This window comes from Lotus japonicus, chromosome 5 (genome assembly GCF_012489685.1).
Source record: "Lotus japonicus ecotype B-129 chromosome 5, LjGifu_v1.2".
NCBI classification, from domain to species: Eukaryota; Viridiplantae; Streptophyta; class Magnoliopsida; order Fabales; family Fabaceae; genus Lotus; species Lotus japonicus.
In genome coordinates, this window is record NC_080045.1 from 54336920 (window position 1) to 54408365 (window position 71446).

The window sequence follows — 71446 nt, forward strand, 5'->3', positions numbered from 1 at the left end:
TGTTACGACTAAGAGGAGAAGGTTGCTGGAGTTTCAATTTTTGAAGTTTGAGAGGTGGTTGCTGAATTTTCTGGTGTTTCAATTGCAATCAGTTTTTTACAGACACTAATAGAGATTCCCAAAAGGGATTTTTTTCCATACATTTTGTAGATAGGGATTACTTTTGAGATTTAGTTGTTAATTATAATTCATTAACACACTTGGAATAAAAGAAAAAGAAAAAAATACACGGGGAATTTATGACTGTGCAAAATAAGAGCCACATAAGCTCAGAACACGGGTAGGGACTTATTTAGATTAAAAAAGAAATTTCAGGGATCCCGAATCGGAAAAATATTTTTCAGGGACTTATTTTCATACGGTAGATAATTTCACGGACCTCCAAAATATTTAAGCCTATTTTATATTATATTACATAGTATAGTATGAAGTAAAAGTGAAAAGGATGTGGGGCAATTGCCCCAAGTGCAACGTGTGTCTGCCACTATTTAAATACGTTTATGAAAAAGTGATTTTTCGTAGAGTAATAAAATGAAATTGAGGGAATTGATTATATTTAACATAGAAGCAAATATACATGTGGCAAGTGGATTCAATTCTTAACGGGTTATGATATATACACACATCTCCACTTCTTTTCCACCTTCTCTCTCCTTTATTTCTCTTTTCTCTATCAATTAAATCTCCTATCACATCTTTACTTTCTCTCTTCTTTCTTTCTATCTCTCTCTTCTTCCACATCTCCACACCTCAAAAATGAGGTGTGAAGAAATAATTACTCATTCTTAACATATGAAATTATTTTACTGGTACATTCAAACATTATTTCAACTAATCCGAATTGATTTTCACTAAGTAGAATTGATTCTGCTTTCCAAAACATCCGATTGAACTTGGAGAATTTTCCCTATTAATATACTAACTACTTCACACAAAAACTATTTTAATTTGAGAGTTTTCTTTATTCTTTTTCTGTCAAAAAATTCAAAGTAAGAAAATAAAACTATACATGCAACGTGTCTCGCGATTTTCTTTAGTTATCAAAGAATTTTTTTATTACGTCAAACGACACTTACAAAATGAAAGTAGTCAAATCATGATAATAGCGGTACTATAGAGCATCAATACACTTGAAAATTGATAAACTACTAACTAGAGAGGGAAATAAAATACAATCACCACCAACAATAAAACACAGATAATGAAATTTTTTTCCAGTGAACTTATTACTGTTTTTTGGGCTATCACAGTACAGTAGGCCTTAGCCCATCTTTGAGATTCTGCTTCAAATAAGTCCATTCTTAAACGGCCCAATCGTATTACAAATCCATGTCTGTCTAAAAAAACCTCTAAATTTGTGATGAGATGTGTAAGCTAAATTGAGGGTCTAAATTTGTTAAAAATAATTATAGGGGAGCCAAAATCACACATTAATCATAGTAGAGGGACTAAAAGTGAAATTAAGTCATTCTTTTATTTAATATGTTTGTTGTTTAATCTTTTACTATAGAAGACCTTAAGGATATAAGCTGATCCTTGCCTTTGTTAAAACACATACTAATATTCCACATTGTTCTTTCCTTAAGCAAATTTCTTCTACTAAAAGCATGCTTGCGGAAAAGAAGAAATTAAAATGCATGATTCACGTCAATTGTTTTCCCTTTATTTGAAGCTATTGCCAACTTAGTCATTAGCTGTATGTAAGAAAATATTAGTACTATATTTTTTGAGTTCCTATGTATTTTAATGTCATGGATTGGATGGATCTCCTAAGGTTAAAAATGGAAAATGCTTTTCAGATACGTGGTGCTTCACATTCGTCAGAAAAATTAGATTATATTATATGTAATATGTACAATCTATCAATTGGATGACGTTGCTGATATTCAATTCGACCACTAGAAGATTGTCACCTGATTTTCCCAAGGAGCAGTGCATGTTATTTATATAATATAGGTAGAAATTCAAGCCAAATGCCAAAGGTTAAATGAGTATGAAATTTAATCTTAAAACAGCATGACATGATGGTGAATGGTTGGTTGGCCTGGCCATACGAGCTTTTTCCCTCAACCCCAAGTGATCAGATCAGTTACTTGGAGAAGTCAATTTCACCTTTCATAAATGTTTATTTTTCGCAGGGATTTCGCAATCGAAACAATATTGGGTAAACTTTAAAATTAAACTAAATAGGTGAATTCTACCATACCCTCATTGTATGGTACATGTATAAAGAGTAAAACTTTAGTTTAAAAAAAATGGTAAAAAGTTATTTGGCTTGGCGTGTAAGTGGGTACGACTCAATTTACGGACTTGATCAATCCAAACCAACTCAATCACATTTTGGTAGGTTGAGTAATCGGATCGAATTGTTTTTTTTTTTTTTTTCACTACACACGTTCACCATCGATTCGGTTATCGGGTTTGGAGATTAATGACTCAATCCGCGAACTCGATCAACATGTACCAACCCAAATAATATAACTAAATAATAATAGAAATAATGAGTGAGTCTCTTCTTGTACTTAGCATTTAGGTTTTGATTGAGTTTTACCTCAATCGTCACTCTCTCACGACAAAACCTTAGTAAAGAACCAATCTCTCTCACATTGTTGTCATTGCTATGACATATAATTGACCTCCGCCAAATAATGAATGATTCTAATGACCTATTATTCATATGTCTTTTTTATAACTTCTCATTCGAGTTATGATTCAAGTTCTTTGTTTAGTAAGCAGTTTGCAATTTCGACATTTCTTCTTCATGTATAGCCCATTTTTTGATGTTTCAGATTTTGTCCGATTTATCATGTTCTTTTTTTATTTTTCTTTTCGAATTTAGTTCAAAGTTTGTAAAAATATATATTTATTTTATTCAAATCTGATCACCCGATCCAAACTAACTCATTCAACTTTGAGTTGGTTCGATTTAGGTCCAGAGGCAAAATATTAAAAATTAAACCGAGTTAAGAGGCTCTTTGATTGGCTCGGACTCGTAAAACCTAAAATCCAACTCTAACTAAACCAATTACAACCCTACTGAAAGCATAGAAACCATATATTTTCAAGAAAGCACTGAAATGCACGAGAATCTAACGCACGACTATAAACAATCTTATTTCATTGGTTGTTATCAAATAACAGGCCTACCTTAAATTCTCTTAAATAGTTTCCATTGGTTGAATATTGTTATCGTTCGTGTTGTACATAAGAATGAGTTGTGCAATATACAACTCCTCATATTTTAATTGGCACATTTGAAAACCCTAGGAAAACTGAAAAGAAAACTTTACTTGGCATCACAAGAGTGCAGTTGAGTGCTTCTCCCTTTTTACTTTATCATTTTATCCCTCACCTTCATAAATATAATTTTGATTGTGAGAGGCTACCAGAAGCAACCACCAAATACAGAGCTATCCGTGACTCTTATTCAAATTGAATCACATAAAGGTAAAATCATGAATGGTTAAAAAACAGCTTCAATTGGAGACTGAAAGGTAGTAAAATGCTGAAATGGTAATACTCCCATCATTTATAGCAAGCAATGCAATCAGCTGTTGGAAAGTAAAAGAAAGGGTACGATTCTTCCAACCATTTTAATGGCAAACTCATTACTCATGTCACAGCTGTGAAAGTAGAAAATACAAAACCACCTCTGTTCTTACCAATTAACTACTCAATTTCAAACCTGGAACTTTGAAATTTTGACTTTTTTGTGCTTCATCCCATCCTTGAGAACTCAACTCAAAACTTTGGACTTGCAAGTTAAAATAATCACATTCCAATTCCCACTTTTCCCTCTAACAAGCAAAAGGGTCCCCCACCCCAACCCTTAATCCTTGAAGCTTTGCCGGGCTAAATAGGACCACACATTTTGCAGTGTACATCCCACATAACATGGGGTTATTATTGATTCAACTACTATATAGTATATTAAACATTAGTGTATATTATTATCTTGGGATTCTAAAGTTTCTAATTCTAATAATAAAATGCATGAAATCCTGCTTCCAAATTGACCATTTTTTGTGTTTTCTGTACATAACATCCTATTATAACAAACCCCATTTCTGAAAAACTGAATTTTGGTGGAAAGTCAAACTGATTAGCAACACGCCAAATACTAATTAAGATAAATTTTTCAAATGTGATTCCCAAATTCTGTTTCTGCTAACCCCATTAGACTAGAAGCATATGAAGCTATGAGTAAAACCATAAAACAAGATAAATAACATTTGAATTAGTTCAATTCTATCAGTCAAGCTTCTTCCCACAATTGATTTTATCTTTAGAATCAATCGTAGAAGCATTTTGCTAAAAGGAAAGGTAAAGCGAGGAGGCAAAACCCATACTTTTGAGAGTAATGAACAATTATCTTTAGTACTAGCTCCAAACTGATCACACATACATATTGAGACATTGTAACTGGCTAATAACAAAATAAAAAGAAATGAATGATAATGGTGTCTTAGTGAGATGCTACACTAGCAGTAGCAGACATGTAATTACCAGAAACAAGAGGAAGATTCAGTTTTGCTGCGGTGGTGGCGGTTTAACAGCCGCGAAAACCGTCTCCTCCGGTAATAAAAGGTGCATCTGAACCTGGGGAAAAAGACCAACTTCCTAAATCCACCAGCAGAAGAAGACCATAGCCTTAGCCATAAAACTTTCTTGGCACGGATCAAAGACCCTTTGATTCTCTCTGTGAAACTCTTCTTTTGACAGAACTGGTAGCTTCTCAGGAACAGCTGCCTCTTCTCCATCATGGTGTAGTTCTGGTCAGGGTAGTAGTTGTAGTCGTAGTAGTGTCCTAATGATTCACTCCGGAACAATGATGGATTCACAGTCACACTTGCCATTTCTCTTGATTATCTCTCTCACTTTGGTTCTGAAGAATAACAAGAGATTTAAGATGTTATGTTAACAGAAAAGATAAGAATGGTTGTGTGTCATGTGAAAGCTAGAGAAAAAAGGAAAAGGGGTGTGAACTATGTATATTCATTCACTTTAGAAATTCAACGAACCTGATTTTGCTCTGCTTTCTTTACACGGCGTTCTGTCCTGGACGCACGCCACCACAGCCGCTAAAGTCTTACACCAACTCACTCAAGATTGTGTTCTCTATTTCCTCTTCTTTATTATACAAATTGAGTGTCCTCCTGTCACATTATTTAAGGCAGAGAAATAGAAACTGAGAGATGATGTGAAAGAATGAGATTTATTATTGTTAAGAGATGACTAAAGAGTTATTTATAAATGATAAAACAATTCTTATTTGTGAGAAATCTCAAGTTTGTGTACATTCTTATTTAAGGAGATTCTTTGACGTTTTAGCGCTCCAGTAAGCCTCTAAAATGAGCTTTTGATGTCCGTCACAAGGGTAATAGAGCAGACAATCCTCCATACCGAAGATCATCAATATATTATTAACACTCTGTCTGTTAGACCTAAGGGTGTCTCTCCGAGCCGTGTCATTTATTTAACAATGTGTTTTTAGACTAACTTAGTCCTAACTTAATTTTTTTATTTTAGGTACTTTAACACGTGGACAGACGGATAACTTTTGATCTTTTAGATGGACGGTCACGTGCTTTTTGTGTTCTCTTCTACCTTGCATTACTTGTTTGACTTTTTTCTTATTACTTTATTGCTCCTTTATGGTTGCTTATGTATGATCCAGGTAAGACAAGAGCACAAGACAAACTACCATAAGGCCATGACCTCCTCTCCCATTATCCATATGAATCCTTCAAATGAGTCAAGACAATATTCGCATAACCTCCTCCTCTTCTTGGGCTCCACTGATGTTTTGGTAGGTTTGGAAGTTGGAACTTGGAACAGAGGCGTCCACATCAGCAGCTTGTTCACTAAGGAGTATAGTCCCCTGAGTCGGTAGGGCCAAAAGCTTTGCTTACGTTAATGCATGGTTGGATATACAATGAAAAATTACAATGGACAATCACAAAGTTAAAGAAAATTGCTTTTATTCATTTTAATTTTGCCAAACCCTGATTTTCCAACATATATCTTAACATGCACTTTGTCACGGTCCAAACTGAAACTTAAACCTCGGGTGTTAAATAGAATGATTGATGTGAAGAGTACTACAACCACCACCAAGTGTCGTGCATAGATAACAACAGCAGACATGGCAACAAAATAAAGTGATTTGGATGACATTGAAGCCGACGAACATTAAAAACAACAATAATTGTTTGTGTAACGTGCAAATGTGAGCTGAAGAGGACGATGATGAATTGACAAATACTTCATGATAAACACCCCTGTTGTATTGGTATTACCCTGTGTAGTTGCTTTTATGGAGGAATTAGTATGTATTTGTATTTAGTTGAAGTTAGCCAAAAATACACTCGCTTCACACAAGAGACATTGATTGACCACAAGCACATTCAAATTGTCTTCTAATGTACGCTGACAGAAATACAAACACATGCTTAGTCATGAGGCATGTTTGGAATTAAAACATCTAACAAACGAGAGTTACAACAATATCTCAGAAAGTGATATTCATAGTTCAAACTTCAAAGTGATGCAGACTGATTGATAAATCAATCAATAAGTTGATTTAGTTCTAATATATATTCACTCAGAATCTGTTATGTTTTTAAGTATAATGCCTATGAATCTGTATCTACAATGTGCACACGGTAACACAATCAATGGAGACATTTTCAGCATGAAATTGAACACCAATCATCATGGATTGGTCGCTTGGGAGCGCTTCAGGCTTTTAAGCTACACACTGATACAAACACGAGCTCCATATCAGCTTAAATGCTTTCCTGGAATCAAACAAATCAAACTTTGGCTCATAATCACTCTACACTTCTCTCTTTGCAATCACAATTTACCCATTAGCTTAGCTCTGAATGTTCCTCATAGTCACCTAGTGCCAGCTTTATCAACCGCTGGAACCTTCTCAGGGTGATCAGATAAATCTAAATCTATAAGTGTAAGATCGTACGGCACAGATACAGAATTTGACACATCCACAAGTAGGGAAGATTTCATTGCATCAGAATGTGAGACATCAGAGATGGGACCTGAATTTGAGGGAGTGCTGCTATTAGAAGAAGAGAAACGTGAGAGCTGTATGTCATCCACCTTGTTTTCAAACATATGCTTATTTCTTCTCACTGCATCCATCTCGGGGCCAAGCGGAACAAAAGTTCGTGACCTATACTTCCTTGTTCCTTCTTCACCTTCACCGTGGTTATAGAGAACGTAATCATGATATGTTGGTGCAAACTGCCAGATGTTTGAGTAATATCAGACAAGTAAAGATTAAACAAGCAAATGGAGAGACAGAATCTTAGAGAAGAACCCATGGAACTAGAATTACAGCATGATGGTTGTATAGCCACGCATCAAACCATGCATAGAAATATGGGAGAAATGTAAATACATGGGATGAATATAGAAAGTGAGAGTCACCTGGTGGACTGTGTCATGGTAGAAGTCATTTAACATCAAAGCATGACCAAGGCTAGCTGTGAAGCCACGAGATACACCACCTATGTTAGCACCAGCGTATTCTTTGTATGGAAATGCATAAAAGTGGCCCACAGCCGCAACAAGCATTTCAACACAAATGATAAAATCTTGAAGTATAGCAGCTTCATCTGCATCCTTAATGAATTTTGACTTTGCAGCAAGGAAGACTAAGACACCCTAAGACATCAGAAACAAAAAGTTGCTCACTTCAAACCTCTAGCAGAAACAACAATTTAAAAGTGGCTCAACTTCAAACTCTAAATTAGATCCCACAGAGTCACAGACAGCAACCTTGTGGTATTCAACAAAAGTAATCATGTAATATAAGATAAAGCTACCCCCAAAAAAATCATGGCATTATAGCAAACTGACATCTGAACACACATAAATAGGTGCCAGTGTGTTTTAATTTCGTTATGCTATTGTTTTGTGTGTGGGGGTGGGGGTGGGGGGGGGGGGGGGGGGTGGAAGATGCAGAGCAGTAAAAACTTCGAAATTATTTTAAACAATTTGTGTTCCAGTAAAAGTGGGAAAAGAAACAAACCTATAAAAATATAAGCAAAGTTCAAAATTTTAGGTAAATGATAAGAAAACAAAGGCAGCAAACCCAACTTCTGGCATATATACAATTACAACCAGAGACTAATATAAAATCCTAGCTCCCTGTATCAAAATCACAAAACATGACACTTGATTCCTGGATTTATCCGTGTCTCTTCCATACACAGACTACTCTAGAATGGAAGGTGCAAAATGTATATTCTCCTTTTATATTTGGAGGGAAGAACTTATAAAAGTTAGCTCCTAACAAATTACGTATAGTCATCTAAAGACCAAAAAAGTCATCCTTAGTATTCTTACATAGCATTCACAAATCCTTTCTTATAGTCACAAAAACAAGCCATTTTATAGTCTTCCTGTGTTACAATACAATGAGCCACAAATAGAGTTCATACTACACGGAACAAATAGACCATAAAAAGAAAGTTACCTGCCAATAAGTCAGGAATACAACAGATTTTATAATGATAAACTTTGGTACTGGATTGAATGGATGAAGCAGATCCTTGCATGCCACATAAAATAGAGCAAGAGCATAGAGCGCCATTGTGTATGAGAATGTGTATATGATTGTAAGATACAAGTACGACTGCTTTGGACTGAAATTGCCATCCTTATATTTCCCCTTGACATAAAGTATAAGTGTAACAGCAACTAAAATGGGCTTCAAAATCACAAACTGCAAACCACCTTGCTTGCATTTTCGTATAAAACGCCTGAAGTAAAAGTTCAGGAGTGAGAGAAGAACCTCAACTATGATATAATCATTATGCTGCCATGTTATAAGTCTGTAATAGAATTCTTGTTTCTCTAAGATTTTTCATATTTCAAAAATTGCATAATCCTAACCACTTACAAACGTTATGTTATTAATTAAAACTCCATGGAAAATTGTAGGGAACATTTCCAGGCACAAAGGCTTTAATCCAAAAATATGCATCAGATTTATACTCACCCGTCTAGCGGTATAGGGGAAAGGCAACAAGTCATGAGAAACCACGACGGCTTCAGAACCCGACCACTTAAACTGAGGACCACTGCTCCAGGACCACCAACCCATGCAAGACACAGTGATAGGAAATTATAAATGACCCAAGCTTCATAACTGAAAAAGAAGATAAGAGAATGCGATAAATACACTGCTCCTAAGTAACAAACATAAGTCATAAAATGAACTTTAAAACAAGCAATACAGATTAGGGAACTACAAATTGGCAGACACTAGAACACATAAAAGCTAGTCAAATCAACTCAAATTACACTAATATATGGGGAAAAGCTGGAAGTGCTATTCATTCTCATGACTGATGACTCTATATGTAAGCACAGTTTCTGCTCCAACACTCTCCTTCACCCTATAACTGTGTCAGTCACATAATCAACACATGATGAGAAGAATAGTGCTATTCTCAAGTTTTGTTTAGTGGTTAGTGAATTACCACCTAACAAGGTGAAAAACTACATAACCTCATTAGTCATTACATATCTTCAGACATGCTCAAAAAGGTAAATCAATATTTAAAAAGGACAAGAAAAAAAAGTTTATGATTGGAATTGGATTCTATTCAGAGCAGGATATCAAACAAGTAATTTCTACAAATCAACATCAAGGGGGTTCAGGACAAAATGACCCCTGCAACTACTTCAGACTGTTCAGTGTTCACTAAATGAAGACCCAGAACAATTGTATATGGTCATTATAACTTATACCCATAAAATTAGGCTATAGGCAAATCAATCTCCAAAATCATAAAAATAAACAGGAAAGTACACATGTGAACCATAAATCACAAATGAAAGAAAAGAAAAAACATACACAAAAGTTTTCAAACTTAATATCCGCAACAACCAAAATAAATACAGAAAGAGAGGAATGTCTTACACTTCTCGGATGGAATTAAAATAGATTGAACTCGCAGGTAGAACAAGGGACAAGAATGACATTAACGCATAAACCTGCCAGAAAATTACATCTATAATGATTAAATCAAATCATAGAGAGATAATACGCAATACAACTAATATCAAGAGCAGGGTTGTCAAATCGCGGTGAGCCAAAAATCCGCTATTTCGGCCGCTATTTAGCGGTGAATAGCAGGAATAGCGCGCTATAGCGGGCAATAACGGTGTCGCGATTAGCCAAAAATCCGCTACCCTATAGCCGCTATTTGATATGTAATATGAAAATACAGAGGAAAATAAAGGAGTTAAAACAAAAATTGCTAGGAAAGACATAGAAGCCATATGTGAAAGAAATTATACAGAATGAGAAAAATACACTATCATCAGCTACAGCTAGTAAACAGGTTTGCTCCCAAACCAAATAGAATAGTTGAAGCAACAACCAATCAAGAAGCTGAAGACTTTGCTTGGGAGTTTGCTCCCCTTGTTTGGAAGTTCTCAAAAACCTCCAATTTGGGGGAAATCCACAAAATATCTAAAGGAGGGTCTTGGAGGGGTTTTGCAATTTGTAGGGTTTTAAAAAATTCCCCAAAGCATTTACCCCTTCTTAAAAATCTCTCAACCAAGCGGAGGGCTTCTCATAAGCCTCTTATTTCCCTTCCCTCCACTCCAAAATCCAGCTCGCAAACAAAGCCGAAAAGAATTACTGAACTTTCCACTTCCCGGATCATGAAAACCGATGGTAATGGAATCCCTCTACATGATTCCCACTTCCCCTCTTCCCCATTCACATGAATACCCCATTTTAACAATCCCTATCTAAAATGGATGCAAATTTAGTACATTGATTCTTCAACTTCACTACGTATAAACTCGGGTGTTGTTCGATCACATAAACTACTAAAGATGCAATCAACAAAATGCAGAAAGACATCAAATTCAGCCAACACAACAAAACAGAATCTAGAAAAACAAGAGTGAAGTTACACTCTAACTAACAGTAATCGATAAAACAAGAAAAAGGGATGTTTGAGACTACACAACTCACCGGAACCATGAAAACAATCCGAACAATGTAGCGCTGGTAAGTGGGTTCGGTGTAATTGACAATGTGCTTATAAATGTGCAGCAGAGCCAAAGAAACAGCTCCAATTGTGCAGAGGAACGCGACGATGTAGAGGTAGATTGGAAGATGTTCCGCCATTTCTGTGGCCAAATTTAGAAATGCCCTAGTCGAAGTTGCTATAGACGCATTTCCACAACGCTTGGATTTTGGGTAGGGAACGAGGAGAGTGGCACCATGAGAAGGAAGAGAGTGTGAACCCTAGCCTAGCCACGATCGGAGATCGGAGAAACGAGAATTGGGTGGGAGGGAACAGAGTCGATCTGTGAAGATGTTGATGAGAATGAAGGGAATAACTGCAAAACTGAGTGGAAGAGATGGTGTTAGTGGCAACAAATAGTGGCGGCTGTCAAGGAAAATGGAAAAGAACAATGTCTTTTATTATAAATTTATTCATTGTTATTGTTTGGTGCTAATATTGTATTGCATAAGTTTGTACATCAATCTTCTATTATATGACAAAATAATGTATTATTTAATTCACCATATAGATGATGGTTAAGGTATGATAACAGTTTGATGTATAACCTACATGAAAATATTTAATGCAATTCCACAACCACCACTCTCCGCCATCGCCACCATCGCTGCCGCCTCCACCACTGCCACAAACTCCATCACCATCGTTATCACGACTTGCACTGCCACTACCACCTTCCACCTCAGCCACCACCACCCAACACCACAACCACTTCCACCACCTACACCGTCGTTGTCACTCGGCATCATCACCTACAACCACCACCACAACCGCCACATTCCATCATCGCCACAGCCACGTCAGACACCACCGCTATCCACTAAAACAATCCTCATTTTTATAAGTTATACGATGTATGACCAAACATTGCATAGTATTAAATTTTTATCAGGCCTAATATGATCAAGTCTAATACGATCAGACCTCAAACTATCACGTTTTATACTATACAACATACTAAACGGGTCCTTAGTCTCTCATCAGAGTAAAGTTGTTCAAATGTCGCTAATTTTTAAAAAATAACCCACTCTTAATGCTCGCCGAGCTTTGGTAACCTTGTCAAGTGTCATCGTCGATCATAGACGATGCTTCCACATGTCAGTGTTAGCTCATGTGAATTTTTTAATTTGTTTTTATTTAATTTCTTAAAAAAAATTCCACCTTTGATTTACTAACTTAAAACTAAATTAACACCAATAAATTGCAAGGCCCTTTTTTTTTCGTGATCTTTCCCATTCTTCTTCTATTTTCTCTCTATAATCATACTAGGGGAGCTGAGCTTCATAGAGGGAGGGTCCCTCGGCTAGGAATTGATGGAGTGGAACTTCAGAGAATGGTGACAACCTCTTGGAGGCCATGGAAAGCTTGAGAAAGTTTCTATGGTCGTGAATTCGTCTTCTTTTTTATGGATTTCATCTCTTCTATGATTTCCCTTCTATACATTATATAGCTTGATTATTTGATTGTTGTAAACTCATTCATTGATGTAAATCAAAATCTTTCATGTATGATGTTTCTTTCTATGCTTCAGACTTCTAACCAATCAATTGATAATCAAATAGCTTCACTAATTTATAATTAGATCAGGAGGTTCATATGAATTAGTTTATGCTTTGTACAATGAAGGTAGAACGTCTATGTCTTAGGTCACGTCGTGTGTTAAAGTTTTACTTTCTGCACTTCAAGTACCAGTTATTCGTGTTAGATTTTTATGGACTAAATGACATCGAGAGATAAAAGCGGGTCTGGTTCAAGAGAGAAACCCCTCAATGGATTAGTTGTCTTAGGGTGAGAATATCTTGGTTAGGAACAGTTGTGGATTTCCACATGATAGGTGGGGCTTTGAGTTATAACATGAGTTTCTGGGGGGACAATGAAGATTCACAAGCTTGGGTACCTTGTCTTATGATAGATTGGTCATTAAGAATGTCTTTGAGATATCATTTCAGCTTTAGTGTTCCTTTTGGTTTTCCAAATGGTAAGGAATTTCGTCTAGGAATTCTCACTGACAGATTCACCTTTGCTAGAGATAGTTTGGTGGATAACTCTCAACATCTTAAGTGAAATCAACATTTACAAAAGTATTTGAGTTAAAAATAATTAGAGGTTAGGCGAATGCATTTCTGGATACATGTTCTTCTTTGTTATCTCTGTAAACCTTCTTTTACTGCATTCATTTATATTAAAGATCACAAAAACAGTTTCTCAAACACATTTCTATCCACTTGAATCAATATTTAATTAGTGTAACCGATATTCACACAATCTCTAAAAACGATAAACATGTATCTACTTTACTCAGTTCAAACAAGGGAAATACCTTTATCAGTTTCTTCAGGCCTACACTGAGTAATACTTGACCAAGCCTCTCCGGCTAAAATGAGTAGTGCTTTCAACAACCTCTTCAAGCTATATCTTCTTAATAACATAAGATGTGTAGACGACTCACACAACAACCCTAGAGCAAAAAACTATTTGAACCAACAAAATTCATATTCTACTTTAAACACTAATTCTAAATATTTGAAATTAGTGAGGGGACTCTAAAATTGATTAAACGAATGAAGAGATTGTGGATTTCATTTTCCAAAGAACTCAACTATTAGCATCGATTGGTTGTTAGGTTTATAGATTCAACGATCTAGATTGTTCTTGAGATTTGAAGGGCAATTCTTACTTCTTTCTCTTGAATCAGTCATATTATGGATAATTGTCCCATAGAATCACAATTTCAAATTCACGATTGTGGTTGAGATTCAACTCAAAAATTATATTCATAAGTTGAATCCCAACATCAAATTAACGTTTATCAGATAAAGTGCACGCAACATCAAATTTAAACCCATACCATCTCAATTGTAACAACCCTTGTAACCACATCAATATTTTAAGCTCCTGTTTTCGTGGAAAACAACAATAACCATAATGGGTGTGCAATTAAAATCAACGCCTCGAAAAAAATTATTATCAAATCCAAGTAGTGATTTATGTCCAATTCTCATAAAATTGGAGGCAATTTATCATTTGATGTTTCAATATGGTTAATTGGATGACAAATTGATATTGTTTGGTATTTATTGGTCTTGAAGGATCACTAGAGAGGCATATTATATAATGGCTTTTAAACAAAAGAAAATTGAGGGCAGGCCTCAAAATACTCAACAAAAATGACAATGTAAAGAAAGAGGTCATGCCTCTAAGCATAAGACTGATAAAGGACAAACGACATGAGTCTTTCTTCAAAGTACAAACATCATTATGATGCAAAAATATTAGATCGCTAAGAACAATGAAAACTAAATGAGATTAAATTATTGTCTGAGATTTATTTTTAATCTCTTTTTATTTCTTCGCAGCAAAATTTTGAAATCTTTCAGATCCTCAATCATCAGATGTAATATTCTTCACGGTCTCACGCACGTTCCCTTTTGGATCTATAGAGATAAAATACTCTTTCGCAGTAAACTTTGGGTCGCGAAGTATGACGAATATTTCATCACCAGACAAAATACTGTGCTCTTTCGCCTCTTGTATAAATTCCTTCTTCAATTTTTCGAATGTTGCTTTTGAAGGTGACTCACAAGGGTTATGAGCAAGTTTCACCTTCTTGTTTGCCATAGCCGCAATTGCACAGGAAATAATGAGAAAATATAATGTTAAGTACATATTGAAATTGCAATTGCACAAGTTTCACCCCTATATTGTCACGGTTTTATAGAGATCCTTCTCAGCTAACATAGAAATTTATCTAATGCATATTAATTACCAAGGTATATGGATTTTGGTTGACTGCATTATATTATAACAGAAATTAAACTACATACCATAAATATTAAGGTGAATACATTACAGTCATCAAATGCTATGTCATACGTGGAAATTCATATTAAAAATGGAAAATAAAATAGGTAAAACTATACAAGATTTGAATGAATTGTTGAGTGTGAGTTTTATATTCGTTAAAGTTTCATTTGAATTAATTATTTTTTATCATCAATATCAAAAGTTAATTTTAAATGTATTAAATGGGTGCTTTCATGTGAGTATTTTATAATTTTTTTTATTGTAATTTTTTGTGATTTTGGTACATTTTTGTGCGTGAACGTTCATGTTTTTGTGTGAATCTGACAATTAATTGTGTGTTAGTGCACACTAAATTAAAATAAATATTTCATTAATGTTTATATATTGGTATTATCGGTGTATGGAGAAGGGTAAGTCATTATTTTTTTTTGTTGAGTGTGAGTTTTATATTTGTTTAAGTTTCGTTTGAATTAAACATATTTATATTATAAATATAAAAAATTAATTTTAAGTATATTAAATGACAGTTTTCATGTGAATATTTTATATTATACTTTTTTCTAATATTTTGTTTGTGATTTCGATACATTTGCGTGCGTGTACACGCATGTACTGGTGTGAATCTGTATAGCTAACTATGTCTGGGTTCACGGTTCACACTAAATGAAATTAAATACCTCTTAAGATTAAAAAAATATTGATTACATATATATATATAGAGGTATTATCCGTGTACGAGGGAGGGTAAACCATAATTTATTTATTTTTGGAAAAAGGAAAAAAGAAAATTAGACTAACTTGTTTGCTACTTGTGATGAAACAGATCCTAGCTGCATCTCCACTCCCCAGTTGCCTACCTTGTCTCCTACGGGCATTGAGAAGCTGGTTCGAATGATCTCGAAGGAGGAAGTCACTTCAGCTATTCACCAAATGGGATCGTTTAAAGCTCCAGGGCCAGATGGGTTTCAGGCTTGCTTCTACAAACGATACTGGGAGGTTGTTGGTGATTCAATGTTTATGTTTGTGCGTGAGGCCTTTGAGCAAGGAAGTTTTGACCCGACTGTTGTGGAGACCCTTGTTGTGTTGATCCCTAAAGGGGATAATCCCTCATCCTTCAAGGAATTTAGACCGATCAGCCTTTGCAATGTCATGCACAAGCTCATTTCGAAAATTTTGGTGAACAGATTACGCCCCTTTCTGAATGACTTGATTAGCCCGTTTCAGAGTAGTTTCCTTCCCGGAAGAAGTACTACTGATAATGCCATTGTTCTTCAGGAGGTTGTTCATTCTATGATGCAGACCAAGCGGCGGGAGGGTGATGTTATTTTTAAATTGGATCTAGAGAAAGCATATGATCGCCTAGATTGGAATTTTCTTGAGTGTACTCTGAGGGAGTTTGGTTTTCCGGAGAAGTGTGTCAGGATCATTATGTTTTGTATTACCTCTGTCTCTCTTTCTTTGTTGTGGAATGGAGATAAGCTCCCGGGGTTCAGTCCGAAAAGAGGGTTGAGGCAAGGTGACCCTCTGTCTCCTTATCTCTTTGTTTTGTGTATGGAGAGGCTTAGTTCTCTTATCTCTGCAGCAGTTCAAGATGGTATTTGGAAGCCTGTTACAGTTCGGGGTTCTGGTCTTCAACTCTCCCACCTCCTTTTTGTTGATGATCTTCTTCTGTTTGCTAGGGCCTCTCTGAGTCAAGTCACAATGGTTAAAGCGATCTTAGCCTCCTTCTGCAAAGCTTCGGGTCTCCGCATTAACGAGAGCAAATCCAAGGCCATGGGCCAGCGGAATTTATCTATTGTCATGAAGGGTAGGATAACGGACATCACAGGCATTCAGTTCTCTAATGATATGGGAAAATATTTAGGTTTCCCAATCTTTAACGACAGGGCGACTAATAGCGACTTTCAGTTCATGGTTGATCGTGTGAGTGCTCGGGTTGCTGCCTGGAAGCATAATATTCTTAATAGAGCAGGTAGAGTGACTCTCGCTCAATCTGTTTTGTCATCTATGTCTACTTACTGCATGCAGCATATTTGGGTTCCGACTAAAATTTGTAATGATATCGACGCTGCAATCCGAAGATTTATTTGGAAAGGGACGGGTAATCATGGTATCCACTTGGTGAATTGGGACGCTGTTGCTCAGCCAAGGATTTGGGGTGGATTGGGTTTGCGCAAGGCTAGGGACCATAACGTTGCACTTCTTGGGAAAAATGTTTGGCAGTTAATTCAGGAGGAGCTGGAACCTTGGGTTTATTTGATTAGAGGGAAGTATGGTGTGTGTGGGAATTTGTTATCTATGCAAAGCACGAGAGGGTCTGTGGTTTGGCGATCAATTCAGAAAGCAAGAGATGTTATTAAAAGTGGTTTCTCCTTCAAGATTGGGAATGGAGCATCATCCCTCTGGTTTACAGAATGGCTTGGCAATTTTAAGCTTTGTGACCGGGTTGCTGCTGTGGATATTCACGACCTCGAAGGTACTGTGCGGGATGTAATCATAGATAACCGCTGGGATTTCTCTGCTCTTTATGCGCAGCTGCCAGCTGATGTCCAGGAGTTGAATATGCAGCGTGACTGTACTACCAGTAGTCAGGTTCGTGATTGTTTTGTTTGGTCTTCTCAATCTCTGGTATGAATTCAGCTAAGGAGGGGTATCATTGGCTGTTGGCTGCGTGTCGTGCGTCGGATCCTGGCGGGAATAATCATTCTACTGCTGAGGATTGGAGCTGGGTTTGGCGCTTGCACGGGCCCTTCAAGGTGCTCTTTCTACTTTGGCTCTGTTGCCATAATTCTCTTCCTGTAAATGATCTTCGCTTTCGCCGGAATATGTCCCCGTCATCGCTGTGCCCAAGGTGTAATTTATACCCAGAAACTGTCCTTCATTGTCTGCGGGACTGTTTTTTCGCTCGCCGCATCTGGCTTCGCTTGGGTCTCAGCCCGAGGCATGCTTCCTTCAGCTGCTCTGAACCACGGGACTGGTTTAAGACAATTATGGTTGACGCTGAGTTCACTTCTCTTGCTGCGATTTGGGGTATTTGGACCGCGAGAAACAAGGCCAGCTTTGATCATGCAACAGTGTCGGATGAGGTGCTAGTCCGGTCGATCATGAACCAAAAAGCTCTCTTTTCTCAGGTTTGGTCCAATCTTCCTCGTATCATGCCGCCCCGTCTGGTTTCTTGGATTCCTCCCGGGGAGTCGGAAATAGCGGTGAACTGTGATGGGAGTGCTTTGGGGTCCCCGCTTCGTTCCGGGTATGGTGGTTGTTTTCGGGATGCCCGTGGTGTGTTGCTTCTTGGTTTTGCTGGCTTTGGTGGTCAAGCTTCGGTGTTACATATGGAGCTTATGGCGATTTTTCATGGGTTGAGGATCTCGTGGGAGCGAGGCCACAGAAGGGTGGTTTGTTACTCGAACTCTTTGCTAGTTGTGGCTCTAGTTGGTGACCCTCCCTCTCATTTTCATGTGCTGGCGGCTTTGATTTATAACATTGTTGAGCTCCTGCAGCGGCCCTGGGAGGTGCGAGTGGAGCATACATTGCGTGAGGGAAATGCTTGCGCTGATTTCTTAGCTAAAATGGGAGCCAGACAGGATTTAGATTTCCTCCTTGTTCAGGACCCCCCTCCTGACTTGGAACCTTTGCTTTTAGCTAACTCTCTAGGCTCAACCTTTGTTAGGTTGTAGGGGGTGTTTCGCTTTGTTTGTTTTGTTCTGTTTTCGTTTGTTTTCTGTTAAGCATAAAAAAAAAAGACTCTTGAAGTTTGGGTCGTGTTCGACTTAAACATTGATGTTTTAAAATGTGTGTTTATGTCTTTCAATTTTTTGAAGTGTGTAAACAACTCTTAGGTTAATATTTCTTTTAAATTTTAGGTTAAAAAACATTTCATGCCCCTGATGCATCAAGTTTGTGCAAATGATGTCTCTACTCTTTTTTCGTCTATGTTTATAACCTCTATATTTCTCAAAAGTGCAACGAATGCCCATCCGTCACTCTGACGTTAAAAAACTAACGGAAGGGGCTTACATGACACTACTTTAGTTACAAGGCAGGCCACGTGGCATGTCACATCATTATCAAAATTCAGAAATGGGAAAAAGGGGTGAGGATGATTCGAACTCAGGACTTAGTAGCAAAACATGCCTTTAACCAGTTGAGCTACATACATAATAAAAACACGGGTATGGAAAATGTACTACAGTACCCGACCCGACCTAGTGTCATCCCAACTTATCGAACACAAAGGAAAAAGAAAATAAAAAATTAAAAAGAAAAAGAGTAATGAGCAGTGAGGTTTAAAAGGGGCATAGACTCCAAGAGGCAAAGTTGCGTGGCCTTATCTCCTCGCCGCTCCTTTCTTCTTCTTCAACTTCTCTGAAAATGGCTTCTTCTTCTTCTTCCGTCGCGGTTGTTTCCTCCACATACCAAACCCCTCTTCTCGAACTCCTCAAACGACCAACCACCGCAACAGCCTTCATTTCTCTCGACAACCGCTCCCGCTTCAGCTCCGTTCTTCTCCGAACTTCCAACCTCAACAGGACCCGCCTCCGCCTTGTTTCTTCAGCCGTTGCCACCCCGAACTCCTCCGTCCTCACCGCCGAAGAAGCCTTCAAGGGTCTTGCTCTTGACGACGTTAACGCTGACGGGTATGACCTTGCTCCTCCCACCACTGTCAGCAACGACGAGCTCGACATTTCTAAGCTGGGTTTGCCTTCTGAACTCGTTCGTTCGCTTGTCAACCGTGGAATCACTAGTCTTTTCCCCATTCAGGTTTTTCATTTATTTCTTCATTTTCAACAAGTGTAGATAATGTGAAGATACATAGCTTTGTTTTTCTGACTTGAAGTTAATATTTATATGAATTTTTTTGGTGATTTAGAGAGCTGTGTTAGTTCCTGCACTGGAAGGGAAAGATATCATTGCTAGAGCAAAGACTGGAACTGGAAAGACCTTAGCATTTGGAATTCCAATTATCAAAGGTGTCACTGATGATTCACAAAGTCCTCAGAGGTAGAATCATTCATGCATAAGTATAATGAAAAAAAAAATACACAAATTAGTACTACTTTGGTTTTCTGTTCATGTCCCATTTAAGAATAAGGTGTATTTGCTCCCTGAGATTTTCAAAATGTGCTAAATGGTACTTTTGGGATTAGCTTCACAAGGGTTTATTATTATTTTTGTGTATTTTAAAAAATGTAGGAGAATAAAAGATACCCTTTTTGAACAGTTGGGATTGAACTGCTCTTAACCCGAAATCTAGAGCACATATGTGTATGTATACCTTTTAGGCTTGGTTGGTACTTGATATATTGTTGTTGATGCATTTGTTTGTTCATTTTAAGCAGGCGGTCTGGGCGTCTTCCTAAGGCGTTGGTACTTGCGCCGACTAGGGAGTTAGCGAAGCAGGTCGAGAAGGAGATAAAAGAATCTGCACCTTACCTGAGCACAGTCTGTGTTTATGGTGGTGTTGCTTATGCAACACAGCAAAATGCACTTTCGCGTGGTGTTGATGTTGTGGTTGGAACACCTGGCAGAATAATTGACCTAGTAAATGGGAACAGCCTTAGACTGACTGAGGTTCAGTATTTGGTCCTTGATGAAGCTGATCAGATGCTTGCTGTTGGGTTCGAGGAGGATGTTGAAACAATTTTACAAACGGTCCCAACTGGGCGGCAGACCATGCTTTTTTCTGCAACCATGCCGGGTTGGGTGAAGAAATTGTCAAGAAAATATTTGAACAAACCATTGACAATTGATTTGGTAAATATTATTACTTTTTGACATCTCTTCTCTGCAAATATATATAAAGTATAGTAGACTAAATATTTGAAAACTTATATTAGGCTACTCATATGACTGTACAAGTGTACATAGTGTAGGCATGTAGCCGACCTCAAGTATTTGACTCTGATTGATGTAAAACTCACCTGAGTGGCATTAACTACTTGAAAAGAAAGGCTTTTGTTTGACTGCATGTTCTAGCATAATCCTTAGCATATCTACTAACATATTACTAGCATTTTTGTGTGTGTTTACTGCTGATCGTAACTTGGTCATTGCAAGTGTGCACCCCCTGTTCTGAACAATGTAGTTAATTGCAGTGATGCAATTCCTCATTGTAGTCCTGTTTTCACCTTTTTAAAAGTATCTTATGTTGTGTATGGTATAGTGAATTTAGAGACGAAAAAGGGGAAAGCATTGATGAATTTGGACTAGAACTGAATCTATTTCGCATTTTCTTCCACTGCTCGGTCAACAGTCGGAATTGTGCTCACTAAAGTTATTGTAATTATGACGCGTTTAAAATAACGGTTATGAACTTATGATACTTTTCACTTTTCTGTTTAACAAGGTCGGTGAGGATGAAGAGAAGCTTGCACACGGGATCAAGCTATATGCTGTATCAGCCACTACAAATTCAAAGCGGACAATGCTTTCCGATCTTGTAACTGTAAGTTTCTACAATCGTAGCACGTTGTTAGTAAATTTATGCTGTTTGCTTTTCTGAGGACGTTTTAATAGGTATCTTGAGTAATACTGTTATAGTACTGTTATTATAAGATGAGGAGACAAAAAATATTTAAAATAATAATACAATAAAAACTTGTTCTGCAAGTTTCTGAGATGGTTGAAAGAAGCGGGACCAACTATTTCAAGAAAACCCTGGTTTGGTAGTCATGCATATTGAGCAAGTAAATTCTTTATCTCCATTCTCGTGTTGGGATGTAATTCTTGTTGAATATCTTGACACAAACTCATGGCTGTGTATTCTCTAAGACTCATATTTCTGTTACAAATTTAAATTTAAAATATTTTCCAAATGTACTTTAAGTTGCTCTTGATGATACGAGAAGACAGTTAAATAATTTCAGTGAATATTACTATGTCCTTTAGGTCTATGCAAAGGGTGGGAAGACTATTGTTTTCACGCGGACAAAAAAAGATGCTGATGAAGTATCATTGTCATTAACAAATAGTATAGCTTCTGAAGCACTGCATGGTGATATCTCTCAGCATCAGAGAGAGAGAACGTTGAATGGTTTCCGGCAAGGAAAATTCACAGTGCTTGTTGCCACTGATGTTGCCTCTCGTGGACTTGATATTCCTAATGTTGATTTGGTAAGTACATAACTGTGCTTTTGGTTCATGTCATCTTATCTCCAGTCTTGGTTCTATATGAATCTTCTCACATTCGAGCAGTTTTTAAATTTTTATTATGTATTTTACATTCAACGCCAACTGAAGACAAAGCAATAAACCCTGCCACTTGGATTAATGTGATTTGGAAATCAGGGTTTCTAATTGAAGATTTAGGTTTTAACTCAATTGTTGGAAATTTACTGTTTAAAACTTTGGGTCTTGTGATATTGTATCCCTCCGATCGATGTGCATTTTCTTGCGTATTCTGGCTTAGGATTCTCAAGTCTTGAGTTTGGGTTGCTTGTCAAAGCATAATTTGGATTTTCTGTTTTCAGAGATATTTGATATTTCTTCTACATCTGACCTTATTATTTAATCTTTATCTCCGTGCACTATTTAATCTGATATCACAGTTAGAATTTAATGTGTTACAAAGTTTTTGTGTAAACAGTACCTTGATTAATTCTTCCATATCAATTTCAACTCTGTTTGCCACCAGAGAAGATTAAGAATTTTTTGTTAGAATTGAAAAGTTTTTATCAATTGCTGTCTGTTCTCAACATATTGTAAAGCTTCTTGATGTTACAACTTACAATATTTTCTTCAGGTTATACATTATGAACTTCCCAATGATCCTGAGACTTTTGTACATCGCTCTGGTCGTACCGGTCGTGCAGGAAAAGAGGGTACTGCCATTCTGATGTATACCAGTAACCAGAGGAGAACTGTTAGATCCCTTGAGCATGATGTAGGCTGCAAATTTGAATTTGTTAGTCCACCAGCTACGCAGGAGATTTTGGAATCATCTGCCGAGCAAGTTGTTGCTGCACTTAGTAGAGTTCATCCTGAATCTGTTGAATTTTTCACCGCAACTGCACAAAAACTAGTTGAGGAACGAGGAACAAGTGTCCTTGCAGCTGCACTAGCACAACTGAGTGGGTTCTCTCGACCTCCATCATCCCGGTCTCTTATCAATCAGGAACAGGTATTGGAGAAGCATATATCTCCTATTGAAGTTCTTATGGCTAAAAATTTTGTACCTCATTTATTATTCCTCAATCCTCCATATCCTTCTAGATAATAGCAAAGGTAAATTATTTGTACGAACAGTATGTAGGAGATGTACCATGTGAATCTAACAGAAAATAAATATTGCAGAATAACGATTGCAATATAGTACCGTTCAATTTTATGAGGCATTGAGGTGTTTGCTCACGAGATAACTTTGGTTTTAATATTTTATGTTCGCCACTCAGTTGAGATTTTGAAAAAACTAGTTCTTATTTGATTTGTTTTTAAGTTGAAGTTATTCTACAAAATATATTTGAAGGTTGGTCCTCAATTAAAATGTTTAACTCGTTAAAATGATGGTGTTGCAGGGATGCATTACATTACAACTAACTCGAGATCTAGATGCTCTTCATGGAAAATATCTTTCTGCTAGATCAGTCACTGGGTTTCTTTCTGATGTTTATTCTCCAGCTGCTGATGAAGTTGGAAAAATACATTTAATTGCAGATGAAAGGGTTTGTACCTTTTATAACTATGTATCTGAATAGTATTGTTTAACTATTTTGTGTTGTTTTCATGTTAGGGACTTCGGTCCTATTAATCACCAGTGTTAAATTTAATTGAAAGTACCTAATGCCTACATCAGGTTCAAGGAGCTGTTTTTGATCTTCCGGAGGATATTGCTAGAGAGTTGCTCAAGAAGGACATACCCCCTGGAAACACTATTTCCTTGATCACCAAGGTTAATTACAATATTTGGTTAATATTTTTGTTTTATATTCGGTCTATATTGAGTGTCTGAGCCTGTTTTTCTCCCCCAACCAAAGCAATATATTTTGGTATCAGATTATTGGATTACTAATTTGATAAATGTCATTCACATGTTACTTTGTATTGGCAGTTACCTGCTTTGCAAGATGATGAACCTACAAGTGATTACTATGGGAGGTTTTCTGACAGAGGTCAAAGCAACCGGAGGGGGGGTTCTAGGGATCGGGGAGGTTTTAGAAGCTCCTCATCGGGATGGGGTGGGGACCGAAGCTCTGATGACGAGTTTGGCAATACATATGGGAGAGGGGGGAGAGGTGGGAGAGGTGGTAGAAGTTATGGATCCGGTAACAGCAGGTCTGGAATGGGAAGAAGAAGCAGTGGGGATGACTGGCTAATTGGAGGTGGACGATCAAGCAGGTCTTCACCATCGAACAGGTTATTATAGTATACTAGTTATAGGAACTGTTAAGCATATGATTAGTAATTTTCTTCCTATACAACATATAGTAAGATTCCTTCTGTGTAATGTTTTGTTGTATTTAAAACTCATGACATCTGAATGTGCATTGCAGAGGCAGCAGTGGAGGTGCCTGTTTTAATTGTGGACAATCTGGGCATTTTGCAGCAGAGTGTCCCAAAAAACGGAACTCATTTTAGTCTACTCTTCTTTAATTTTTCCGCCAAACTGTCCAAGCTGCTGCTGGTGATGGCCTAATGGATTCAGGAAATTAAAAGATGCTTCCCAGATTGAATTACAGAATCAATGCTGTTCAACTTGTCTCGTGTTTAGTAATCTCCATAGCTTTAGTCCTAGGTTTTTCTCTTCTTTACTCTTAATGTAAAATTTATTTATCATTTTCCTTGTTTGGTAAGAACAGTGATTGTATAGTGCTGTTTTGACTGCTTAACCATGTCTATGATCCACTTGAACCTAAATATGTTTCAGAAAAAGGCAGGAATAGCTTTATATGCAAGACATGTTTCCAATTGTTTAATATAAATATCGTACAAGTTAGACATGTCTACAATTTGAATCTGATATCTTTTATTTTTGAACGTATGAATCTGATATCTAAGCTTCTCTATGATTTTGTAATTTGTTTAACATGTGCTGTGAACCGCTTATTCAAGTGCTTATGACCATTAGCATTTATGTGATAAGCTTTTAATCAAGTACTTATGACAATAAGCGTTTATGTGATAAATTTTTATTCAAAAGCTAATTTGATAAGTTTATTGAGATGAGCCTTGTAGGTTTAAGTGTCTATTCACAAACTAATATGAGCGGCTTATAAAAATAATCTTAAAAAAATAATCTTAAAACAGTAGGTAAGTCATAAAAACTATTTACACAAATCCTCCACATTACTGGCATAGTGGCATGAATGTTTATAGTTCAACATAAGTTCAAATGTGTTAAACTTGATAAGTTGATAGTAGTTTGCATTAATGTTTATAGTTCAACATAAGTTCAAATGTGTTAAATAGTAGTTTAAATGTTTTGTTAATTCGAAAGTTGGTTGAAGGTAAGTTAACTAATAACCAGAATGATTAGAATCCTTTTATATACATCACAATGTTTAACTAAAATATTATATCTGTTTCTCTATTTATAAACATTCTAAAAGATCCCACTTATTTAATTCATATAAAGAGATATGGCAAATTTTCAACATAAGAACTTTCCAAGGGAAACACATAACCAACAAAATCCATATATGTAAAACAAGCCACAAACTAAATGTGCATGTTTCTGTTATGTTTGGATATCTTTGAGAGGAGCTCAAATTTAAATGTTCTGTTAACATGGAAGTTGGTTGAAGGTAAGTGAACTAGTAAACAGACACTTCATTGTCACAAGTCACCCCAAAATTCAATGTTCCAAATTTTGCATACCACACTTTTGAGAGTTGGCTACTTGCCAAAAAGGATGTCCATGACATTTCTGAAAACAGAGAGAGCCTCTTTTATCAACCAGAACCTCATCCAGCTTCTCCTCCCTGACCAAGCCTTCAAACACAGAGGTGTACATCTCAGCATTGGATCTCATCCCTTTATCCATCATTTCCAAAACGTACTTCTTAGCACCCCTCAAGAACTTAGCATCTTTCACGAGTCCCTTTATGAGAACCAACACTAAGTAAAGTTATAAGTATGTGACTCCACCTCTTCAGGCCAACACTGAGTAATACTTGATCAAGCCTCTCTAAGATAAAATGAGTAGTGCTGTCAATAGCCTCTCCAAGCTATCTTCTTAACAACAGAAGATGTGTAGACGATCACACAACAACCCTAGATCAAAATCTATTTGAACCAACAAAATCCATATTCTACTTTAAACACTAATTTTAATTTTAAATAGTTGAAATAAATGAAAGGATTCTAAATTGATTAAACGAATGAAGAGATTCTGAATTTCATTTTCCGAAGAGCTAAACTTTTAGCATCGGTTGGTTGTTAGGTTTATAGATTCAACGATCTAGATTGTTCTTGAGATTTGAAGCACTATTTCTACTTCTTTCTCTTGAATCGGTCATATTATGGATGATTGTTCTATAGAGAAATCATTACTTCAATTCGCGATTTTGGTTGGGATTCGACTCGAAAATTATATTCCTAAGTTGAATGCCAACATCAAATTAGCGTTCATCAGATAAAGTGCACACAACATCAAATTTAAACCCATAACATATCAATTGAAACAACCCTAATAATCACATCAATATTTTAAGCTTGTGTTTTCGTGGAAAGCAACAGTAACCGCAATGGGTGTGCAATTGGAAATTTGGAATCAACGCCTCAAAAACAATTATTATCAAATCCAAATAGTGATTTATGTCCAATTCTCATAAAATTGGAGGTAGTATTATCATTTGATGTTTCGATATGATTAATTGGGTAACAACCTGATACTGTTTGGTATTTATTGGTCTTGAAGGATAATTAGAGAGACATATTATATAATGGTTTTTAAACAAAAGAAAATTGAGGGCCTCAAAATACTCAACAAAAATGACAATGTAAAGAAAGATCATGCTTCTAAGCATAAGACTGATAAAGGACAAAAGACATGAGTCTTTCTTCAAAGTACAAACATCATTATGATGCAAAAATATTAAAGATCGCTAAGAACAATGAAAACTAAATGAGATTAAATTATTGTATGAAATTTATTTTTAATCTCCTTTTATTTCTTCGCAGCAAAATTTTAAAATCTTTCAGATCCTCAATCATCAGATGTGATATTCTTCACGGTCTCATGCACGTTCCCTTTTGGATCTATAGAGATAAAATACTCTTTCGCAGTATTCTTTGGGTCACGAAGTATGATGAATATCTCATCACCAGACAAAATATTGTGCTCTTTCGCCTCTTGCACAAGTTCCTTCTTCAATTTTTCGAATGTTGCTTTCGAAGGTGACTCACAAGGGTTATGAGCAAGTTTCACCTTCTTGTTTGCCATAGCTGCAATTGCACAAGAAATAATGAGAAAATATAATGTTAAGTACATATTAAAATTGCAATTGCACAAGTTTCACCCCTATATTGCCACGGTTTTATAGAGATCCTTCTCACCTAACATAGAAATTTATCTAATGGATATTAATTACCAATGTATATGGATTTTGGTTCACTGCATTATATTATAACAGAAATTAAACTACATACTATAAATATTCAGGTGAATACATTACAATCATCAAAGTATATGTCATACGTGGAAATTCATATTTAAAATATAAAGTTAAATAGGTAAAATTATACAAGATTTAAATGAATTGTTGAGTGTGAGTTTATATTCGTTAAAGTTTCATTTGAATTAATGATTTTTTACCATAAATATCAAAAGTTAATTTTAAATATATTAAATGGATGCTTTCATGTGAGTATTTTATAATAAATTTTTTTATTGTAATTTTTTTGTGATTTCGGTACATTTGTGTGCGTGTACATGCATGTATTTATGTGAATCTGACAGCTAATTGTGTGTAAGTGCACACTAAATGAAAATAATTATTTCATTAATATTTATATATTGGTATTATCAGTGTATGGAGAAGGGTAAATCATTATTTATTTGTTGAGTGTGAGTTTTTTATTTGTTAAAGTTTCATTTGAATTAAACATATTTTTATCATAAATATCAAAAATTCATTTTAAGTATATTAAATGACGGTTTTCATGTGAATATTTTATATTATACATTTTTGATGGTTTTGTTTGTGATTTCCATATATTTGTGTGCGTGTACGCGCATGTATTGCTATGAATCTGTACAACTAATCGTGTTTAGGTTCACACTAAATGAAATAAAATACCTCTTAAGATTAAAATAATGTGTTAATATATATATATATATATATATATATATAGGAATGCTAATGCACACCCACTCTTTTCTTAGAAGGAGTGCATTACTAACACCTTTTTGCTTTGGACAAAAAACCCAACTCACACTTTTTAAATTAAGTTACTGTATAAGGGTATCAAAATAATTTCACAATCCACCCCTCTCTCTCGCTCTCCATTCTTTGCAGAGAACTTTCAGTTCATCACGTCTTCATCTCTCTTTCTCAGTTTTCTCTCATCTCGTTTCATCTCTCTTAAGCTTACTCTAAGATTTCTTCCATTGCAGCACCACAACCTCCATCACGTCTTCATCAGGCTCCCCTTAGCCGGCAGGAACCACGTTTTTCTTCAATTTCCTAGATCTAATCTACCCAACCGACGTCTCTCCATAACAGCCATAGACTCAAATCAAATCCATCACAACAGACCCACATCATTGAACCAGGTTGGAAGCGCAAGTTTGATTTCCAAAGTCAAATTTGAAGCATGTGTTGGATTTCAAACAATCCCTCTCCCCCAATTTGAATAATTTGGGTATTGGGTATTTACATGCTCTAGGAAGCACCACCACTGAAATTGGTCTTGGCATGAGAAAAAATTAGTTTAGGCTAAAAAGAATTTTTGGCCCCTAATGTTTTAAGTTTGTGCAAATTTTGCCCCTACTCTATTTTTGTCGACGTTTCTACCCCTCATGTTTTCAAACAGTGCACTGTCTACCCCTCCGTCAGTCAGACTTTCTCAGGAGAGGTTCCTGAGTGGATTGGAGAGATGAAGATGAATATATGAAGTTGACAATGAGCAAGGAAATGATATAAATTAAATTTGCTTGATGTATATATCAATTCTGTTTGTAACTGAACTAGTTAAATGCATGTTTTGCTACTTACAGGTCTTGAGTTTGAATCTCCCATGCCCCATTTTTTCAATTTCACTTGTAATTTCCATGTGGCAAGTCCAAAAAATAATTAAAAAAAATCAAATCAGCTCGTTCCGTTAGTTTTTTAACGTCTGACTGACGGAGGGGTAGCCGGTGCACTGTTTGAGAACATGAGAGGTAGAAACATCGACAAAAATAGAGTAGGGGCAGAATTTGCACAAAAATGAAACATCAGGAGTGAAAAGTGTTTTTTAGCCATTAGTTTAAGATGACATTCTCCTCATACCTCCGATTTGAACTTTTCATTTTAATATTTGTAAATGAAATCAAATTCCAATTTGCCTTCTCTGTACCAAGCAGACAAGTTGTGATGGCAACGTGAATTGAGGAAGGTAACGTGGCATTGGTTCATTTACTCTTGCCTCCAAATATTTGAGATACAAGAGTCATGAAGGGCTTTAATAAAAAACAAGAGTAATGAAGAATCCAGTGAAGAAGACGCATGAGAGAGAAGAAGAGTGATGAACAATGTTTTGGGTGTGCCCTCTGAAAATGTTGAGTGGGAGAGAGAAAGTGTGTTCATTGCTAAATTACTTTTGACTTTTGCATCCATATAAAGTAACTTAATTTAAAAAGTGAAAGTTTGATTTTTTGTCCAAAGAAAAAGATGTTTTGCTAATGCGCTCCTTTAAAAAAAAGAGTGAGAATGCATTAGCAATGAACACAACCGTACATCGATTATATATATATATATATATATATATATATATATATATATATATATATTGGTATCAGAGCCTTTTCCCGTGAGGGAAGGGTTCTGGGATCAGACAGGTTGTTATTGGTTTTAATCTATTGTTTTTCTAAAAACTTATTTCTCCTTACCGTTTTCATTAATCACCCCTGTTATTATCGTCAAAACCTTAAGAACTTAGTGTGAGGTATCCCTGGAGTCTAGTGGTCCCGGCAGTAAAGCCTGATAGGTAGTGAGACCGTTGGTTTAGCTAGATTGGGAAGAAGCATTATCACTCTTAGGATTTTTAGATAATAATATGGCTAGATTAATCAAAACTTTAAGTGAATTAAGCTTAGGAAAAAACAACAAGATTATAATTCCATCAACATCCACAGCTGGTTCTAGCAACCAAGATCAAGATCTCTCTAGGGTAGCTCAACAAGAATTAGAAATAGCCTCAATAGAAAGGGCACTTCAAAATTGGTCAATCCCTATAGTCAAGAAAAAAGAAATATATAAGCAACATACTTTATTCAGTAGATCAGATGATTCTATTTTTACCATAGAATGTTGTCAACATAGTTCTGATCATACAAGTACTATAAAATTATTAAATGAAGACGTTCTAGATCAACATATTAAAGACGGCTTTAATTTTATTCACATAAGTTTAATACAAGTAGCTGCAAAACCTAATTTTCGTTTAGGAATTAACTCTCCTATAATTGTAATGTTAAGAGATATGAGACTATTAAAGCCTCAAGATTCATTAATAGCAGTATTAGAATCAAATCTGCATGATGGCCCTGTCTTCTTTAACTGCTATCCAAATTATGCCATGAATCTTCAAAATAGTTGGACCAGAAATGCTATACAATTAGATTTATTAGCAAGTAGTGATATATTCGAAGAAGAAAGCGATCCTTTTTCAATAATATATAGAGTATACTACAAAGTTTCAAAAATCAATTACAATTTTAAAGCCTTAAGGTCATCACCAAAACAAGAAACCATCATGTTAGAAGCAAACTTGAAAAGATCTTCAGTACAAGTTCCTAAGAAACTTACGCATGAAGAGGTTATGAGTAAGATTCCTGAGGAATGGGTATTTAAGAATTCATTACCCCAACCAAAGGTTCATAATACTCAGGTTAGGGAATTATTTCAAGAAGGAGCAAATCTTACTTTAAGAATGAATAGATCAAATTCATTCAGCACTAGAACCCCTCAACAATTATACCGAGTAGACCTTCCAAGATCTTCGGTATCATCAAAACTTAAGGGAATAGATACAACTTCTAGCCCTAGCATAGCAACACCTATATATCAATAAAGGATGGTCAAGAAATTGAAGCTTCTCCTTATAAAGCGGAAGCTAATAAAATCCATCAACAATTAAATTTCACCAATACTATGCTAACAGTTGTGTCAAAACAACTAGGAAGAATAGAAGCTCAAAAAACTGAACCCTCTGTTACAACCAAGGATCCTTCCTCAACATTTACTTTAGGAAATCCTTTACAGACCCCTATCTTCAAAATTCCTCAATACACTAAGGAAGAATTTGATTCCTTCAACCTCTCAGGAAGTATAGAAAAATTAAAAGAAAAATTAAACAAACTCTCCTTAAATCATTTAGAAAAAGATCTAAACATTAATAAAATTAGAAAATTTGGGCCAGAAAGTAACACAAGAGCTTATTATCCAAGACCCACCTATTCTGACATGAGATTTGAAGAAAGAAAAGAATTTATTCAAAATACTTTTAATAGAACCAGCCTTGATGAATGGAATATCGATGGCTTTAGTGAACAAAATATATTAGATATTACCCATCAAATGATTATGGCCGCCACGGCCTATAGGGTTCATAACAATACAGACAGAAATGCAGCCTTAATGATTACTCATGGCTTCACTGGTCAGCTACGTGGCTGGTGGGATAACATCATGACTCCTGAAGATAAATCAACCATATTAAATAAGAAAAAAGAAAATGGAGAAGAAGATGCTGTAGCCACATTAATATATACCATTATCCTTCATTTTATAGGAGATCCTAGTATATTTAGAGAAAGAGCTTCAAGCCAGCTCTCTAATCTCTATTGTCCTACCATGTCTGATTACCGATGGTATAAGGATACATTCTTCTCAAAGGTAACCTTAAGAGAAGATGGCAACAGCGCCTTCTGGAAAGAGCGCTTTATTGCCGGATTACCTAGATTAATGCAATCAAAAGTATTAAGTAATCTATCTCTTTTTAATCAAGGAAATCCAGTAAATTTTAATTCTCTATCATTTGGACAACTTCATAATACTATAGTTTATACAGGAATACAAGTATGTACCGACTTTAAACTTCAAAATAAAATGCAAAAATATATGCAAATTTCAAGAAAAGAAGTAGGTAGTTTCTGTGAACAATACGGAGTAGAACCATTACAGGCTCCTAGTTCAAAAGCTAGACGAATCTCTAGATCTCAAACAAAACAGTCTCAAGGCTATAAAAGGAGAAAACCATTTCAAAAGAAACCCTATGAACAAAATCCTTCGACTAAAAAACCTCCAATCAAGAAAACTAACCCAAAGAAAAAGAATGTATGCTGGAAATGTGGTAAGCCAGGTCATTATGCAAACAAATGTAAAACTCAACAAAAGATAAATGAGTTAGATTTGGATAAAAAAATCAAGGATAGCCTAATTAGTGTTCTTATTAATAATGAAGATCCTCAGTATTCTTCAGAATATGAAGGAGATGAAGACCAAGATGTAAATCTGGTTGAATATTCATCAGACTCTCATTCCTCTTCAGAAGAAGAAGAGAGAAAGGAATGTATCAAAGATAGTTCAGGATTCTGTGATTGTGCAGGATGCTTAGGACAAAATATCAACATGCTAACACAAGATCAAACTATGAGTTTAATCTCTATAATAGACAAAATGGAAGACTCTCCCTTAAGAGATGAATTCTTACAACAATTAAACCTTCTAGTTAAAAAAGAAGAAAACTTGAAAAAAGATATTAGTCCTCCAATAAATAGCATGAATGAAATTTTTAATAGGTTTAGGCCTAAACCAACAATAACTTTGTCAGATCTTCAAGAAGAAGTAAAAATATTAAAGGAAGAAATCAATCAGCTTAAGCAAAATGATCTTAGTTTAGAATTCCGGTTAATGGAATTAGCTGGAATAGAAATTATTAAAACTCAAGAAAATCTAGCTAGTACCTCAGGAACCAAACAAATTCATAATAAAGAAGAACCAGAACCAGACGAAAATTACCTTAATCTCCTTAGTTTAGTTATAACTCATAAGTGGCATTCTGAGATAACCTTAGTCATTAAAGATTTTCGGATCAATATAGTAGCCTTAATAGACAGTGGCGCGGATATTAATTGTATTCAAGAAGGATTAATTCCTACTCAGTTTTACGAAAAAACTAAGGAAGGAGTTAATAGTGCAAATGGGACTAAAATGAATATCCAATATAAGCTATCAAATGCCAAGATTTGTAAAAACCAAATCTGTTTTAGAAATTCTTTTGTATTAGTCAAAAATATGACAGAACAAATTATTTTAGGAACCCAATTCATTTGTCTTTTATATCCTATAAATAAGATAGATGAAAAAGGGATAGTTACTCAAGTCTTAGGAAAGACTGTTACTTTTCCCTTTATAAAACCACCACAGAGGAAAGAACTACATTTATTAAAAGAAATCTCTACTTCTAGAATAAATATAATTTCTAGAAAGAAGAAACATATCAATTCTTTACAAAAAGAAATTAAATATTACAAAATAGAAGAACAACTCAAAAGATCTAATATTCAAAAAATTATTAAGAATTTTCAAGACCAAATAGAAAAGGATTTATGTGATTTAAATCCAATGGCTTTTCATCACAGGAAAATACATACAATAGGATTACCCTATATAGACGGGTTTTATGAGAAAGATATACCTACAAAAGCCCGACCCATCCAAATGAATGAACAATATTTAAAATATTGTAGAGAAGAAATAGGAGAATACCTTAATAAAGGATTAATTCACCCTTCCAAGTCCCCTTGGAGTTGTACGGGATTTTATGTCATGAATGCCTCCGAATTAGAAAGAGGAGCTCCTAGATTGGTCATCAATTATAAACCCTTAAATAAAGTATTAAAATGGATCAGATATCCATTACCTAATAAGACAGATCTTATTAAAAGACTAAATAAGGCAACAATATTCTCAAAATTTGACATGAAAACAGGATATTATCAAATTTCGGTGAGGGAGGAGGACAGATATAAAACAGCCTTTGTCGTCCCTTTCGGTCATTTTGAGTGGAATGTAATGCCACAAGGCCTGAAAAATGCGCCTAGTGAATATCAAAACATTATGAATGATATATTTTATCCACATATGGATTTCACCATTGTATACCTAGATGATGTTCAAGTATTCTCAAAAAATATAGACCAGCATATTCAACATTTAGAAAAATTTATAGAAATCATTAGAAAAAATGGTTTAGTAGTTTCAGCAAAAAAGATGAAAATCTTTGAAACCAAGACCAGATTTTTAGGTTACGAAATTCATCCAGGACAAATTACCCCAATACAAAGGTCATTAGAGTTTGCAAAAAACTTTCCAAACGAATTAAAAGAAAAAACTCAATTACAGAGATTTTTAGGATGTGTTAATTACGTAGCAGATTTTATCCCTAATATAAGGATAATTTGTGCCCCCTTATTCAAACGACTTAGGAAAAACTCCCCACCATGGTCTGAAGAAATGAGTCATAGTGTCAGGGAAGTTAAAAAATTAGTCCAAAGTCTACCCTGTTTGGGAATACCAGACCCAGAGGCTTCATTAATCATAGAAACTGATGCCTCAGAGCTAGGGTATGGTGGAATACTTAAGCAAGTAAAACCCCAGACTTCAAAAGAACAAATTGTTAGATACCATTCAGGTATTTGGCACCCAGCACAACAAAAGTATTCTACAGTCAAAAAAGAGATTCTTTCAATAGTTTTATGTGTTCAAAAATTTCAAGATGATGTTTTTAACAAAAGATTCTTGATAAAAACTGATTGCAAAGCAGCACCTTCAGTTTTACAAAAAGATGTTCAAAACCTAGTTTCAAAACATATCTTTGCTAGATGGCAATCATTACTTTCATGCTTTGATTTTGAAATAAATCATATCAAAGGAGATAATAATTCCCTCCCAGATTTTCTGACAAGAGAATTTTTACAGGGAAAAAATGAGTGAGAAACCAAAATCGAAAGATCAATATGGACCCCCACTGGGTTCGTCATCATCAGCATCAAATTCAAAAGAAATAGTAGCACCTCTCCAGATTGCTGGATCATCAGCACCAGCTACCCCTTCAAAATCCTCCAAAAAACTCACTACCGCTCAAATTGTCAAAACACCTTCCCAGAAAACCTCATTAGTCCCACTGACTAATAAATACACAGTATTAGCTCAAAATCCTTCAAAATCCTCCGTCAAACCAGAGCAAACCGAATACCTGGAAAAACCAGAAGGTATGCCATCTCTCATCATAGAAAAAGAACATTTCCATTTAAATCCAAAAGACATAGCCACTCAAATATTTCCTCCTAACTTTCATTATGTCCCAGGACATCCCAAAAAGACTAGATTATTCTATGAATTCATTCTGGTCGACTCTGACTCCATAGAAGTCACCCATACCCAAGATAAACAAGGAGAAATAGCTTTCTCTAAAATCAAAATTCTCAAAGTCCTTACAGCCAAAGATTGGAATGCTCCCCTTCATTATTTTAAACAATTTTCTAGGCAATTTGACCCTCCTAGTTACAATTACTTTGATTATACGGATGCTTGGTATCATGCCTTGTATCTCAGACCCTTTCAACATTCTTGGTTCATTTGGTTTCATAAGGGAATTTCTTTGAAATTTCCTCAGTGGTTTAAGGTTTGGTTCTATCACGTAGGACTTGATGAGACTATCCTTCCTGAAGAAGTCAAACCATTGTTTAAATACTTTGTTCAACGAACTAATTTCATTATGGAGGATAAACTCCTTATGTTCACAGCTTCTCAAGCCATTTCCTGGATTGTAACCTGGGATTGGAGAACTGTTGAAATCTTTGAAGAAACTGAGCTCTACCAGCTTTATCGCATCTTTAGAATAAAGTGGTGGGCAAAATTCAACATCTCCTTAATCCAACAGACCAAGATTGAAGCATGGGTGAAGACTTACCATCTTACCCAACAAAGCAAGAGACAGCTATCAACTACTCCTCATATTACTCAAGAAGCCTCATTTTTGCAAGAAAAATCAAAACTCATGGCAGAGTTAGCCTCGGCCAGTTCACCAGAGGAATTTCAAAAGAAGATAGATATGATGAGTCAAAAGTCAGGCTCAGACACTTCATCAGTCAATAGTCAAAACTACCTTCAAGATAACGAAGATGACTGTTTGGGAATCAGTTATCATTCAGTTACCTGATAGGTATCCATAGATAATTGCAAAAGACAAAAAAGTCATCATCAAAATTCTTCATCATGGCCGACAAGGAATCTACTTTTCATTATTAAAGTTTCTGCTTTGGTAACTAAGGTTACTTTGTACCAACCATAGTTACTTTTCATTAACCACAGTTACCTTTATGTAAACCAGAGTTACTTTTAGAAAGTAATCATGGTTAAAATTTGTATAAATAGGTAGCTAAAGTTGAGAGAAAGGCATCGGGTTTTTCCCTAGCTCTCTCTCTCTCTCTTATCTTCTAAATATGTGTAACTTTGATCTTTGAATAAAAGCTTCGTTTCAGTAAATTTTGTCTCTCTTTATTTTTGCCACTCTGATTATTATCAATATGTTTATATATATATATATATATATATATATATATATATATATATTATCCGTGTAGAATGGAGAGTAAGCCATAATTTATTTATTTAAAAAAATGAAAATTAGCCCCTAAAGTTTGGGTGCTCATTAAATGAAAATAAATATATCTTAAGATTAAACTAATGTGTAAATATTAGTATCATCGATGTACGAAAGAGGAAAAACCATTATTTACTTATTTTTTTGGGAAATAACATATTAGCCCCCCTGAAGTTTAGGTCATGTCTGACCTACACCCTGACGTTTCAAAATGTGAATATATGTCCTTCGATCAAGTTTTTAAAGTGTGTAAAATAGCTCCTATGTTAATATTTCTTTTAAACTTTGCCATGATTTATTACATGACATGCACATGATAATTTTTTCTCCCTAAATTAACCCTATATGCACATAGACACAGCAAAGAAGCTCCACTACATGCACTTCATCCCCACCTTCAAGCTAACCCAACATCCTCATCTTCAATTTATACATCTAAAAAAGATATACACAATTGTTGTAATACTTTTGACCCTTGTAATTAACCGAAAACTATTTTCTACGAATTTTGTAAGTTTTTAATCTTTTGGCATCAACATCTTATGAGCCGCAACTATATATGTTGGGTGTGTAAATATTTTGTGTGAGTATATATAAAGTCTCAAATAGCATATCACATGCCCACGGGAAGATGTTGCTTAAACTTATGCATGCTTGTTTTTGGTGTGCCAAGATTCCAAATTAAACTATTTTTCTTTTAATCCACCAAACATGAATGCTATGTGCCTAGAGCCTAGAGGGGTAATTTAGGGAGAAAAGATGTTATGTGCATGTTTTTTTTTTTTTTGAACTTGTTATGTGCATGTTATGTGATAAACTATGTTAAAATTTAATGAAAGTGTTATTTTACACACTTTAAAAATTCTAAGGTCATAAATGCACCTATAAATGCATATGGAGCTCTATGAGGGGTCTTTGTATCCAGAAGTCTCGTGGGATGCCACTCAAAAGCGGCATGTTGCTAGTATCTCTCCATGTACTCCTATGGCTTGAGCAAGTTTGTCTGCTCAGGAGGGAACTTTGTCCAATCTCAGTCCTAACCCTTTTGTTGGGCATAACATTTCCCGGTTGACTGTCCATACCTGACAAAAATGAAACATTTAAAACATTAGTACAAATGCGTGAAAGCAACAAGAGTAGGCTATGCATAAGTAACCAAATAAGTGCATAATAACATATCCATGATTCATGATTGTGCATAAAGTAACCATGGTCGTGCTCAAGACTTAAGAGCACCTCCACGATCGTGCTATAGTATGAGTGATCACAACCATGCACTAGTAATAATATTATTTGAAAATGAGCATGACCATGCTAACTTTCAGCATGGACGTTCTGATACTAAAAGATGAATCAATTCAAATGCACGCACGTTGACTGTCTATATTCCTACTCCAATTCCTAATTTTATACTCTAACATCATGCACTTAATATAACATATTGAACTACTATAAGAAGCAAGTTGGGATTGCTTTTACTTACTTGAAATGAAGTATACTGTAGCGTAGAACACGCAAGCAAATGAGATGAAGCTAGAGAGGTTTAGAGCTTTGACGGTTGAAAATGGTATGGGATTCAAGGGGTGGAAATAGGTTAAGCGAACCACCGTAAGGAGCTCGAGGCCTTACTCATTTATTAAAATGTCAGACTTAGACTTTTAAAAATCTTGATTAACTAAACAGGCTGAGCTCATACTATCATTAAAGCTTGTTTGGTCCGATTGACCATTCTATTTACATAAGATTATTTTTATTAATAATATAAATAAATATAGTATACTATTTTAATTAAGTTTTTTAAAACTCATAATTTTTTATTTATAAAAATACAATGATATGTAGAAAAACTTATATAGCCCACTGGCCTATCTATGGTCTCTTTAAGATGTCAATTTTTATGTAAAATATGGGTAATGTTTCATCCCCACCTCTCTTTTGAGGTGGAGAGGTGGAATGGTGAGAGAGATAGGAAGAAAAGAAAAAGTAAGAGAGAGAAAATATGAGATGTGATAAATGATAAGATGAAAGAGATAGAAATAAAAAGAGGTGAAAATGGAGTGTTTAAAAAATGAGGTGTGTATATATCATTACTCGGTTATATGCTTGTAAACATGCTTGAGGCTAGGCTAGACCTATAATAGGCCACATGACATGCTTTAAAATTTGGTCTGTGACAAGCGACAAGTCAAGCTTCAGCGGCAAAATTATAATACAAGCGAGGCTGAGAATTAATTATAAACCACTATTAAAGAAATCACTTTTGAGAAATGTATCTAAACATGAATCACTCGTTTCCAATATTAAAAACACTAATGCAATCACACATTTAGTGAATATCTGCTTCAATGTATCCAAGGGAAACGCATAACCAACAAAATCCATATATATAAAACAAGTCACAAACTAAATGTGCAAGTTTCTGGTAGGTTTGGATATCTTTGAGAGGAGCTCAAATGTGAAAGGAGTTTAAATGTTCTGTTAACATGAAACTTGGTTGAAGGCAACTGAACTAGTGAACAAACACTTCATTGTCAAAAGTCACCCCAAAATTCCATATTCCAAATCTTCCACACCACACTCTTGAGAGTTAACTAGCTTTAGCTAGTTGCCAAAAAGGATGTTCATGACATTTCTGAAAACAGAACCCCTTTTATCAGCCAGAACCTCCCCAACAGCCTTCTCATCAGGAACAAACCCTTTAGCCTTCATTTGCTCCAGCAACTGCACAGCCTCATCCAGCTTCTCCTCCCTAACCAACCCCTTAAACACGGCGGTGTACGTCTCAGCATTAGGTCTCATCCCTTTATCCATCATTTCCAAAACATACTTCTTAGCATCCTTCAAGAACTTAGCATCTTTCACAAGTACCCTTATAAGAACCGCGTAGGTGTAAGCATTCGGAGACACCCCAGAAGCAAGCATCCGCATGAAAACCTTGAGAGCCTCCTTCGACTTCCCCGCGCCGGCATAGGCCTCGAGAACGGCGGTGTGAGCCACCACGTCGGGCATCTGACCCTTGTCCTTAATCTGACCGAAAAGCTCCAGCGCTTCATGGGTCAGACCCTCTTTGGACAAAGCGTCGAACATCTTGACTGCATGGTTGAACAACCCATCACCACTCCTCATGTTATGGAAAATCTCCTGCAAGTCCTTGGGGTCTTCAGGGTCTTCTATCGCTGGCTTCTTGCTGAAGGGGTCGTAAGGGGGTGGGAGGTTCTTGCTCTTGTCGGCGGGTTGAGGGGTGGCGGTGGCGGTGGCGCTATTTTCGTCGTCGCTGTCGTCGGAATCGGAGAGGGAGAAATTGACCTTGGTGTCGATACCCTTTTTGGTGGAGATGAAATGCCGGTAAATGGTGATGAAGTTTGAAGCTCTGAGGGGTGCAGTTGCAGATGAAGGAGGTGAGAGTGATGTGGAGAATGTGCATTGGAGGAGAGTGCGGAAGAAGAGTGGAGTGTGAGTGTTGGAGATGGAGTTGGTGAGAGATAAAGCGCGAGATATTGCTGAGATTGTGCATCTGCTATGCAAAGCCATGGACTGATACCTATAGCTTCTGTACCCTCTTCCTTGTGCTCTGGGTGCTGGGTTATCAGTCTCAGGGGATATGGAAAGGGAGTTGATTCTCCAGAAAATTCTGAGAGTGGCACCAAGTGAGAATCATTTTATGTTTGTGGGCTGGGCTTACATACTCAATACAAAAAACACATCTCATGTTCAATCAAAAGTTAAAAACATTACCAATGGATACAATCCTCGGTAAGCTATGAAGTACGGATTCTAACACGGACACTTGGACACGACTCGACACCGGCATCGCAACACGGCTTAAGTAAAAAAAAGGCAAGACACGGGGACACTGCATAGGAAATTGTCTACAAAAAGAATTAATATATCTACTAGTTTTCACTCATTTATTGATCATCATCATTGAAAACGTCTTTGACTCTGGTTCTCAAGTGATAACTTAGCAATTTCTTTCATGGTTCACTCTTAAAAATTATATGTTTTTTAAAAATACAAGTGTCCTAGAGGTGTCCAGCTAAGAAGAGGTGCCGGCTCAGGTGTTCGAGCCGTACAAAAATATTTTTTTAATCAGACACGACGAGGAAGTGTCTGACACGTGTCCTAGGTGTCGTACGGATGTCGGTGTCGTGTCGGTGTCCAACACTGGGACACAGCATATGTAAGAGGTGTTTCTGCTTCATAGTCGGTAAGCGATAACGATGATTAAAGTCGTCGATGACTGATTTGGACGAGCATGAGTAACTTGTCTTGCGGATGAAAATGACACCTTCACTTGTAATCTTTGCTTTATTCCTTTGGAGACTGTAATCGCTATAATAAAACATGTGATAACCGGACGGTTTAAAAATCGTCGCAAGATCATCTAAAAATTTAGCTACAAGTGATTGTTTCGGCCAGATTAGTTATTGTCAACTTACAGATGGTCTGGGATGTTGGTATTCTGAAATAATCATGTAATTACCGATAACTTAGGTTGTGGGTAACTTGGAGGGCTTACAAAATTTTCGAGCATTAGTTATCGATGGTCATATCATAGTCGTTGGTAATTTCAAACATATTGAAATTGTCCACAATTGATTGCTTGGCGAGCTTTTTAAAATTTTTTCGTGAGCTATCGACAGTACCCTCGAGATCGGTAACTCACCGAAAATTGTCGATAACCTAAAAATAGATGTTAACTTCTTACTCATACTTTCTTCTTCTTTATCTTTTATTTTCTACATATTTGTATAAATTATGAATAATGAGAGTTTTAATGAGCGCAAAATGTTCATTTTGCTAGGATAAGAATATCACCTTTATGGATGAAACATTCATGAAAGAGACATTTTTTTTGCAGGCAAAATGAGTTTTTTTTGTGTGCATACCAAATCAATCACCAATAGAAAAATTTGTAATTTGTAATTTATCGATGAAATTAGTTGCGAGTAAGTTACTGACGAATTTTAAAAAATTAATCAATAATAATTAGGGACAACCCCAATATCCACGGTTTTTTGGTTGTCGGTAATCAACGTTTTTTCTTCGATCATCGAAGCTACACACGAGCACGTGCACACACACACCTATATGCATAGGCGTATTAAGTGAGATGAGCGGTTGAAATTAAAAGTGGTTTAGTGGTCACATGACTTTATGACATTTGTCACTATGGACCCCAAACAAATGTCATGCGAGATGTACTCTTCTCGATGTAAAATCTTATGTTTGAGACTTGGGTTTTGGGTTTGTGGTAAAGGTTTTGTGTGAATTTATGGGCTAGAAGATGATTTTTCTGAATTTTTAATTGAGTGTTCTTAGATAGTATTTGGTAGACAATTGAAACAGGACAAAAAAGGATCTATTGATTTTAGCATGTGTTTCTTATATTTAAAAGATGGAATATTGGAGAAGGTATACGAGGAATATTTCAAGACTTGATTTTTCTTATATTCCTCTCAGGTTGTGTTTGTGCAGACTTAGGGTTTTCTTTTTGGCTTGTACCCTTGGCTTTTGGTCTTTTTGTTTGCCCATGTGTTGACCTTTTTGCTTGGCTCCTGAGTGGGGTTTTTTCGGCCTATAGGGGTTTTCTTTTGTTCTTCGAGATGCCTCGTTATTGTTGGGGTTTTTCTCAATTCCTAAGGATTTTGTCCTTAGGATTTTTTGTGATTATTAATATATGATCCTTTATTTAAAAAAAAAGATGGAATAAAACTTGAGGTAAGACTGTCAAATGGTACAAATTGGTCCAGTGGAAAAAAAAAGTGAAACGAAAGAGACCAAAATAGAACACTCTCTTAAGACTTGTACATTGTAAAAATACCTCAAATTTATATTTGGTATCTTTTAGTTATATAATCATAATAAAATATTAAAAATAAATTACACATAGAAATATTATTATAAATTATTATTAGTTATGTGTTTACTATATTGACAATAAAAATGTACCCAAAAAAATATTAACAATTAAAAATTATACATGTTTTTTTTATATCGGAAAGATAAATTACAACCGCCAGGAATCGATCACTGGACCTCCCCAACCCATCCCATATGTTCCCCAACTCATACCACTTGAGCTATCCTACAGGACATGCTTTTGAAAGTTAGCAACTTTTATAATTTCAGTGCTAATATATTTTTTAAATTAAAATTTGATAATAATTTTTAAACTTCCATATAATAATTTTTTAAACATTGATAAAATTATTCAATTCTAACTTTTAATTTTTAAACTTGAAAAAGATCTAAGATTCCTTATGATGTTTCATATCTTGCATTTAGGGATGATAATGGGTCCCGGACTCATAGGGTGCCGGCAAAAAATACCCACAATGAGTAGGGTAAAAACCCGCTATATGGGTATGGGTAATTACCTGCGCGCAAAAGGTAGTGGGTATGGGTAGTACCCAACCCGCCCCATACCCGCACACACAAATTATTATTATTATTTAGTAATATATGAACAAATTAACTTAAGCTAAAACTTTCAAACTTACTTATTTTAAAAAATTGGTGAGTATTTAAGGTATTCATAATCATTGCTAATTTACTCCCACTTATTTTTAAATTAGTAAGTTAATAACCTACAACTTTAGGACTACATTATAATCCAAAGTTAAAAATTAAAATTATCTCTTTCTTGCTTATTCGTTTTAAAAAGAATATTCTTAGTTGAATGATTTTATTTGTTAAGTATTTGCATAATCTTTTGTATTTATATTAGTGTTTTTTATTTAAAAAGCTAAGTTAGCTGTATTTTTTGTTTTCTATTAAACAAGATAGTGAAAAATATATTTTGGTTAGCTAAATTGTGAGTAATGTGTACGGATACAGACATATAGATACCCAGACGATACGGGGACGAGCATTCAAGTTGCTACCCACACAGGTATAGGGACATGTACATGTAATTTTTTAAAATGGGATATGAGAATGAGTTATATAGTACCCTACCCTAGCGATTGTCGTCCTAATTGCATTCCCTCAATAACATGTGTTTCACGTGCGATTCATTTCCCCTTCATTTAAAAGGAAAAAAAAAAGGCTCCGTAGTTGTCACTTGTGGCCAGTGGGGGAAGGATGTTTCAATAGGATAAAACTATGATGATCTATTTACCATAAAAAATACATTTCATAATTTAAATTAAATATTTTAGCGTAATTACATATAGATTAAAATTGTTTTTTTTAAATAATTAGAACAAATTTAAATTTATTTATTATTACAGTTTAAAATTTGAAAATAAGTATCAAATTATGTAGTAAAATAATTTATTTATATGTAATAAATTTCCTAATTTAGATCAATTTTAATTTAATTGCATTAAAATATTTTATAAAGTTGGAGTTGCTTTTATTGCGAGCCTGATCAATTGTATGCATCACTTGTGAGAGTTACAAACCGGAAAAAGTTTAAAATTCTTATGATTGATGGTAAAGAAAATATGTTTTCAACAATAATGAATATGGTTAAATGTGATTTATAAGAATGTTTTCACCAATAATTTATTAACATTTGCTAATTTACTGACTTTTATTTGAATTCAATTTATCATTTTATTCATACTCTTAATCAATATGTGCATGACGCGGGATCAATACTAGTTAATAACTAAGCCAACACACAAGTTAGTTGCGAATTCCTCAAAATTCAGTATGTTTTCATCTCACCATTCTTAAATGAGCACTCTAACTCGTCTCGTACTCCCGTTGCAAAGGGAAGAGAAAGTGAAACACAGTTTCGTCCCGCCTCGTTGCCATGGCTAAACTTTTGTCCTACGTGAATATAAGTATTCTAATTGTTTTAAATTAATTATGTGTGCATTTGTGAATGTTTTTAATTTTTTATTTCAATGTATATTATATATATACATATTATTTTAAAAAAATCTAACACCATAGCATATTGTGTACTTTTTTTTTGAAACTATATTGTGTACTTATTATTATTATTATTATTTAAGATTTTTTTTTTGAACTCAAGATTTAATGTGTATGCATTGTTGGTGTAAAATTTATTTATACAGAAATCAAAGTTTTTTTATATTGGAAAAGTTTGCAACGAGTTGCATCAAAATTAAACTATACTAATTAATAAATAAAACAAATAAACAAAGTAACACTCGTATCCTTAAAGTGACCCTTAATGTGCACACTTTGATAGTAGTGCAATTTTACATCACTTATTTTAACTTGTTATAGTAGGTCAACACATTTTTTTATTTAAAAAAAATTATAATATAATAAAATTTTAATAATTTTAAAAAAATGTATAAACCTGCTATAAGCCGTCAAAGTAAGTGGTGTAAAATTATACCAATATAAAAATATGCATATTAGAGAGATTTTTTTTTTAAACGTGGAGAATCCCTTAATAAAAAAAATGTTTTAGTCATATCATTATCAACAACAACAACAACAAAAAGTAACACTCATATCTCATCACACGCCACACGCCTTTCACGTTGGATCTTGACTAACCTGAGAAATTGTGTGAACTAATATTACCATTAAAATAAGAGATGGCACATATGAAGAATATTTTTTTGATTTTATTTTTCTCACCACGCTACCTACCAAGTGCTCACTATGCTTAACTTTATTAATTGAGGGATGAAGTCATGAAGATGCTCTTAGTTCACCATTTAAGATATATAAATTTTTTGAAATTTTATAAAAATTCAAAACTATAGAGATTTTATTTTTTACAATTTGGAAAACATTGAGAAATAATTTAATAATCATTTATAAATATTTAAATTTATTTAATGATAATGTGGATTAGGTTGGGTTTTTGCAAGATTTTAGATGTGACTTTTTATCTTAGGCAAATGCTTATGGTGTTGGATTTTTTTTTCCGTTGCTATACAACATTTTTGAATAAAGAAAAACACTGTTCTCTCACCAGTCTTCTTCTTCGCTAAAGAGTATCCTTCAGCATGCAACGACCTTATTGCCTCCCTTGGTTACGTCGAAACCACTCCTTCATCCAGTGAAGTGGAACCTCCAGCTCACGAGTGCGTCCACCAAGGGGCTTGGTGAAAGTCAATTTCGATTCATTAGTATTTGCGTCTAACTTACTAGGCTTTGATTTTATGGCTCGTGAATGCAATGACAAGGTTTTTGTTGCGACAACTTCATCTTCCGTTCTTGTCGATGCTTTTTGTTCTCGATGGACACTGTTTTTGGCTTGCGATATTTGTTTTTGTCTGAATATCTTTGAGACAAATTACATGCTCCTTCGTGAAGCTCGGAAACGACCACACGAGAGATATTCCTATCTAGCTTCTGTGTTATGTGATTGTCTTGATTTAGTTTCTTACCTTAATGCTATTGCACATAAATTGGTTAAGTTTTCTTTTAGTTTGAGTGATTTTGTTTGGATTGAATTCCCTTGGTACTTGATACTTGGCTCTTTGCTCCAACATGATGTAATTGCTTTTGTGCTGTTTCTACTTAAAAATTATCTATGAGATAAATTAGAATAAAAAATACAGCTAGAGATAAAAATAAAAAAATTATTAAAATAATATTCTCAACAGGTGACAAACACCAACAAAGCAGAATCACCATTTAGCAAAGCCTACTTCCTCCCTAGGTTGCGCCGCAAATGCTCCTTCATCCAACGCTTGTGGAACCTCTAACCTTACAAGTGTGTCTTGGTGAAAGTCAATTTTGATAATTCAGTTTCTGCGTCTAACTTCTTTGGATTTATGGTCCATGACTCAATGACAAGGTTTTGGTCGCGACAACTTCATCTTCCGTTCTTGCCGATGCTCTCTTTATTTTCAGCAGGCAATGTTTTGGCTCGTGATCTATGTTTTTGTTGCGATATCTTTGAGACGAATTGCATGCTCCTTCATGAAGCTCGAAAACAACCACACGAGAGACATTCCTATCTAGCTTACATGTTTCGTGATTATCATGATTTAGTTTCTTATATTAATCTAACGTTGTTAATCTTGTATTCGTTCGTACTTCATAGAACTTGTATTGCTGATGCGTATCATTTGGTTAAGTTTTCTTTTAGTTTAAGTGATTTTGTCTAGATTGAGAAAATTTGATTGAAAAAGTTGGCTCTTTGCTCCCACATGATGTAATCACTTTTGTGTTGTTTCTACTTAAAATTTATCCGAGATAAATTAGAATAAAAAACAAAGGTAGAGAAAAAATTTAAAAAATAATTAAAATAATATTCTAACAGGTGACAAACACCAAGAAAGCAGAATCAGCCTTCACCAAATCCTATCCGATTCGCCCCAAAACTGCGTTTGTGTGTGCTGTGCTGTGCTGTCCGATATCGAAAGTCGACGAAATAAAAATAAAAACAAATTTATATTTATTTATATTGTTAACGTCTTCACTTCTATTCTTTTCTATAACGTGCGTCAATAAAACTCTAGTTCACATTTGTGCGAATCAACGAAAACAGAAAACGAATAATACTCTACTAGCAAGATACGAAATCGTGTGCGAGAAAACGAAATTGCGAGTGGAGAATCGTTCGAATGAAGAACTGAAGCGAGCTCTGAGCAATTCCATAGCAGAATCCAGTGTCACTCGTTGTTCAGTTGCAGAAGATGTCGATACCGAAGGAGCCAGAGCAGGTGATGAAGCTAAGAGGAGGATCGGTTTTGGGGAAGAAAACCATTCTCAAAAGCGACCATTTCCCTGGTTGTCAGAACAAGCGTTTGTATCCTCACATCGATGGCGCTCCCAATTATCGCAAGGTAACTACTACTCTTCTTCTTCTGCTTCCAATTCATTCCAACCTTGCATTGATTACTCTGAACTTTGATTTTCAATTTTCGTTGCTCGCTTTGTTAGGCTGAGTCGTTACATGTTCACGGTGTTGCGATCCCAACCACTGATGGAATCAGAAATGTTCTTCAGCATATCGGTGCTCAGACCAAACGGAAGGGAGTTCAAGTTCTTTGGATTAGCCTTCGTGAGGAACCGGTACTGTATTGCCATTCTGTGCTTTTCAGCTTCAAATTTGAAATTGAAGTTTCCTGCATATATATATGCTATACAGAAATGAATTGAAATTTGCAGTGTAATCATGAATATGTTTGTTTGGTAATTAGGTCTTAGTGAGCTCATTCTTATGGATGGCATTTTAATTGAACCTTATTTTTAGCTCTGAATATGATTATGGATGCTCTGATTAGATTATTTTCTTTAGAGCACGCCTTCTGAGTTTTCATTCTTGTGGATGGCATTTTAATTTTTAATTTTTAATTGAATCTTATGTTTAGTTCTGAATCTGGTTATTCATGCTGTGGTTAAATTCTTTAGAGCATGTCTTCTGAGTTTAGTTCTTTTTTTTTTTTTGAATTTAGCTTGTGTACATTAATGGGCGCCCGTTTGTTTTGCGTGATGTGGAGAGGCCGTTTTCCAACCTCGAGTATACGGTATGTTCTGGTGAAATTCTTGTTGCTTTGGATTTTTTATGTTCTTTGGGACTTTGCGGTTGGTGTTTTTGAGGTTTGTCGCGTTCCGGAGGTGGTTGTTAATCGAATGTGACCCGTGTTGTGTCGGGATGAGTTGCATTGAGTTCGTTATTGTTTCAACTGATATTCGTTTGGTTTTTTTTGCTGGTTTTGGAATTTTGCGCGTAATCAGGGAATTAATAGGGAAAGAGTTGAACAAATGGAAGATCGTTTGAAAGAAGATATTCTGACGGAAGCGGCCAGGTACATTTGTTGTTCGCTTCTGTATTTTATCCCTAATCCGTCATGCGGAATTTATGGATATCTTTACTTTTATCTTATACTGCGTTTATTGCATGATAACCGATCTTATTTTTAAAATGGCATATCAGATATGGTCATAAGATCCTTGTCACTGATGAACTGCCAGATGGTCAGATGGTGGACCAATGGGAATCGGTGTCATCTAATTCTGTGAAGACACCACTAGAGGTACGGGTGAAACTTAATTGCGGTGAGATTGTGACACTACTCATTAGATTTCAAAACAAAATGCATCAGAGTTGTTTTGTGGGCTGTAGGTGTACCAGGAATTGCAAGTGGAAGGATACCTTGTTGACTATGAACGTGTTCCTATAACTGATGAAAAATCCCCAAAGGAACTGGATTTTGATATTTTGGTCAGTTCTTGCACATGAAGTGTTTCTTTTAATAAATGCCTCTGAATGAGCTCTGTTTGCAAGACAATTATGCTTGATCTTTGTTATCATTTACCAGTTTTAATGCCACTATCTGAACATTTATTCTCTTGATCCAGTCAAGGGGTTGAATGATTGATATAGCCGAGCTCACTTTGTGGGATAAGGCTTTTATTGTCGTTGTCATTGTCATTCAATTACAGTAGTCATGAACTCAGAAAATCATTCAGTTTCCTGACATGTATCTTAGATACTCTTCATCTTGATTTTAGGTTCATAAAATTTCACAAGCCGATGTAAAAACAGAGATAATTTTTAATTGTCAAATGGGGCGTGGACGGACTACAACTGGAATGGTCATTGCAACTCTGGTTTACCTCAATCGAATTGGATCTTCTGGTACTTCTTTTATTTGTATTTTGAACTTTTCTTATGTCAGCTTCCTTGATTTTATTGTTCATTTTATTTATGTCATTGACTCATTGTTCATCCCATGGGTTTGAGCTCAAACTAATGATTCCTTGCCATTTTAGCGCATGATGTTATTTTTTTTATTTGCTGTTTACCGAAAAATGTTTTTTTAATCTTTTAAGATGCACAGCTTTGATACTCCAATACAATCGCATATGAATAAGCATTCCGGTATTTGGTTAAAATTTATGTCAATATCTTTTTAGGTTTCCATGGCAATTTTGTTGTCAAGGCAACCTTAGGCTTGTGATCTGAATTCAGTGGAAGATCAGCTGACTATTTCACTAGCTTGTAAAAGGAAAAAAACAGTTATCTAAATGCAGTTTTTAGGTCTCTTATAAATGGCGTATTTCTTTTCCATATTATTTCTGGGTTACAGGGTTTGTGTCTAGTTAATGACCACAGGATTGTCATGTGCACATATATGTATGAGCGGGTCTAACATATGATCTGTGAACTCTTACCAATTAACATATGAGCTCAATACATCCAATCCATTGGATTAAGCATCGATGTGCTGAACAAGAATAGTAGGTCTGGATTATTTGTTCATGATCCTTACCAATTGTTTTGGGTCAGATTTGAGAAACTGGATTAAAGAATTGAGATTAAGGATTTGTAATCTTGTATGGTGTCATAGGAAACCTTCAGTCTTTGCAGCTTAGCAATGAATGGATAGAGCTTTCATAGCTCCCATATAGAGATGAGGCGGGGAAATCCATGACCCCTTCAGATATGAGATTTGGGCTTTCTAGTTTTTCTATTACTGGGTTTTTTCACCTTGCCAATAGTTGACTTTCATTGTCACTGGGCTTTGGGATTGTAGGTTTCTGAAATATTAAAGTTGCAGTGCCAGACTGTGTTGGCTATTTAAAGACATTCTAAGGAAAGTTGAGGCTTCATGGTAGAGAGAGGAATTGTTGTAAGTTATTTAGTGAATTGGATAAGGTAGGGTGGTTGGGCGCATCTTTTTTAGTCAAGGTACCTAGGTGTCATGGGATTCATGTCTCATCTAAGGTCATCAGAAGTCTCCATTCTCCTTGCCTAAGATGCTTGAGAGCTTTTCTTTCCAAAAGTTGCAGTCATTTATTGGGTCAAATATCCCTTATCCTGAAAAGTTTCTTGTCAGGTCTAGGCATCATATTTGCACTCTGACAATTTTATTAGACAATTGATACTTCTTTAGTTTGTTTCTTTAAGATATTTGATCCTTCTTGTCATAATATAATTAAGTCCTATACACCCACACTTCATATGACAATATTTCAAAAAATATGGGATTACTTGGGTCTATACTGAGTAGTCCTTCTTCACCTAGAAGGGCAATTGAACTGATGTTCAATGTTATTGAATTTCTTTAATAATTTCAATCAATCTATACTTACTCCTTTGGCGTTTAGTTTAAATCATAGGGTTACCAGTTGACTTTCCATTAACAAAGTGTTGAATGTATCTAAATATATGACAGGTATTCCAAGAACCAATTCAGTTGGTAGAGTTTCTCAATGTTTGACTAATGTTGCTGACTATATGCCTAACTCAGAGGAGGCAATTCGGAGGGGAGAATATGCAGTCATCAGAAGCTTGATTCGGGTGTTAGAGGTATTGGTATCTACTGCATTATTTCTTTTGGAAGTTGAAAAAATTTCTAACTGTACTAACTAGTTTACTTGCTTTCAGGGCGGTGTTGAGGGGAAAAGACAAGTGGACAAAGTCATTGACAAGTGTGCCGCAATGCAGGTATCTGTTTCAAGCCCTCAAGGAAGAACTTTTAAGGAGGGGCAGCCTTTGTACCCCGAGTGAGGATGAGGATTAGTCTCACACCCAAAGGGTGTGTGGAAACCTCATAAGAACCCACAAAAAAAACTCCTCACTTGGTGACAACCAACAATGATCCCAAAAGTTTAAGCTGTTGATAAAGGATAAATGAATAGTTTTATATTATATTTCTAGCACGCCCCCTCATGTAAGAGTCCACTTAGGCTTGAAGCATGGACAATGCACATGCATTCAACTTTTTATTAGAAGAATTGGAGGGGGGGGGGAAGGATTGAACTCTACACCACCTTGTCATAGAGGCTTTGATACCATATCAAATAACCATTTATCCCAAAAGCATAAGCTGTTGAGTAAAAGATAAATGAATGGTTTTATATTATATTTCTAACAGTTGTTTATACTTCTCTTTAGATGTTGCAATTTTTTTTTCCTTGCATATGGAGAATGGATTCACCCATATCATCTTAAAATGCCTCATTTAATCTTTGCTTTCTTTCAGAACTTACGTGAAGCAATTGCCACCTATCGCAATAGCATTTTGCGGCAACCAGATGAGATGAAAAGGGAGGCATCACTTTCTTTTTTTGTGGAGTACTTGGAGAGATACTACTTTTTAATATGTTTTGCTGTATACTTACATTCAGAAATGGCTGCTCACCGTTCAAGTTCGGGTGGCCATAGTAGTTTTGCTGACTGGATGCGAGCTAGGCCGGAGCTCTATAGCATTATTCGCAGGTTACTTTTTCTCCCAATAATGGAGTGAAGTGTAAAATTTGCTAATTTCTTTTTATGGGGTGTGTGGATCCATATTGAGTCAAACTGGTTGTGACTAGTGAATTGTTTCCAGCCAAGTATACCTAGTACTAAAAAATTGAATCGCATTATTGCAAATAAGAGTGCTTTGACTTGGAGGTATCATAATTTGTTAGTCTTAGGTCCAGGTTGCCCTTGCGCCTTGGTACTGGCTTTAAATAAAGCCTTGATGTCAATATTTCTTCTAATCATACAAGTTTAATTAATCAATCGAGTCTACATCTGGTAGTGTGGTTCTCGGTTTGCAATTTACTTTTGATAGTGATGGTCTGTTGAATTGTGATGATGCATGGATAAGTTGAAAATCTTATTGATTGGCTCAAAGATAACCTGTGAAGATTCCAATGTTAAGTTGCCACTGGGCCGGAATTTTTATCTGTCGGGAGATTATGCTATGATTTCATTATGCCCTTTTGCCCTTAAAAAGATGGGTTGGTTTTTCCTTCCTAGTGCGGCTTGACACCAATCATCTGGAAAGAGGCAAGAGGGACTTGACTTCCTCTGAGAAATACTACGCTTACAGTTTGGAGATTTTCTTGATTAATGTTTGCTGAAAACTGCTGGATATAGTGTGTTTGCATTATGGTCTTTTGTTTGTCTAGTATTCACCCATCATCTTATAATTGTCCACAATTGAGATGCATCATTTATTCCTGTGCTTCTTATTTGCATTGCAGGTTGCTGAGGAGAGATCCAATGGGTGCACTTGGATATTCCAGTTTGAAACCATCACTAGAGAAGATTGCGGAGTCTACAGATGGCCGCCCTTCTGAGATGGGCGCAGTTGCAGCCTTGAGAAATGGTGAGGTTCTTGGCAGTCAAACTGTTCTAAAAAGTGATCATTGTCCTGGATGTCAAAATCCAAGATTACCTGAGAGAGTAGAGGGGGCGCCTAATTTCAGAGAAGTTCCTGGGTTTCCAGTTTATGGAGTGGCAAATCCAACTATCGATGGTATTCGTTCTGTGCTTCATAGGATTGGTAGCTCTAAAGGTGGGCGCCCAGTACTTTGGCATAATATGAGAGAAGAACCTGTTATTTACATTAATGGGAAACCATTTGTTCTTCGTGAAGTTGAAAGACCATACAAAAACATGTTGGAATACACGGTAAACATTACTTTGACTCTTTGACATATCTCTCAAAAACTTTTAGGTTAAGCAAGGGGTATTGCAAACTAGATTTTGATTTTGGAAAAGTTGGCTTTTCATTTGGTTTGCAATCCACTACTAGTTCATACTTCATATACCATCAATTGGCCTCCCCAATTTTTCTAGTATGTTACTTCCTCCGTTCCTATTTATCTGTCCAGGAAGAAGGTTCACACAAATTAAGGAAAGCAATTAATTATGTTGATTTTCATAAAAGTATTATTTGTTTTCCTATATCACCCTTTAAAATGTATTTTATCTTTCTTCATTTATTGTTTCTGTAAGGGTATTTCTTGGAAAAACATCAATTAATGCTCTCTTGAAACTCTAAGTGGACAAATATATAGGAACAAATTTTTTTCTTCAAAGTGGACAGTTAATAAGGAACGGAGGGAGTAGTAGTTATCAAAAAAAAAAAAGATTAGTGGTATAATTTAGTGGATATTGTTAGGCTTTGAGTGTAATCCTTGTCTAGAATTTCACTGGCATGGAGGTCAAGTGTGCTTACGGTACTTCCTTTTTATTGTTTCAACCAAAGATGTTACTATGTTGTTAATACTACCTTCTAGGGCTCTGTTCCATACAGTGAATATAGGACAATTTCATTTAGAGACAGGATTATGTGAGATTAAGCTGTAAAACTCAATCTATGATTTTGATATGTGGTTTGGGCTTCCTACTCATACCCAAAGATTGAAACATGAACTCTCTAGCCCAGTGTCAGTTGCTCGAATAAACAAATGCTCGTGCGTGTGCACACATAAAATATTGGTTGATGCACTTTCAACCCTATAAAATCAGGCCAATTTCAACTCTACAGGTTGGGGGAAACGTTGAAAATATATACTTGAACATAGCTGAAGCAGATATAGCATGTGGCATATATAATATCTAGAACTTCATATGTCATTTCATGCCTCTTTGAATTTTGTGTAAGTTTGGAAAATTTGTCCCAGGTTATGTGAACTAGATACTACACTTTACTTTGTCCCAGGGTATTGGTCGTGAAAGGGTTGAGAAAATGGAAGCTCGATTAAAAGAAGATATACTACGGGAAGCGGAACGGTATGGTAGTGCCATAATGGTTATTCATGAAACAGATGATGGGCATATATATGATGCATGGGAGCATGTTACCTCTGATGTGATTCAAACTCCACTTGAAGTTTTTAAAAGCCTGGAGGCTGATGGATTTCCCATTAAGTATGCACGTGTTCCAATCACTGATGGAAAAGCTCCTAAAAGTTCTGATATTGACACAATGACATTAAATATTGCCTCTGCTTCAAAGGACACTGCTTTTGTTTTCAATTGTCAGGTTGTTTTTTAATCCTTTATCTCTTCTATTGTATTCTTTGATTCTGTGTTTCTTCATTGATTCATCTCTTGCCTTAATTTTCCTTTCCATCTCTTGCTGCTAATGTCTAATTCATATTTCAGATGGGTAGGGGTAGAACAACCACAGGTACTGTGATAGCTTGCCTTGTGAAACTTCGAATCGATTATGGGAGGCCCATTAAAATACTGGGGGATGACGTGGCCCGAGAAGAATTGGATGGAGGTTCCTCGAGTGGAGATGAAGTTGGTGGTTATGTTACTGCATTAACTCCTGATAATTTGCTAATAAAAGATGACAAACAAAATCATGTTTTTGGTATAAATGACATCCTCTTGTTATGGAAGATAACAGCTTATTTTGATAATGGGGCGGAGTGTCGTGAGGCCTTAGATGCTATCATTGATAGATGTTCTGCACTTCAAAACATTCGCCAAGCTGTTCTGGAATATAGAAAAGTATTCAATCAACAGCATGTTGAGCCAAGGGTAAGAAGGGTGGCATTAAATCGTGGCGCTGAGTACCTGGAACGATACTTCCGTCTTATTGCTTTTGCAGCATATCTTGGAAGTGAAGCATTTGATGGGTTTTGTGGACGAGAATCCAGAATGACATTTAAGAATTGGCTGCATCAGAAGCCAGAGGTGCAGGCTATGAAATGGAGCATAAGATTGAGACCAGGGCGATTTTTCACTGTCCCTGTAAATCTCTTATCTATTTAAAATCATCACCCCCCCCCCCCCCCGTCTCCCCAAGAAAAGGGTTGAAAGAATACTAAGGTTATATTGTCAATTTGAATTGTAGGAAGAACTGAGAGCACCACAAGAGTCTCAGCATGGAGATGCGGTGATGGAAGCTGTTGTCAAGGCCCGAAGTGGTACAGTTTTGGGAAAAGGCTCCATACTGAAAATGTATTTCTTTCCTGGTCAAAGAACTTCCAACCAAATACAAATCCCTGGTGCACCACACGTTTACAAGGTAAGTGTTAGAATCTGTTATATTAGCTGTATTATTTCTGTCAGAATCAGTGTTTTATTAGTTGTCTTACTTCCTTATTTAGCATATTACAATTATAGTGTATGAGGGAAATATCCCTTAATCATAGGGATCTGATTGTATAGGTGTTATTGTATTTCCTAAAATAGCTTTCTAGCCTTGTATATATGACTTATGTATTCTCAGCATAGTTCAATGAAATCAATTCATTCTACCCTAATTCTTAAGATGGCATCAGAGCTCTCAAATTCTGGGAGCCGCCTCTGACTACGCAAATCAAAACCCTAGAGGACAGCCTTCATTGCTGTCAATCATACTTTTTTAGTACAGCCTTCATTGCTGTTGATCATTCCTTTCAGAATACATCCTCACTGCATTGAGGTTGTTGTACTGCTGTGGCCATGGTGAACCCAGTTGATGAAGTGGTGCAGAAAACTCAGGAAGAACTGTAGAACATCAACACTGCCTACCGATTGAATGGGAAGAATTACTTGAAATGGTCCCAGCTTGTTGGCAGAACTTTGAAAGGTAAAGGGAAAGCTAACCACTTGACTGGTGATGCCCCTAAAGAAGGAGATCCCAAATTTACAAAATGGGACGAAGAGGACTCTATGATCATGGCATGGCTATGGAACTCAATGATCCCAGAAATCATTGATACTTGCATGTTTCTTAATTCTGCAAAGGAGATTTGGAAGGCCATGGAGGAGACATACTCCAAAGCTAAAGATGCTGCTCAAATATATGACGTGAAGGTGAAGACTATGGCTGCAAAACAGGGAAACAAGACTGTTACAGAGTACGCCAATCATTTCAAATCACTGTGGATGGAGTTAGATCATTACAGGGTCATAAAAGCCAAGTGCTCAGCAGATTCAGCAATGCTCAAAGAGTATATTGAGCAAGATAGAGTCTATGATTTCTTGGTTGGGCTTAACTCTGATTTTGATCAAGTGAGAGCCCAGATCCTCGGAAAAGAAAAAGTTCCAGGAATTAATGAAGTAGTAGCTATGGTCAGAAGTGAAGAAAGCAGAAGGGGAGTAATGCTAGAAACCCCAACTGTGGAAAATTCAGCCATGAAAGCTTCTGGGGTCTCGGCCATGATGGCAGATCAGAAAAAAGGGGGAATAAGCAATATGGAGAAGAAAGGTGAAGGGGTGTGGTGTACCAACTGCAACAGGCCTCGCCACACTCGTGAGAATTGCTGGAAGCTGTATGGAAAGCCACCTAGTAGAGAGTGGGGCCCCCAAAACCGAGATAGGGAGTGGGGAAAAAAAGGGGACAACACAAGAAAGGGAGGACATGCGCACGTAGCTGTTGGAACCAGTGAAGAAAATAAAGGAGGATTGATTCAACTTAACCAGGATGATCTAGAGAAAATGAGATCGCTCCTCAACAAGTTGGATAAACCAACAGGTAGTTGTTCTCTAGCATATTCAGGTACGTTTGGTGAGTTTCCTTTTTCTTTTGGACTTAATGCCTCAGATAAACAATATAACCAATATTGGATACTGGACTCTGGGGCTACTGACCACATGACACCCCTACCTAAACATTTCTCCTCTTACACCCCTTGCCCTAGCAATAAGAAAATATCCACAGCAGATGACACTCTGATGACTGCAGCAGGTCAAGGAGAAGTTGAAATAAGCCCATCCAAAACCCTTAAAAATGTCCTTCATATCCCTAAACTATCCGTCAGTCTGATTTCCATAAAAAAACTCATAAAAGACCTATCATGTATTGTTTTTTTTATGACGATGCTTGTATACTGCAGGACAAGCACTCGGGCAGGACGATTGGACATGCTAGAGAATGGAATGACCTTTATTACTTGGACAGCCCGAATCTGCCACTAGACCTACAAAATTGCAAGTCTTTTTTCTCTGATTCAATAAAGACCAACAAGGAGAAGGTCCTCCTACATCATTGTCGTCTTGGACATCCTTCCTTTAGAGTCATAAAATTGTTATTCCCTTCCCTTTTTAGCAAATTAGATGTGGAGAGTCTTCATTGTGAAGTGTGTGAGCTTGCTAAGCACAAGCGTGTACCTTTTCTAGTTAGTAATAATATGAGCACTTTTCCCTTCTATTTAATTCATACTGATGTGTGGGGTCCCTCAAATGTCCCAAATGTTTCTGGTGCCCGTTGGTTCCTTACCTTTATAGATGATTATACTCTGGTCACATGAGTTTTCTTACTAAAACAAAAGTCCGAAGTCAGCTCTGTGGTCCAACATTTTTTCTCCATGGTAAAAAATCAGTTTGGTGTTAGCATTAAGAGGATCAGATCCGATAATGCCAAGGATTACTTTAATCATGAGCTTATTTCCTTTTTTCAAAAGGAAGGTATCATTCATGAATCATCTTGTGTCAAAACACCTCAACAAAATGGGGTTGCTGAGAGGAAAAATGGGCACCTATTAGACCAAACTCGGGCTCTTCTTTTTCAACATAAGGTTCCTAAAAGGTTTTGGGGGGAGGCTGTTCTCACTGCATGTTATTTAATTAATAGACTACCTTCAAGTATTCTAGCCTCAAAAAGTCCTATGGAGGTTCTGTCCTCTTTCTATCCTAATGTGTCCACATCCAATCAACTTGTTCCAAAAATATTTGGGTGTGTATCTTTTATCCATGTCCACAGTGGTGATAAAGGTAAACTTGATCCTAGAGCCTTAAAATGTGTCTTCATAGGATACTCATCCACACAAAAGGGATATAAATGCTATCACCCACCATCCAAAAAATTCTTTGTGTCCAGAGATGTCACCTTTTTTGAGCAAGAAAGTTACTTCCACCAAGATCATCTTCAGGGGGAGAATACAAGAAAGGAAGATGATCTCCTTATGCTCCCTGACTTAACTTTAGGACCAGAAGTAGGAACTAGAAGTGTAACAACTTCTGAGAAAGAGACAACTTCTGGGAAAGAGGCTCAACCCACTGAGTCCACTCAAGATGAAGCTGATGCTGATGTAAGATTTGGGAAAAAGCTGGTTTATTCAAAGAAGACAAAGGCCATTCCAGAATCTGTCCATGTCCAAGAATCCAACCCAACATTACATGAGGTAACTACCCTTGATCCTTTAATCTCCACTGAATCCTCTGATTTCCAAACTGTACAGGAACCCGAATCCAGTTCAGCACCACTCCATGAGGACCTAGATATTCCAATTGCTCTTAGGAAGGAGACTAGGAAATGTACCACCAAGCCACTTTACCCTCTAGCCAATTACATATCCTTTAAAAACTTCTCACCAACCCATAAAGCCTTCCTCACAAGCCTAAACACTACAACCACACCTACCTCCTTATCTGAGGCATTGACTGATAGGAAATGGAAACAAGCCATGGACTTGGAAATGGAGGCATTAGAAAAGAATAGCACCTGGGATTTGGTTGCTCTCCCAAATGGAAAAAAACCAGTAGGATGCAAGTGGGTATATACTATAAAATACAAGGCTGATGGATCCATTGAGAGATATAAAGCAAGGTTAGTAGCTAAGGGATTCACTCAAACTTATGGAGTGGATTACATGGAAACATTTGCTCCAGTTGCAAAAATGAATACAGTTAGGGTGATATTATCTCTAGCGGCTAATTATGGTTGGAACTTGCAACAATTTGATGTTAAAAATGCATTCCTCCATGGAGAACTCGAAGAGGAGATTTACATGGAATTGCCCCTGGATATGGTGGAAAAACCACTGCCAACACTGTTTGCAAGCTAAAAAAGGCATTGTATGGGCTGAAACAATCACCACGAGCATGGTTTGGAAGGTTTACTAAAGTTATGATAGGTCTGGGCTTCAAACAAAGTCAAGGAGACCATACTCTGTTCATTAAACACTCTAAGTCAGGGGGAGTAACAGTGTTACTGGTTTATGTGGATGACATTATAGTGACAGGTGATGATGAGGAGGAGCAACAACTGTTAAGCCAACATCTAGCCAAGGAATTTGAAATTAAGACCTTGGGAAAATTGAAGTATTTTTTGGGAATTGAAGTGGCCCATTCTAAAAAGGGAATCTTCATATCTCAACAAAAATACATCACTGATTTGTTGAAAGAGACTGGTAAGACAGCATGCAAGCCTGCAAGTACACCAATTGATCCAAACCTGAAGTTGGGAAATGTAGAAGAAGATACTGCAGTTGACAAGGAAATGTATCAAAGACTAGTTGGTAGGCTGATATATTTATCTCACACTAGACCTGATGTTGCATTCGCTGTGAGTCTAGTCAGCCAATTCATGCACCAACCGAAGGAGGTTCACTTACAGGCTGCACTAAGAATTGTGCAATATTTGAAAGGAACCCCAGGCAGGGGAATTCTGTTTGAACGGAATAGGAGTGTAAGTCTTGAAGCATATACAGATGCAGACTATGCAGGGTCGATTGTGGATAGGAGGTCGACTACAGGATATTGCACTTTCCTTGGAGGGAATCTTGTGACTTGGAAGAGTAAAAAACAAACTGTGGTGGCTAGATCCAGTGCTGAAGCAGAGTTCAGGGCAATGACACAAGGGATATGTGAACTATTGTGGCTGAAGATCATCTTGGAAGACTTGAGAATAAAGTTGGATGAACCAATGAGACTTTATTGTGATAACAAATCTGCTATTAGCATAGCTCATAACCCAGTGCAGCATGATAGAACCAAACATATTGAAGTTGACAGACATTTTATCAAAGAAAAATTAGATAGTGGCCTGATCTGCACTCCATATGTCTCCTCACAAGACAACCTTGCAGATATTCTAACGAAGGAGCTGAATAGCAACAGCTTTGAGAAGTTTGTTTCCAAGCTGGGAATGGAGAATACCTATTCACCAGCTTGAGGGGGAGTGTTAGAATCTGTTATATTAGCTGTATTATTTCTGTCAGAATCAGTGTTTTATTAGTTGTCTTACTTCCTTATTTAGCATATTACAATTATAGTGTATGAGGGAAATATCCCTTAATCATAGGGATCTGATTGTATAGGTGTTATTGTATTTCCTAAAATAGCTTTCTAGCCTTGTATATATGACTTATGTATTCTCAGCATAGTTCAATGAAATCAATTCATTCTACCCTAATTCTTAAGAGTAAGCTTACATATGCAAGTATTTCTATAGAAACTAACAATCATCAAATTTGTGGTCCAGCGGGTAAGGCTACTCATCAGTGGAGGCCTACAGGATCATCAAATTTTAGGTAGAAGTAACATCTTTAATGTGTTTTATGGTCTAGGTTAATTTAAGGGAGTGTTTTCTTTTCACAACTCAATGCAGATTTTATTCTGTTTTTTTGTTATCTTTTTATTGGGTAATTTCATTTTCCACTTTTATTCTTTTTCTGGCCGGACTCTGAGGTTGTTTTGGTTATCGGTAATTTGGTACTGAGTACTCTTTCTCGTTATACAGTTGCGAGTCTTTTTGTTATATTAAATTTGAATGTTGTTGTATTGACATATAAGCTTGTAAATGGTTTCTCCATATGTCTAATGTCTTTCATCAACATGTGTGGTGGCTTTACCATGGTGCAACAAAAAAAGATGGGTTAAGAAGTGCCATGGATAAGGGATTTGTGTCCAAACGCTTGTTTCATCGTTTTAAGAACTGAAACTTGCCCGATTCACCCGTTGAATAGTGAACTAGCACAGTTATCAGTCTTTTGCCTCAGGAGATTGGGAACAGAAAAGAATTGGTCAAAACTGGTTTGAAGCTATCAAAATTCAGTTATTAAATTATTTTTTATAATCATGAATTCAAAACCATAATACTTTATCTAATGTTGCTTCTTTTAATTCAAACATTTATAAGCTTTAAAACAAATTAAGACAAACCATTATATGTAAACCCCCCAGCCAATTCTCTTGCCTCGCTGATTCCCTACAATTCTTCCTTACATCCTCACCCCCTACCATTTTTCTTTTAGTTTTTCAATATTGTAATGACTAATTTTGATGACACACAACACAACATTTAAAAAAGTCACTACTGACATTTGATAACCAGTAAAGAAGCCAAATTATAAAATTCTAATCATATGCTTACAATAGGTAGCCTTGAGGTTTTGGTGTGATTGTTTTTTTTAAAGACTCATAATTCCAATTATTTTATGATTTGTTCTGTGTGCGCTTGCATGCTTGGGTGTGCTTCTTATTTTTTTCTTCGTAATACATTAAGAGTATATCAAATATATATTCTGGTAGGGTGACTTTGGGAGATATCTTTATGCCTAAAAGTTTTTTTCTTTTTTTCAAGATTGATGAGTACTCTGTGTATAGCATGGCAACCCCAACCATCTCTGGTGCCAAGGAGATGTTGGTATATTTGGGTGCTAATCCTAAGGTGAAAACCTCAGCTGCTCGAAAAGTAGTATTGACTGATCTTAGAGAGGAAGCAGTTGTCTATATCAAGGGTACTCCCTTTGTTCTAAGGGAGTTAAACAAGCCCGTTGATACACTAAAGCATGTCGGAATCACTGGTCCTATGGTACGTCATCTTATACAATTATTGTGTCTATTGGAGTATATCACAAAATTCAATATGTTGTACAATTCATGGTAACTGCAATGCAGGTGGAGCACATGGAAGAACGGTTGAAAGAAGATATACTAGCCGAGATTAGACAGTCTAGTGGTCTGATGCTGTTTCACCGTGAAGAATACAATCCTTCAACAAATCAGTCTAATGTGGTTGGATATTGGGAAAACATTATTGCAGATGATGTGAAAACACCCGCAGAAGTATATTCATCTTTGAAAGATGAGGGATGTGATATTGTCTATCAGAGGATACCGTTAACAAGGGAGAGAGATGCTCTAGCCTCTGATATTGATGCAATACAATACTGTAAAGATGAGTAAGTATTCCTACTATATAAAATCATCACTTATGTATTCTTCACCTACTAGCTTAATCTTTTGCGGTAATTGGTTCTTGACATGTTATCAAAGCCTCTATAGTCTATAGTCAAGTGGTCTAGAGTTCTAACCTTTCCGCCTCCATTCTTCTAATAAAAAGTTGAATTTATTTCAGTAATAGATAGATGTGTCTATGCTTCAAACCCAAAAGACTCATGTGTGAGGGAGCGTGTTAAAAATACATTATAAAAAACATTCATGTCTTGTCACCTAACTAATTGTTTTAGGAAGAATAGTCGGATATGCATGTCTGTGTGTGCGTGTATTGCGAAAGATGTACATAGTTACAATTAAACAATGTACGACTGTTAATAATTTAGGGGGCCTGCTTTCTCTCCAAAATGCGATCATTGCAATTCTTGTAACTGTTTGGATTATCAGTAATGTATAGTTCTATCTTACGGATTATGGGAAGAAGAGATAATAGTAGCATTGTTCTTAATACATTCTGTTGGGATTTGTGCACATAGAAAAGTTCTATCTGATGGGTTATGGGAAGAAGAGGAAATAGTAGCATTGTTCTGAATACATTCCATCGGCATTTGTCTGCATAGTGTATAGAAACAGTATACTCAATATGTTTTTTTTTTTGATAAATGGTATACTCAATATGTTAATAAAAGAGCTACTTGGTTCTATAAATCTACACTATAATGAGGTCCAATGAAGGGACGAACCCTGTAGTGAGTCTATCGATCTTATTTTGCTTTCGCAAGAGGCTGATTTTATGGCTCTAAGATTGACCTCTTACACAGCAACTCCAACTCCAACTGTTACACCCAACCTCCCCTTCATATTTAATATGTTAATCTTTTGAATTAATGCATTTAATATAATAATATACTTCTAAACTTTTGCTTTTTGTAGCTCTGCAGAGAGTTACCTTTTTGTATCACACACAGGTTTTGGGGGAGTTGCATATGCAATGGCCATCATCTGTATTAGACTCGGTGCAGAAGCCAACTTCACATCCAAAGTCCCGCCTCCACTGTTTGGACCACGCCAAGGTGCAGCAACTGAAGAGAACTTTCCCTCCCGAGCTTCTAGTGAAGAAGCACTGAAGATGGGTGACTATCGTGACATTCTGAGCCTTACAAGAGTCCTCATACACGGTCCCCAAAGCAAAGCAGATGTGGACAGTGTTATTGAAAGGTTATTAACTAAAACTTGATCATAAGCTTAGCTAAATATATGTTATTACCTTTAAACAATGTCAATTATCAAAGTGGATAGCGTAATGTGTTCTCTGTGATGTAGAAATGTAAATATTATTTAATTTGATTCTACATTATAGCATACATTATTTAATTTTATTGGTTGTACTGAAATTTTCTTTGTTCAATAGATGTGCAGGCGCAGGGCATCTACGAGATGATATTATTTATTATAGTAAAGAATTTGAGAAGTTTACCGATGGTGATGACGAGGAACGTGCGTATCTTATGGACATGGGAATCAAGGCTTTGAGGTAAACTTACCGCCTCAACTTCCTACCAACCTGAAATGCTCTCTTGTTATCTAGTTGTATTCTTCCTTTTCATTTTGAGTCCCTAAAAGTTATTTGGAGAGTGAATCACTCTGTGGTGGGGATTAATAAAAAATGATGCTAGAATTGGTACAATCACACCCCTCAATAACATAGAAATTGGTTTTGATTCATACACTGTTAAATTATTATAGATCTTGTAAACCAAACTTTAAAATTTAAGCAAGAGTAAGTATATTATGAAACAGATAATATTTTAGTTTGTAGGTGAAGTATATATGTATGCCAATTTCAACACAAACTAATTTTATTATAACAATAGAAACAAAACAGTTTTTTTTTTATTATTGCAGTTTTTGAACATGATGAGCATGACAATAGTAGAAAATGTTGGCTAAATATAAAGTGTTCGAGCATAATGAGCTTGACCCAAACTTTAGATGTGGATTTTCAATTTCATTTTATAAAACATTTTACCATATGCATATATACTTATATTGTCTCTGAGTAGTGGCTTTTATATTTATTGCTTGTGAATATTGGACATATTATTTTGTTGTGTAGCCATTTATGTTTTCCCCCTCATCTGCAGGCGGTATTTTTTCCTTATCACATTCAGATCTTATCTTTACTGCACCTCTCCTTCCAATATGGAATTTGCTGCTTGGATGGATGGAAGACCTGAGCTTGGTCATCTATGCAACAATCTTAGAATTGATAAATAAAATTGCAATGCTTATAATTAGTCAATGTACAGTTGGCACTTGCTGTTACAATTTGTTACCTACATCCTGTCCTTCCCCTCCCCCTGACCGTGCAATGCCCTTAAGTGTAGCAGACTCTTTGTGGTTAGTGTAGTGCTGGCACATAGGTAAAGAAACGGCGTATCCTCATCTTTCTTTTTACCCTGCATATTGCAAGAAGCTGGCTCTTACATTGGGTACAAAATGGTACATAACTACAGAAGGAGCAACATCTGATTGCTAAGTTTTTAGTACCGGGACTAGTAGATAGTGTTCCTATTACAGGGAGATTTGATCATATGATCTATAGGTGTAGTTCATTAGATTAATTAATAGGTTCTCCCTGTCTTTGATTACTTGCTGCAAATCCATTCATATATAGAACGATGGAACTGTTTTAGGTTATGATTCTGCCAATCAACTTGGGTATGAGTAGGGGTGGTCAAATTGCCTGCACTTGGGCGTAAAAACTTGCTGCACGTGCACCCATTGCTACCCATGGATTTAGTTAATGATTTTTTCCTGTTAATAGATTGGGAGCATATATTGTGGCCACCTATACCTTGAATTTACTAAATCACTTTTAAGTATACATAATTAAAAACTGATATTAGTCTGCTCAAGTGCACAGGAGAAACAGGATGCACTGAGACAGTCATCATTATTTAAATTACACGATTAGTGATGGATATGAGAACTTTTTCTGGCATCAGGCTATTCGAGACTTGATATTTTCCTGGATTGTTGTTTGATGATATCGGCTGTTGAAGGACTTTCCTCGAAAATGACTTCATAGCCATCACTAAAGTTTTCCATTCCTGTAGACTCGAGCTGCCAGAAAAGCCCACCTGCACATGAGCCTCCACTTCTAGCACTACCATATATGAAATTGTATAGTTTCACAAAGTAACCATTTCTTTTCTCTACAGTGTATCCTGGTAACTTTGATGACCTTCCAAACTCTGCTAGAAGAATAGGCTTTTTTAAAACATCATTTGAGTCCTGGATATGTGCTTGGACCCATCTATCAACAAATGCTTGTTGGGCTGCCTCGTCTGAGCCTGCTAACCTGCATCCATAATCCCAATTGAAAAAAAAAAAGAGTGAATATGGTTAAGAGCGTTGCTTTATCCTCCGAAAGGATAAAGTGAAACATCCTCCGACTCCATCAAAAGTTTCGGCCGAAAAGTTTTGGAGAATACATCATATTCCTATGGTTATTAGTCAATGTAAATAGCTGCGAATTTATATGAATTTTACCATTGATCAGGGTATAAATGGATGGTGGCAAAATCGATTTGAGGAACTTGGTTGTTGGAGATGAAATCAGTTCCACCACCTTGGAATCCCCCGGGATTGAACTGCTTCTTTTGTGGCATTGATTCACCGTAGAACCCTTCAAGACCAATTTCTAGCAAATGGTTGCTGTCAATAGATTTGACATAGGCTGCCATCTCACTAACCCAATCCTATAATAATTCGTGAATGTTAGGCTCATCATGGTTGCATTTCTATAAGGTGAGAGATATATAAACAGTACTATCAGAATTGATAGTTGATAGAAGTGATAATGGTAAAATGAAGTTGTAAATTAAGTAGTTTATGTTAGAATACATTTATAAGAAATGTAAAGTTTTAAGGGTAATATGATGTGAAATTTAGTCTTGAAATCTCACAATTAATTATGTCAAAAAAGTAGAATGTATAACTTAATCTCAAAATTGATTTTGGAGCTATAAACAATTATGAAAGAAAACATTCAAACACAACAATAATTTAGTTTGTGGAGAATCAATTCTAAGCACTCACGACTCACAAGTAGGAAAGGAATGGACCTGAATCATTTTTCCTGAGGAGGAGTTGGAACGAGGTTCATTCATGAGCTCCCACGCGAAAATGGTAGGATCATCCTTATATACCAGTCCAGTTATAGTGTTCTTTCTTGTCAAAACAGCCTGCAAATACATCATGGTAATGAATCCTTCAATAATTTTTGTTGAGGAATCAAATTAACCTGCAACTTAATTATGACTCAAATCATTAGGATAAGTGGCTTTGATTCATCAATCTAAATATGCTACCTTAATATGGTTTTTGTAATATTGCTTAACAACAGGATGTGTATAGAAGTCATCGTCAGTTTTGACATTCTGGCCGCGTTCTTTAGCCCATTGCACATATTTATTTTTGCCTCCAAAGTCATTCCAGCTATTCACCAAGCACAGTATCAGTTTTACCCCATACTTTCTTGCTTCTGATACCACAAAATCCAGTCCCTGCACTTGCAATTCAATGCAAAAATCACCAAGAAATCTCAAATGGTAAGTCAATAGTAATTACTAAATATGTGCCTGATTGTAGACTAAGACATACCAATGCATCATATGAGTTTTTTATATGATGATTTTCGCATTTAATATTTATCTATGATATCCATACCCCATTCACATGTATAGGAAAATAATGTTAAAAATGAGTGGAAGTGTCTGCACAACATAGTTGGTTTTTTCTGCCGCGGGCTAAGAAAATTTTAGGTCACAAGTTATAAATGTTTTTTTTACAAATTAATTTTAACACATAAGTGCATATTACTAAATATTTTAAAAATAAGGTTTATGGCTGGACCGTGATATTGCCCCAATAGAAACTTAGATGAGAGGGAATTAAGATAAAGTACCCTAAAGACACTTTCTTCATAAGATCCTGGAGATTTTTGAAGGGCTCTATAAACTCCATCGCTGAAGGCATTAGTTCTTGCCAAATTTAAACCATGTTGGGAAGCTTGTTGGAAAGTTGAAGTGACCTTGGATTTGGTAGATGGATCAGATGCCATGTACAAAAACCAAAAGGCATTGAACCCGTTCACGTAGTGTGGCTTCCCATTTAGAATAAACTGGGTGCCCTTTCGTTGAATGAAATTATTACTAGTAACACCATCACCAACCTTGCAATTCCCAGGTTGAGCAAATACCAAGGACACTATAAAAGCTGTGGAAACCAAATTATAGAACCCCATGGCTCAGTGCTCATGAAAGTTGAAACACAATAACCCAAAGTGTAACCCCTCTCACTATTTATATAGTCAAAATACCAAGCCAAAATAATTAGAAAACAAGAAACAATCTTTTCAGATCAAATGTGCTATTTTACCAAATCCACATAAAAAAAATCTAGAAAACGCAGGCTATTATCTTTATATTTTTTCTTTTCTTCTAAAGAATAAACTCGTATTTTAATTCATAATTTCATTTTGTTACATTACGTTCAAAAAAATTACTATCGTTTTTGGAAAATATTGTAAATCAATTAAATTAACAAATCATTAATTAATTAATTATGGAATATATGTTACTTACAAACAGTGTATTAATGTACATAAATTTCATATTGAAACCTTATTATATGTAGCTTTCAATATGAATTAATTTGATCAGTTTTTTGTTTGACGTTCAAACCTACCATTAATGCAAATTGATTTAATTGACAATCATATTTAAAATCAAAGTTACTTTTAGTTTGATTTTCAAAATATTATATAGTTATTCAAATTCAAAATTACTAACTTTTAGCCTTTAACAAGACTAAATATCAGCTTAATTTGTTTAATATTAATTTCTTAATTTTTTACAAAAGTAATCCTATTGGTCTAAAAAGGTGAAGTCAAGTTAACCTCATAAGTGATTTTGACAACTAAAAACAAATAAACATGTTTGATTGCAGGTGTTAATTTTCTTTAAAAAGAGTTTAATTTTAGGGGGCTTCACTAAGTGTCACACATATGAAAATAGAGTTGCCACATATGGGGGCTTCACTTTTATATGGAGTCCAAGTCACCAAGCTGCACAAAGCAAACAAAAGTACAAAACTATCAACAACTATGCTTTATGCCATGCAGGTGTTCCAGACGTATATAATTTCAACAACCAATCAAAACATTTATCTCCACATTCGTTTAGTTTGTGTCGTGTAGCTAGCTTGAAATGAACCACTCAAGCTAGCTCAAGAACAAATTTTGGAACTCTCTTCTCTTCTCTATGAGGGCATTTAGAAAAGCTTATGTACAACATATCGGGATTCTATAATAAGTACATAAGTATGCATTTTGCAAAGCTTATCATATTATCTCCTAAACAACTTTTTTTACTTTATTTTAACAAGCTGTCCCTTCCTTTCAAAAACAATCTGTGGGTAAATGGTAATCATTACGTTCATGAAATAACTTACACAGATCTTTTACCTAAATCCCTCAAATCCCATACGCCATGCACTCTTTTTATTTTGTTTTTTCTTTCAAAACGTCGAAACCCACTACTCAACCTCTATTCTTAGCGTCCAAATTAATTACTCTAATTATAATTAGTAAGTAATCTCGTTCATTGAAGGGTAATTTTATGTATTTCACCTAATATTATTCTAAAAACTATATTTTTTTAAAGGTAAAAACCATATTTAAGTGGAAGAAATGTTTAATTTAATTTATTATTATCTAATTCTACATGCAGTATGAACTCCAATTGATATAACAAAAGAATTCTTCAACGTATTCTCCTATTTTTTTCAAACAAAATCTTAGTAAAGTAGTAAACTATTAGCTCTTAATCTTTCATTTATTTTCAGAAACTAATTTTTTATTTTATTATTATATTTGATTTTTTTTCTTAGAAATGACATTAGTTCATAAGAATTAAGAATGGTGATGTAAACTTTCAAAAAAAAAAAAGAAAGAATGGTGATGTAACTTCATTCGAATTGAGCAAGAAAACTTATTTATTATTATAATGATTGATTTTGAAGCATTGTAAAAATAGGTATACCTTATTATCATGCTGAAACTCTAAATATGAACTAGCTCAATTGGTAATGACAAATCCTTCTTCGTTAGAGGATTGTGTGTTTATTTCCTTCGCTGATATGAAGGTTGTGATGGTGAGTAATTTGCAAATACCTCTGTAAGTAATTTGTGGTCTCGAAAGCACGTCGTAACCCGTAGTGGTGACTAAAACCAAACTCATCCAAAATAATTGATCTATCATATAAACACATAATTTATCTGACCAACGTGTTTTTCCATTTACAAGAATAGGGATTCAAATCCCTAACCCATTTGATAATCAAAGTGTTTTACATGATGACGTGCTGAATCATCATGCCAACCCACTTGATAATAATAATAATAATAAAAGTCAGTTTTATTTTGGTAAAAAAATCAATTCTTCTAATTTTTATCACTCATGTAGTCTCATAATTGGGCCCAATCTTTTAAGGCCCAACCACTCAGAGCCCAATCTCGGGTTTTCATCTACCACACTCTCTCACTGGAAAAAAAACGCGCGCATTTCAAATCTTCATATTCTGAAGTTGAAATAAGACATTCAAACCCTGATCTGGAAAATTCATCAAAATCGTTCTTCCTCAGCGATCCATTCCTTCTCTCGCAAGTTTCCGATCAGATTTCATCAACCGCTGCATTTCAACGGTAAATTCGTTTCCATTTTCAACCGCTTTTCACCTTCTTTGCTCTTACATGCATCATGCAAATCCATTTCATCGATCTTCGTTTTCTTTCCTATGAATCTTCGTTGATTAATCGATTTCTTGATACTGTGAATGGTTTCCTTTCATTTTCAATGTCTTCGATAATTCGCATTGGTTTTTGCATCTGGATTGCACTTTCACTCATTCAATACTGTGATATTTCTTGCTGCTATATCCTGCATGATTTTACCTTGAATTTCCAGTGTTGAATGTTCAGATCTACTTGCTAATTTATAATTTACTTGGAATATTGTGAGATTTACTTGAACTTGCAAATTTGGAATATCCTGAATCGATTATTTTCTGTTTTGAATTCTTAGACGATTTTTTCTGAATTTTTTCGTTATATGCATGAAATTGCTGTTAGATTTAGAATCCTAGCATAATTTGTGGTTATCTTCTACCTACCTGTAGGGTTAACCAATGTCAACTCAAAAGGGAAGCATGGAGAGCGGAACAAGTAGGAAACGCATGAAACCTGAGGTATTTTGTTTTTGTCATTCAACCTTTTTTTTCTCTGTGATGAGTTTACCTTTCATTTTCATTTTTCGAAAAATGAGCAGGTCGAAGAAAAGGCTGTAGATGAAGCAGAATCACATGCTATAGTACAGAAGGAAGAATTTGAGATGAATGTTACTGGATCTGAAGAAATGGAACTCAATATCTCTCTTATTGTTGAGAAGATTGAGAATTTTACTCAGAGGGTAGCCATTTATAATCAATCATACTCTATAAGTTAACTCTTTGACATGTTGAATTGTGGATTATTGTGTGAAAGATGATATAGATTAGACTAGGTAGTGACATTTAGCATTAGTATTTCCATTTCTGTTCTAGAGTTAGTTAGCTGTTGTTAGTTTTCAGTTGTGCATTCTATTTTCAGCTAAGGATTCTACTAGTATAGTTCTAGTCCTATGTAAGTAGAACTTGTATGCACATTTTACAGTTAATGAAGAATTCCCAATTCTCTTCAATTCGCCAATCTCTGATTGACTGATTCAGTTTTTGTTATATTGCACTTAGGTATCTGAGCTCCTTGAATCTGGGAAAACAATGCTTAAGGAGCTAATCAATGATTTTGAAGAGAAACTGATTATGTGAGTGAGCTATTGCTTGCTACCATAAATTCAGAACTGAGAATACTTTTTTATATTGTTATTCATTTGACTTTATATGGTATGACCCTTTTAATTTTGTAATCTGATATGCAGGATTCATAAGGAGCAAGTTGAAAAGTGGCAGGAAGAAATCAAAGAATTACGTGCACTTGATGCCTCGAACGAGGAAGCCAATGGTCTTCTGCATAATGCTCGATATGTACTTCAGCTCACTCGTAATGATGACTGAAAGGGTAATTATCTAATGTTTATGTGCATTAATTAACAGAATAGCTTAACCCCCA

The 71446-nt window shown here is 35.7% G+C and overlaps 6 protein-coding genes and 1 long non-coding RNA gene across 7 annotated transcripts in view; 3 read left to right on the top strand and 4 right to left on the bottom strand.

Moving 5' to 3' along the window:
• Positions 1-4349: 4349 nt before the first annotated feature.
• LOC130718269 (uncharacterized) lies at positions 4350-5293 on the bottom strand. The gene is made up of 2 exons (XR_009012567.1): positions 5022-5293; positions 4350-4885 (listed from the first exon to the last, which is right to left on the bottom strand). It is a non-coding gene; the product is annotated as an uncharacterized LOC130718269 (long non-coding RNA).
• A 1205-nt stretch (positions 5294-6498) lies between these two features.
• Positions 6499-11443, bottom strand: LOC130718896 (uncharacterized). The gene is made up of 6 exons (XM_057569528.1): positions 11024-11443; positions 9956-10029; positions 9029-9178; positions 8504-8789; positions 7453-7689; positions 6499-7266 (listed from the first exon to the last, which is right to left on the bottom strand). Exons 1-6 carry the CDS (start codon positions 11177-11179, stop codon positions 6901-6903), a joined length of 1269 nt encoding a protein of 422 aa, XP_057425511.1. The 5' UTR covers positions 11180-11443; the 3' UTR covers positions 6499-6900.
• Positions 11444-19185: 7742 nt separating this feature from the next.
• Positions 19186-24826, top strand: LOC130717767 (DEAD-box ATP-dependent RNA helicase 3, chloroplastic-like). Its single transcript, XM_057568128.1, has 10 exons — positions 19186-19643; positions 19753-19883; positions 20222-20636; positions 21229-21327; positions 21771-21995; positions 22624-23001; positions 23396-23542; positions 23674-23769; positions 23929-24233; positions 24371-24826. The coding sequence occupies exons 1-10, from the start codon at positions 19254-19256 to the stop codon at positions 24453-24455; spliced, it is 2271 nt and encodes a 756-aa protein (XP_057424111.1). The 5' UTR covers positions 19186-19253; the 3' UTR covers positions 24456-24826.
• Positions 24827-38950: 14124 nt separating this feature from the next.
• Positions 38951-40391, bottom strand: LOC130721228 (pentatricopeptide repeat-containing protein At4g38150-like). The gene has a single exon (XM_057571989.1). The coding sequence runs from the start codon at positions 40221-40223 to the stop codon at positions 39294-39296; it is 930 nt and encodes a 309-aa protein (XP_057427972.1). The 5' UTR covers positions 40224-40391; the 3' UTR covers positions 38951-39293.
• A 6677-nt stretch (positions 40392-47068) lies between these two features.
• On the top strand, positions 47069-64914 carry LOC130717524 (uncharacterized). Its single transcript, XM_057567770.1, has 19 exons — positions 47069-47428; positions 47526-47657; positions 48041-48112; positions 48324-48394; positions 48523-48622; positions 48712-48810; positions 49101-49227; positions 50768-50901; positions 50980-51039; positions 51578-51813; positions 52569-52998; positions 54035-54358; positions 54481-55077; positions 55181-55354; positions 61619-61849; positions 61936-62219; positions 63148-63432; positions 63626-63748; positions 64359-64914. Exons 1-19 carry the CDS (start codon positions 47279-47281, stop codon positions 64489-64491), a joined length of 3762 nt encoding a protein of 1253 aa, XP_057423753.1. The 5' UTR covers positions 47069-47278; the 3' UTR covers positions 64492-64914.
• Positions 64915-65077: 163 nt separating this feature from the next.
• LOC130717525 (mannan endo-1,4-beta-mannosidase 4-like) lies at positions 65078-67553 on the bottom strand. Its single transcript, XM_057567771.1, has 5 exons — positions 67187-67553; positions 66591-66785; positions 66345-66464; positions 65770-65978; positions 65078-65578 (listed from the first exon to the last, which is right to left on the bottom strand). The coding sequence occupies exons 1-5, from the start codon at positions 67523-67525 to the stop codon at positions 65224-65226; spliced, it is 1218 nt and encodes a 405-aa protein (XP_057423754.1). The 5' UTR covers positions 67526-67553; the 3' UTR covers positions 65078-65223.
• A 2292-nt stretch (positions 67554-69845) lies between these two features.
• LOC130717528 (uncharacterized) overlaps positions 69846-71446 on the top strand; it is a 2334-nt gene continuing 733 nt past the window's right edge. Inside the window, exons 1-5 of the mRNA XM_057567774.1 lie at positions 69846-69985; positions 70459-70527; positions 70608-70748; positions 71068-71141; positions 71256-71395. Of these exons, the coding sequence (XP_057423757.1) occupies positions 70468-70527; positions 70608-70748; positions 71068-71141; positions 71256-71391 (411 nt within the window). The 5' untranslated portion in view covers positions 69846-69985; positions 70459-70467 and the 3' untranslated portion in view covers positions 71392-71395. The remainder of the gene's footprint in view (positions 69986-70458; positions 70528-70607; positions 70749-71067; positions 71142-71255; positions 71396-71446) is intronic.

Excerpts from the sequence above, each read along its gene's own strand:
- LOC130718896 (XM_057569528.1), bottom strand. The coding sequence starts at position 11,179 with ATGGCGGAACATCTTCCAATCTACCTCTACATCGTCGCGTTCCTCTGC. Across the intron at positions 10,030-11,023 it reads GGATTGTTTTCATGGTTCCG|GTTTATGCGTTAATGTCATT; the intron begins GTGAGTTGTGTA and ends ATTTTCTGGCAG. Across the intron at positions 8,790-9,028 it reads TCCCCTATACCGCTAGACGG|GCGTTTTATACGAAAATGCA; the intron begins GTGAGTATAAAT and ends CTTTTACTTCAG.
- LOC130717767 (XM_057568128.1), top strand. The coding sequence starts at position 19,254 with ATGGCTTCTTCTTCTTCTTCCGTCGCGGTTGTTTCCTCCACATACCAA. Across the intron at positions 19,884-20,221 it reads GATTCACAAAGTCCTCAGAG|GCGGTCTGGGCGTCTTCCTA; the intron begins GTAGAATCATTC and ends CATTTTAAGCAG. Across the intron at positions 24,234-24,370 it reads AGGTCTTCACCATCGAACAG|AGGCAGCAGTGGAGGTGCCT; the intron begins GTTATTATAGTA and ends TGTGCATTGCAG.
- LOC130721228 (XM_057571989.1), bottom strand. The coding sequence starts at position 40,223 with ATGGCTTTGCATAGCAGATGCACAATCTCAGCAATATCTCGCGCTTTA.
- LOC130717524 (XM_057567770.1), top strand. The coding sequence starts at position 47,279 with ATGTCGATACCGAAGGAGCCAGAGCAGGTGATGAAGCTAAGAGGAGGA. Across the intron at positions 48,623-48,711 it reads CTGTGAAGACACCACTAGAG|GTGTACCAGGAATTGCAAGT; the intron begins GTACGGGTGAAA and ends TGTGGGCTGTAG. Across the intron at positions 62,220-63,147 it reads ATACAATACTGTAAAGATGA|CTCTGCAGAGAGTTACCTTT; the intron begins GTAAGTATTCCT and ends TGCTTTTTGTAG.
- LOC130717525 (XM_057567771.1), bottom strand. The coding sequence starts at position 67,525 with ATGGGGTTCTATAATTTGGTTTCCACAGCTTTTATAGTGTCCTTGGTA. Across the intron at positions 65,979-66,344 it reads CCTCAGGAAAAATGATTCAG|GATTGGGTTAGTGAGATGGC; the intron begins GTCCATTCCTTT and ends GAATTATTATAG. Across the intron at positions 65,579-65,769 it reads CATTTATACCCTGATCAATG|GTTAGCAGGCTCAGACGAGG; the intron begins GTAAAATTCATA and ends TTATGGATGCAG.